This window comes from Tachysurus fulvidraco, chromosome 8, assembly GCF_022655615.1.
Source record: "Tachysurus fulvidraco isolate hzauxx_2018 chromosome 8, HZAU_PFXX_2.0, whole genome shotgun sequence".
Classification (NCBI taxonomy): domain Eukaryota; kingdom Metazoa; phylum Chordata; class Actinopteri; order Siluriformes; family Bagridae; genus Tachysurus; species Tachysurus fulvidraco.
Genome location: NC_062525.1, coordinates 8,321,065 through 8,393,153, shown reverse-complemented (window position 1 = coordinate 8,393,153; position 72,089 = coordinate 8,321,065). Strand labels below are relative to the sequence as shown.

The following is a 72,089-nucleotide window of genomic DNA, read 5'->3' as shown; positions in this document are numbered from 1 at the left end:
TTCAGTTTCACAATCTCAGGTCATGTAACGAGAGGCTGATGGCCTCCTACTGAAGTGTTGTATTGTAGCTCCAACCTTAAATACGTTCTACAAGGAGGTCTCTTGTGGAAGGATCCAGCACCCAGGAAGTGACCTCAGGAAGCCCATTTTACATGACAGACACACACCACGCAAATAAAAGAGGAACATTACTCTTGGTAATGTGTAGTTACACATTATGTTTAATCATATATTACTTGAGACATAACAACACTCCCTCATACACTTCTGTCAGGTACAATAGATCCACCTTTCATAATTCAACATCACTAGGTGCATTGTCATAGAGTTTGTAGAAGATTTATTTCCTTCCCAATGATTTAGGACAGTTATGGTATTTCATCTCAAGGAGAGGTAAAGGATGCTGACATCCTGGACTTGAGTCTCATTGATAAACTTCATTCTGCACTCTTGAGGGTGCCTTCAGCTGTTTATCATCTGCAGCACTCTCAGCTGTTCCAGTCTGGACCTCCTCCAAGTTACCTGCTTGCTAATCCCTAAAACCTAAAACATGTTTTTAGTCTCATTCTTTGAACTGCAAATATATATCTAAAACATCAAAAACATTCTTCTACAACAGGCCTTCCCAGTGCTCCATTTTGTATTAAACAGTAATATAAAGTGTGTGTGTGTGCATGTGTGTGTGTGTTACATACTGTAGGCCCCTATGGAGCATCCTGTGGTACAATGTGTGTTCTGACACCTTTCTTTTATAGACAGCATATATTTCTTTTATAGACTATTTTTTTGTCTCCATGTGCACTGATTAAGGCAATCAGTGCACATGGACAATTTTTGTTAGTTACGAAACACTGCGTACTGTGGGAACACCCCAAGTGACCTGTCATTTTAATGATACTAAAAATTGTTCAGATCTTTACATTTGCCTATTATTCCTCCTCCGAATACAGCAATGTTGACAACAGAGAACTGTTCACTTGATGCCTACTATATATATATATGTATATATATAGATATATATATATATATATATATATATATATATATATATATATATATATATAGAGAGAGAGAGAGAGAGAGAGAGAGAGAGAGAGACGTATATATTATATATATATATATATATATATATATATATATATATATATATATATATATATATATATATATATATATATATAGACCAAAAGTTTGGACACACCACCTTTTCAACAGGGCAATGACCCCAAACACACCTCCAGGCTGTGTAAGGGCTATTTGACCATGAAGGAGAGTGATGGGGTGCTGCGCCAGATGACCTGGCCTCCACAGTCACCGGACCTGAACCCAATCGAGATGGTTTGGGGTGAGCTGGACCGCAGAGTGAAGGCAAAAGGGCCAACAAGTGCTAAGCATCTCTGGGAACTCCTTCAAGACTGTTGGAAGACCATTTCAGGTGACTACCTCTTGAAGCTCATCAAGAGAATGCCACGAGTGTGCAAAGCAGTAATCAAAGCAAAAGGTGGCTACTTTGAAGAACCTAGAATATGACATAATTTCAGTTGTTTCACACTTTTTGTTATGTACGTATATAATTCCTCATGTGTTAATTCATAGTTTTGATGCATTCAGTGTGAATCTACAATTTTCATAGTCATGAAAATAAAGAAAACTCTTTGAACGAGACGGTGTGTCCAAAGTTTTGGTCTGTACTGTATACATATAAAGAGAGAGAGAGAGAGAGAGAGAGAGAGAGAGAGAGAGAGAGAGAGAGAGAGAGAGAGGTAAGAATCAACTGTGTATGACTCTTGACTCCTTATAAATCTGTTAACGTTAAATAGAGAAAGCTTAAGACACCTTAGACAATATAATTCAGGCTTTTCAACATGATTTGCAAAGTTTTGCTACAAAATAAAGTCCCATATTTCTGTTTTTGCCTCAGCTCAGTGCCTTGATGCTATCTAGTTTTCTAAACACTCATAAACACACCGCTAGCCATCAAATAGCGATAAACATTGATTATATGTCTACTTAAAATTAACTGTCAGTGCATGTCAGTGAGTTATGTGATGCTTGAGACAGCTTGGAGTTACTGCAGGTTGAAATATGTTGGGCAGTTCTGTTAAAAGTAAATAAGCAGAAATTTCAATTAGCTGTTAAGTGAAATAAATGTGCATTATGTTAAGCATTATTGATATATGTATAAATCATTCTGCACTGGTCAGAAAGGGTCTTTGGTTCTGTAACTAGTTTTAAAATGCACAGTAAAACACTGTTATAGAAATAAAACAAATATTTCTAACTAAACACATTCAACTTTAAGCGATGTGGACTATTTAAACATTTTACATAAAACATATAAGTAACATTTAAGAAGTAAAGTGGTGTTTTATCTGTTGTTTTATCATATTCATATATTATATATTCTTAATAATTGTTCTTTTTAAAAATGTGTAAGCTAATTAACAATTATGTAAAAACCCTATGCAGCAAAAATGGCAAAAACCCCTTGAGCTCTCCATCCATATGGTGTATAAACAATATATAATTAAATATAACTTAGAAATGTACTGCCGATGTTTTCATACGAGTATTTCTTTAACACCTACAATATAATATCTCTAATTAAGTATGAATCAACCTCTGATCATTGTGTATTTATTTCACACTAAGGCAACCTTTTAAAATGAACATCAAATAGGTGACATCTACTGTGAAGCGTTAAACAATTTATACAGTAGAAAAGATTTGAAATGAAGTCCTAAGACAGAACAATAAAGACAATTGAACAAAAGATAAAAATCAGCTTAAAGGCAATCCTGCAATGAAGAAAAAAGAACAAATAAAAAAAGGAAGAATATGGATACACAGATAAATAATAATGAATGAACTTAATCTTCTTTTAGTTGCTCCTTGTTCAAGGTCACCAGGTCCACATTTTTCATTTTGGCATAGGTTCTCTGGCGGTTGCCATTCCTGACTGAATCCTCCCATTTTAACCTGGCTGGGGTCTGACACTGAGTGTTAACTCTTCAGTGGCTTTGTTAGCTCCCTGCTCGCTAATCAAACCCAGTCCACGGCAACGGAAGCACGAGATCCTGCGGCTGAACCACCAGGAGGCAACGTTAGTGGTCAGAGTACATGAGTACATGGAGGGTTCACACTGTAATGAATCTTCTCCTTAGGCTCCATGTGTGTTTTGATTTGAGTCATGTTATGTCTTCACCCCATTATTGTGACTGATTGTAGGCCTAACATGTCAAGAGTAAACTCAAATCTCAGACATTTCATTTTGATTAGTCTGTTAATTAAACCCTCGAGTGTCCTGTAATCAACGTTACTGGTGTGGTATAAAAAAAAAACTGACTCCAATCACCACACTGACCTGACTAGCATGGCAAAGAAACTAAAGAAAAGACCAAATTCATCAGACTGGTTGGTGCAGAGTAAAAGCAGAGTTTGTATTTTTAAAGTAAATTCACAGGTTCACAGTTACTTACTATAACTCGTCAATGTTCAGATTTTCATTTCCTTAAAATTCTTACTTGTAGAGGTCATTACTCTATACGATTAAGGGGTATTAAATTATGGAATGATTGATTGCATTTATAATAGATGTCTAAAGAATCATAGTTTTGAAGTTTATTTATTTATTTATTTATTTATTTATTTATTTATTTTTATATTTAGTTTAGTTTTGTTGTTGTTGTTTAGGTGGAGGCTTTAAATAAGCCCTTCAGGTTTTTTGTCTCTCCCTGCACAATATATGGATTGTAATTTTGTTTTTATTGTGTATATTTTTGTATTTGTGCAAATAAAATATAAAAAAAATATATTGTTTATTGACAACCAGCAGGTCCTACACCACATTCATGCTTCCACAAGCTGAGGCTCAAAATCATGCACCTTTTATCTATTCTGCTTCTCAAGCGCTATGCCCTCTGCTGTGCTTTTGGTCTTTTCATTTTTTTCACCACATTTTTCTCCTGTTACACCATTGTCTCTCATTCTTCATCGACAATCTAATCAAAACTCCAGGACACAGAATACTAAGTGTCCTAAAAACTAAGTTTTAATTTTAGTGTTATTTATTTATTTGTTTGTTTGTTTGTTTATTATTTGAATTTTGATTACCTTTTGGTATCTGAATCCCACCAATGTTGTTTTCCCATTTGTCACACATACATAATTGCAGCCAAGGCCATACATGGGCATGGAAAAACCCCAAAAAATACACACCACTGGTTTTAATGTGTTTTTGGCCTTGTCTCTTATGATATCTTGTTGATTGCCTGACTTCTGCCTGTTCTGTGACTACAATATTCCCTGGTTCCTATAGGAGAACTAAATACCTGTGATTTCATCCATGTTTGCAGATTTTCTCAAGATGCTGACTTTATGTTCTAAAGCATGCATCTTGTAATTTGGGGTATTTATTTAGCAGGTGTCTGACAAAAAGTTATAGAAATATAGAGAGAAAAGCTGCACTTAAAAGTTTAATAGCAGTAATTAAACAGAAGAATTATATATTCACAAGAAACAGTTCATTTTCTTTTTAGAGAAAGCAAATGTTTTGTATTTGGAACGTTTGTTTATAAGTCAATTCTGCTTGTAAATCAGATGTCACAGACTATCTAAATGAATGGCACACAAAAATGGCACATTTACTTTCTTTCATTCTATTAAAATATTTGAATATCATACATATTTGTCCTCCTCTATTCCTTCTGTTCACACTTGGTTGATTTCTGCATTTATATATATATACACTGTATATACTGTTGTATACAAAAGGAAGAATTATACAAAAGGGCAATTATTAAAGCAAACATAAACGATGGGGCAGAATCCAGAATAACCAACTAAAGGCAAACAAAATAAAAATACACAAAAAAATATAGCTGAGCATTAATTGTTCAGTGAGTTTGTTTTGTTTGTAAGGCCTCAATATCCAAGTAAATGTCAACGTGACAATATCTCTGGTTGCTGGGTTTTGGCCATGTTTGTATATATATGGTGTAGTTTTGGTCATGTTTGTAGGCTGCACTGTGTTCTGCGAAACCCAGCTGGTGGTGGATGCAGAAGTTGCAGTACTGAAATTTACAATAATCATTTTCTCTATCAGAATTACAAAATAATCCCTTGCCCTTTTTACAACACATTTATCTCTTGATTGAGTGATTACAAATACACGCCACATTGTTTATTAGAGAAAACTTATAATGAATATTTACTAGTATATCACAGGAACATCAAAATCACATCTGTGCTCCACTCTACAGAGTTCGGTAGGAAATATTAGATGGGTAATTTGTTGAAAAATATGATTTGTGAGTCATTCCTGCATGCAAAATACAGTTGGTCAGCTAACATTTAAAAGGTTACACAACTGTAATGCTGTGGTGTTTATTGTGTGATTGAGGCATGAGGAATCGCTCACCTAGATAGAGAACAATTATGCCCCAGACACACTTTCTCCAAGACTGCATTACAGCTGATTAATATTTAATGCATTGAGCAGCTATTTGTGATGTATAATTTGTAATGGTGCAATCAGGATGTGATTAATGGCATACTTTAAGTAATGGGATCTATTAGACATCTGACAACTTGGAAAATTAGGCCTAACTATATTTGGCTGACCTTGATATTTGGTAATAGATAATTTAAATAGGTTAGGCAAGGTTTGTGTACTGATATGCTCTTAATGCAGTTGATTATTTCATTCTATGTAAGTAGGCTGTTGTTACTGTTGTTGTAAACTTTTTCCAGAGAAGACCAGGAGACTTGGATATCCTTGTGCAGTAGTCTTTATTGTAGATACACGATGAAACGAGTCTGCAAGTCTGAGCGTACTGGCACGGGCGCTGCAGTCATCAAGTCTGACTTACAGTTGTAATACATTGTAAATATACACATTTTAGGGGGCAGTCCAATCAGATAGCGACAAAATACTCGGGTGACCATCAAAACATGAAAGGATGTAACAGCCCCCATGCCAGATCCTGGAATTTCACCCACCCTTAATCCCACTAACATAACAATAGGACAAATGGCGCAAAGAGACAGATGATACCCTGAGTTACCTTGCCCCTTTCCTTCAATATTTATGAGATACAGATAACCACAAGTCTAATGTAAAGTTTGAATTTAACTAGCCTTGTCACTTGATTCTATATTACCCACAGAAATATGCTAGAACTAAAAGGAAATGTCTTAAAAAAAAAACAATGACTTAAAAAAAAATATTTTCCCACACTGTTTAACATAAAGTTTGTTCATGGCACAAACCTTAGTAATGATTTTTTCCCCCAAACTTTCTTATAAGTAGAAATTAACATAGAAGTTTCAAAGTGAAACTCACTGAACAGAATAATTAAACTAGAACACCAATTTGAAGGCCAACCACAATTAAATTGAAGGCATTAGCTTTACACATGTTGAGAGCTGTAATATATCTATGGAAAATTTTATGGAGCACAACTTTGCATATAAGCTGACTCTTCTAATACATCACCATAAATGTTTTGGACATTCTTAATCTTAATAGTCAAAGGAACAAATGCAAGGAACCATGTCATAAAAACTTAATTTGAATTATGATGGAATCATTTTATTAGGGCTGTGATTGCTGTTGAAGCTTAGCGAATGGTTTACAGGAGCATGAAATATGTTGGATATCAAAGAGTCATAGTTAATGATGGTCCTCAGTTTTTTATTCTCTCAGATATTGTAAGAAAACAGAAAGGTAAGCAGATCATGTCGATCCAAATCTAAATAGATGTTTGGAAATCGTTCAGTGAGTTTGTGAAATGCTCTTAATAAAAGACAATACCAAAAACATTATTAACGAAAAAAATAAATAAATACAATAGTCAATAATAGTGTTGCCTTCGTGACAATCATACGACTTTGTATTGTGTTATTTTTATCTTGTATTTTATTTAGTCAGTTGTGTATGTCAAAGCCTAATCCCTGGCTCTTTTCCAATCATCTATCATAGACTTTTTTCATCTTTTTTTAAATGTTTTTCAGCTTTTTTTTGCTGGCTGAAATTGCAATCCATCTCTAATAAATTCAAACACATTTATAGAGTTTATTTTATATGAATACACTCAAAGCATTCTCCATTTACCTTGACAGAAAGTGACGGTGCTGAGTCAAGGCATTTTTCAAGCAGGAAAATTGGATCAAGATAAGAGCAAAGGAGGAACTTCCATGGGTCAGTTAATACTGATTGGCTTGTCTGTCAAAAAAAGTTGACTGCTCTTTCAGTTTATTTTGAGTGATAATACAGATCAAAGTGTTATGATGTTAAAATGCAGAGTGGCTACACAAAATACATAAAGGCTGGCAGGTCTGTTGAAATCTCCACAAACAAAATACATGGATTACTTGAGGGGTGGTACATTGACATTCCGTGTGTGTGTGTGTGTGTTTGTGTGTTGTTTTGGGTGTTTGTCTGTATGTAGGTGGGTGGGTCGGTGGGTGGCCATGTCTGATGATGAGAATGAATATTAGGCCATGGAAGGATTGTGATTTTGCTTGGACTCAGCCATGTGTGATGCATATTGATTACACAGGCAGCTTGAGTCAATGGCCATGTGATTTTCAAGCATATCAATAACCAACACCTTATTACAGGCTCCGGCTTGCATGGCAGTCTCATCATATCGACTGATTGCACACACAGTCAACAGAATTCCTATTGCTGTGAAAAGAAAACCGAGGTGTTGGTTTCGCTGCTGTTGTTGTTTTAACTATTTTAGTTTTTGCTAAAAACGGTTCAGGGCTAATTAAAAATGCGTAAGGGATCAAAAATGCTTCACTACACAAATATTTCTATGTTCATTCCATATGTAGTAACAATTAATCCTTTTTTTTTGTTTTGGAAGGATCACATGGTAAATGTCTGGAACTTCTATCCAAGCCTATTGATTTAATGTGATTAGGAGCCTTTAGAAATCATCATGGTATAATATTTTAATTTCGAAACTTAATTGGAAAACCAACATGGTTTACAGATCCAAAACAATTCATACAATTTGTGAAATGTATTTTATGCAGATTAAGGTCAGGAACAGGGTTCTTTAGTTTTCACACCTTTGAATACAATCTCATTAGTGTAGCTGAATTGGTATGTATTATTTATGAGATCAGGTGGGTGGGTGTGTGTGGAAACAGCTGAACATTTGCACAGTTTTGCACCAAGGTTTTTCCATTCAAATATTGGCTTGCAGCTAGAACGTCGGAATGACGAAAATATCCTGCATTAACACTGCACTCTGTTTTCTCGTATTTCTCTCTCTCTTTTTTTTCTTCTTTTTCTTTTTTTGAAAAAGAACTTATTCATAACTTAACAAATAATCTGGTGGCTTTTTTGCTCCTGCCAGTTTACATTAGGTTTCAATCAGAGATCTTTATTTACAATAAAAAGTTTTCTGCTGCCTTTTTATTTGGACTATTATCCTTGGACTGGAAAAAGAAAAGTGCCTATCACTTTACAAGTAGTATATTTAGAGTTCGATGTTTTTGTTTACAGCTTTGCTGTAAACAAAAAATATATTATTATTATTAGTAGTAGTAGTAGTAGTAATAGAACTACTAGTAGTAGCAATAATAATAATAATAATAATAATAATAATAAATAATATAGCTGCAAGCAGCGATTCCAGATTCAAGCTGATCAGATGCGCTCAAAACATGTCGCTGATGAACCATACCAAGTTTCTTAGCGATATGGCATTGCATTCGTAAAATACTGGACTGAAAATCTCATGGCCATGTGAACGTGAAATGTCTGTGTGTGTGTGTGTGTGTGTGTGTGTGTGTGTGTGTGTGTGTGTGTGTGTGTGTGTGTGTGTGTGTGTGTGAGTGAGAGAGTGAGTGTGTGTGTGTGTGTTTGTGAGTGAGTGTGTGTGTGCGTGTGTCTGTGTTTCTGTGTGTGTGTGTGTGTGAGTGTGTGTGAGTGTGTGTCTGTGTGCGTCAATGCGGTGCTGATTCTGATGTGTGTGTGTGTGTGTGAGAGTGAGTGAGTGGGTGGGTGGGACAAAACGCACCCAATTTGTTTTGGACTGGTGTTTAGAGGGTTTGAGCTAGACACACCAAAGTTGCTATAATAAGACTGGCCTCTACATGTGTGCCAAACTTCATAACTTTCCTACGTACGGTTCTAAGGGCTGCCATTGACTTCAAGAGGAATAATAAGAAGAAGAAGAACACTAACGATAACAATAGGTGTCTACGCCCCTTCGGGGCACAGTCAAAGTTCACTTCACACTCTTTAATGTGTTTGCTTATACAGAACTCATAGCTGATCATCTCATACACATTAGTTAATTATTCTCTAAATTAAATTCTACAGCTTATCTACAGTTTATTTCTTATTAAATACACACACACACACACACACACACACACACACACATATATATATATATATATATATATATATATATATATATATATATATATATATATATATATATATAAGCTAATGATGGGAGCTTGAACTTCTTTCTTCTTTAAGTGTTTAAAGCAGCCATCATGGCTGACTCCTGCCTTCCCCAGTGCTGTTAAGTGGAAATGGTATTAAATGCTCTTTTTTATACTGTACATCCATCATGTTGGCAGGTAACTACTTGACTGCTGAAAATACTGTTCAGTTCATTTAGCCTGCCCAAGCTCCCGACGCCCTAATTACTCATGAACGAGTCAACAGTTTCCAATGGCTCCCTCCATTATGTTGGCGATGAAAACAGTTACTGTGTACAGTTAAACATGGTTTTTCAAAGCAAGCAATATTGTTTATGAATGATTATATTTTAACATTTTATGGGAATATATAGGATACGATCTACTGATTTTTCAAAGAAACTCTATAATAGGTAGTGGAGAGTATCCAGCATACAATATAACAGCTCTATCTGAGTGGTTTTTACATACATTTGTTTAGCTGTATTCATTAAACAGGGTTGCCAGGTTTCAGCAAAATGCAACACATCTGCACCTCAAATAAAACAAAACACAAAAGGCATGAAATAATCCCAAAAATGTGGGAACTGGAAAAGAGAGATGTGTTTCTCATCTTTTTTCCCAGCTTTTGCATGAGAAACAAGGTCACCATTGTGCTTACACAGTTATTACATAATCTATTTTAGTACAGAAATGGTGTCGCACATCATAGATACACTTTCTGTATTTACAATTAAGGTTTTGGGGAAAGCCTGCTATTTACTGTGATTTTGGTTGCTTTTACCCTTAGCATGGTGAAGCGTGATTATGGATGTCTATAAGCACTTGTTGAAAATTTTGTTAACTAGGTGTAATGAATCTAAACTAAGTTGGGCCGTAAACAGCCTGAAGCAAATGTATAAAAATATATATGGAGAACTTTGCAGTTATTCACAGACTTTAAATGATAGAATGATTTATTGTTGGTGAAACTAATATTTATTTTATCTATAACCAGGCAAAAGCCCAAGCATTGTACTGGTATCTTTCTGTGTTGCATTTGTCTATTCATCCCTGCTAACACCTACTCCATACAGATAAACCATTGTGCAAATCCTTTGCTTATTTTGCCAATCATACACCTATTGTTGCAGACCATTACAGCACCTTTCATATTTGACGATATCTTCTACAGTCCCCTCCCTAATTTAAGAGAGTCATTCTTATTTTCTGTCACAAAGGTACAGAAGAAGAGAAAAAAAAATACTAATGCTGCCTTAACTTAGAACACTAGCTACAAGGAAAGAAGTGTATTCATAGGAGAAAGAGAGATCAAAAGGGAATGGTGAGGAAATTGAACCAACCTGAGCCGACTGTGTTCTTGCTTGACTTTCTTTCTCATCTTTTTCAACACAGCATCTTGAGCATTCACCTGTGTAGGTCAGATTTCTTTCCAGCTGAAAGGGCATGAAGGGATCAAATTGGACAGGAGGTACGCACTGGGCTCTCACAGAGCCGTAAGCCACAGGCCTGAATGGCAGCTCGAGCAATCCCAAGCAGCAGCTTTTGGCTGGAAACATTGATCGTTTCTGTTGTCAGAGATCTGACTTCTTACCGCAGGATGGATTTAGATAAATAAGTGATGTTTGGTGTTTCAGAATTTTTCCATTATTAAGGGGCTTGGTGTGAATGCGTGGTTGAGTCTCAGCCATCAGAAGCTCAGAACCTGGAAACTTATCCAGATACACACCAGGAAATCATACAGAGAATGTGATCATGCTATCGAAAAAATAAAGACACAATTTCAACCAAAGTCTTACAAATAAAGGCTCCTTGGATAGACTCAGATAAAATAAATGGTGTAATTTTACCACTTTTTTATTCTATTTCTGAATACACAGTGGCTTAGTGGTTAGCACGTTCGCCTCACACCTCCAGGGTCGGGGTTCGATTCCTGCCTCCGCCTTGTGTGTGTGGAGTTTGCATGTTCTCCCCGTGCCTCGGGGGTTTCCTCCGGGTACTCCGATTTCCTCCCCCGGTCCAAAGACATGCATGGTAGGTTGATTGGCATCTCTGGAAAAATTGTCCATAGTGTGTGAGTGTGTGAGTGAATGAGAGTGTGTGTGTGCCCTGCGATGGGTTGGCACTCCGTCCAGGGTGTATCCTGCCTTGATGCCTGATGACGCCTGAGATAGGCACAGGCTCCCCGTGACCCGAGGTAGTTCGGATAAAGCGGTAGAAAATGAGTGAGTGAGTGAGTGAGTGAGAGCTTCTGTGATGACCAAATGTCCCAACAAGGATAAGAACATAGGAATATCTGAGAGTGAACAACAATTATTTATTTATTTATTTATTTTTCTTTCAAACAAAAAAAGTCCTTTTGAAAAATGTGTGTAAGCTACATTTACCTGCCATTTGTGCAGTTATCAGCCCCTTTTATTTCCAATTGAGATGCACAGTTACTTAAAATACCTAAGAAAGGGGATTGCAGGAATGTGGGCCATTTTCTCTCTCAATCTTTTTCTCTCTCATTATACCTTTTATAAGAGAAAAAACATTTCTCTAAAGCCCTGATTATCAATAGAACTTCTTGAAAAAACTTCTTGATTCAGTCTTATAATCTTATCCGACTTGACATCTTGTCAGTTCACTGATGCACACTGTTATCCACACACTTATGCACACAGGATACACTTAAATGTACTTTTTTATTAAAGATGCACAGCTACAAAAAAATTAAAAAAAATAATAATAAATAAGTACTACTGTTCTAGACTGTAATTATGACATAAACTGCACAAAAGAAGATAAAGAACAATAAATAGTGTTTTTTCTGTGATAGAGATACAGTATATGCTTTGCGATTATAAACAATGATTCTAAGAGCCAGATTTATTAAGTAAATAAATGAACAGTAGGCTTGGTTGACACAAGGACCACTTCAGCTTATTAATGTTAGAGTTTGTGTAAAAAAAATCTCTATTAATGATGACCACATCCCTAGACAGATCAAGATTAATTTCAATTGTCATTATGACTAAAAACTTTTATGAACACACACACACACACACACACACACAGTATTTCTGTGTCCCCAGACCAACAGCTGAGAGAGTCAGAGCGAACTGGATAACTTTGTTTAGAGCAGCTTCCTCCTTCAAGGTGAGGTTTAGTGTGCAGCAAACAAAAATAAATCAAAGTATCTCTCTGCTGAAAATATTATGTGCCAGTAGCCTGGTGTCTATACACCCCAGGCATTTTTAAAAAACAAAAGAAATTTGCCATTCCAGTCTCTGAGTAGTTTTGTCTGAGCACTTTACAGGCTCACAGCAGGATACTGTGTCTTTTTGTAGGATTTTCTTGATCCAGTTTTTTACAGCTCTAACTGATAATGAGACAATTTGTTTAAGCAGGACAAGAATTACGAAAGAAGATGATTACTGTCCTTTTCTCAGCATGACCAGCCAGCCACAGCTTAGTTAGAAGGTTTGCTTTTGAGCCAATTACGACAAGGATCAATAACTAATCTATATTTAACATGGATAAGCAAATCTGACTTCTTCATAGTTCCTTGTAATTAAAAAAAAAAAAAAAAAGCTTTTTATTTATTCACTCATCTTTGTGTGTTTTAATAGTTATGGTTAAATGCTTTTATCGGTCATGACAAGACCATTTGAAATTTATATGAATTTGAACAAACATGATGACAAATATGATTTGATAGCAGCTGTTTTCACATAGCTAAAAAATATGAATGTTAACCAGTTATCTCACCCTAAGTTTTATTCATTTGAGAACTTCATTATTTCAGGGCCAACGCTTTTATTTGACAATACTATATCATATTGTACAGTATTTGTCCTCCTTCCAGCTAGGGTTGTGGAGGATCTGTTTGTGGGAGTTGGAAGGAAAACACAGAAACAGGAAATTCCAAATATACAGTAAGACGAACACAAGCTTAAAGATGTATTGAATCCGCTTTAGCCTGATCAGGGTTGCATTGCATCTGGAGCCAGTCCCAAAACAATAGGCATGAGGTGAAGATACACCCTGGATTTTATTGTATTATGTAAAAGAAAATGTGATTCATCAAACCAGGCCACATTGCTTAGATTCGTATCCATTTTTCCTGTTCCAACACATCAACTTTGAGAACTGACTGTTGCCTCCCTAATGTAACCCCCCATTAACAGATGTCATTGCAATGAGATATATAGTGTTATTCACATCACCTCTCAGTTTTAGTGTTATACTTGTATACCACAGCATGTGTGAGTTGATGCACTAGTTCTTAAATGTTACTGTTTCTATAGTAACAGATCATTCACGGCAATTTGTATGGCAGATGCTCGATATATTTTAAGACTAAAAAAAAGATTCAGTTGTTTAACATGGAAAAAACCATCACTGATTTGGTGAGATTTTTGTTTATTTTGAGGACAAATGAGTTTACACTTTCATGTCTCTTCTTTTTGTACCATTTTTGTGAACCAGCTAGCGGTTAGTAATTAGCAATGACAACATTTAAAATAAAAATAGAAAATAAAATTAAAAAGCACAGGAAATACTTCTTGTTGATTTTATTTAGATAGGTCCCATTTTGGACTTATTAACAGCAACTAAAAAGAGATTATACCTAATAATTATTGATAATCCAGTTAAGCTATTTTCTTATGCACCTGTCCAGTTTTGGCTTCATCAGTGTAGCATCTGTCCATTTATTGCTGATCTAGCATCACATCCATCACAATTGAATCATTCTAATGCATGGTTATTCGCAAGTCAGAACACAAGTGGCTGCTTCCCAAAAGCTCCACAGCATGATGAGCTCCATTACTTGGCTGAGAGAGTGTTTAAAGCAATCCACCCATGTAACGATCATTCGTTGCGCTATGATAGTTTTGGGGAACTGTGCCTGGAATGATTATGGATGGTGTCCATCTATCTCTCTCGCTCTCACTCAGCCATGAAAAGCACATGGAGAAGTGAGATAAAGTAAAAGAAATATAGACTTACAGAGCAATATATTATGAACACCTGTACACCTGCTCATTCATGCAATTATTTAATCAGAAAATCATGTTGCAGCAGTGCAATGCATAAACTCCTTCACATACGGGCCAGTAGCTTTGGGTAATGTTCCTTCAACCACCAGAACGAGGAAAAAATGTGATCTTGGTTATTTTGACCGTGGTATGATTGTTGATTCCAGATGGGCTGGTTTGAGTATTTTAGAAACTGCTGATCTCCTGGGGTCACACAACAGAGTCTAAAGTTTACACAGAACAGTGTGAAAACAAAAAAAGCCAGTGAGTGAAGATATTTTTCAAACTTTAGCTGTCCAATTTCAGTCATCCTGTGCTTACTGTTGCCTTGGATTCCTGTTCTCAACCCATCGTGGTTTTCTGCTGTTGTTGCAGATGTCCTGTAAAATATGAGGTGGGACCTCTGTGACTTGGAAATGTTTGTCCAGCACATCTGGCAGATGGTAAATTGTGTTGAGATCTGGGGAATTTGGAGGCCATTTCAACACCTTAAACTCTTTGCCAGGTTCCTCAAAACATTCCTGGACAATACTTACAGTATAGCAGGGAGCATTATCCTGCTGAAAGAGGACACTGCATTTGATAATACAGTTGTCATTTAAGGGGTGTTCTGTACTTGGTCGTAGTTTGTCAAAGTATCATCCATATGAAAGCCCGGATCCAAGGTTTCCCAGCAGAACATTGCCCAGGTAAGTGACCAGATCTGCACATGATTTAAAACAAAACGTGTTTCAACAGACCAGGCCCACTACCATTGCTCCATGGTTCAGTTCTTATGATCATTTCATTTATACCCTTCTCTTAACCTATCTTTTTTTTTTTTTTTACAACTAAGCATTAGGGGCATTGTTTACAGCCCCAGCAGTGGATGCTTTATAGACCTGGGATTCAAACTCATGAACTTCTGATCAGTGGGCTAACACCTTAACCAGTAAGCTATAGCATCTCCATGTGCCTGTTGTAGGACCCTTCAGCAGTGCATTGGAGTCAGTATAGACACTCTGACTTGCCTGGAGTTACACTGCACCATACATAGCAAGCTGTGATGCTGTGAGTGTTCTGACACTTTTCTGTCATAGTCAGCATTTGCATTTTTTTTTATAAGTTGTGGTAAAGTAGCCCTTCGATGAGATCGGAACAGACAGGCTACCCATCACTCCTCATGAACACTGATGAGTCTTGGCCACCCATGACACTGTCATCAGTTCACTGGTTGTCCTTTCTGGGACCACTTTTGGTAAGTACTAACCACTGCATCAACAATGAGCACTGAATGTTCACTCACCGCCTAATATCCCATCCCTTGATAGGTCCCACTGTAACAGGATAATCATTGTTATTTTTATGTTATAACTTATTAGTGCATATGATCCCTAACCACAACCTTAACCCTGCTATTGTATAGAGGCATCTTTTTCTTCCTTATGTGCAAATTCTCACTTTCTGACTATACAGTATCTCTATTTTTAGACATTTCACCACAAGCTGAAATAATCCCACACTACTGCATGACAGTTCAGATAATGGACAATAAACACATGACAGTTTAAATAATTGTATTTCTGTCTGATGTGCATAATCATATCATTATGTTCTCTGTATTATATCTGTAATTGCCTTAAGCTAGAATGACAGTGTTTGCTATGCATGTGGCATTTTGGCTGTATGTTTATTAAATTATTATCTAGATCATATGCAAATGATACGAATGAGGGACGAAATGAAAATTAAATGAATGTATGCATAAAATCTAGAGCAAACCCATAATAGAATGAAAGGGCAAGGTTCAATGGTGTATATATTGAAAAGATGTGCCATGTAGGCAGAACGTGATGGCAGGCAGGTATTAATATGCATGAAAGTATGATGAATTTCTCACTGGATGAACTTCAAAACTTTTATTTTTTGTTTGCCTATTCCAAAGAAGACCTCAAATATCAAAAGAGCTTTCATACAATCATGCTAGGATTACGCCTGTGTCTTAGAGTTTTACATTTTATTTTGTGGTAGCGATGACATAGCTATACATACTTATTTACGAAAGAAAGAAGGAAAGAAAGAGAGAGAGAGAGAGATTTTCTAATATACAATTATTGTCCAATTATTGTACATTTTGCAAGATTTTTTTTTTCTATTTCTATAGAATCTACAGGCGTTCTGATGCTTTTCAGAAAAGAGAAAGAAAGCGACCCATCACTCGTTGTGATACCAGAGTAACCTATTGGCCAAACAGCAAACTGAATAAATATAAGATGAACAACACAAATCACCTGTTGAATAAAATGTCGGGAACATCTTGAAATATTCATACAGCATCTAATAGCTTGCAGTGTTTTATTTTACATTATTAAATTATAACAGTGCTTTAGCTGCGTATTAAAATTTAGGCAGACAATTCATTTATAAGCTGTTCGAAGAAGAAGAATCGGAGTAGTCAAGAAGCTGACCAATGGCTGCAGGAATTATAGAGAAAAACTTTTACTTAGATTATGTGGTGACTATCCTTTATTGAAAGAAAGAAAGAAAGAAAGAAAGAAAGAAAGAAAGAAAGAAAGAAAGAAAGAAAGAAAGAAAGAAAGAAAGAAAGAAAGAAAGAAAGAAAGAAAGAAAGAAAGAAAGAAAGAAAGAAAGAAAGAAAGAAAGAAAGAAAGAAAGAAAGAAAGAAAAATGTCATCTATTTACTAGAAAATTAAGTGTTTTACTGTTGCTAAAAATTTTCAATATTGTACTATTAAGAAAAATATATACAGTGTGAAGCTGCTGTTTTTACATTTCACAGTGCTGTAAAGTTAACTAGCTTATTTAAAATACACCACAAAACTGGCTTTCCAAACCTTTCCAGTTCACATAGGCTGGTTGCAGTCTCCTTGTTCCTTCTGTTGGCAGATATCTCTCTCTCTCTCTGTGGTTGGATGTGGGCTCTTTTTCTCCTAAATATGTTCGCTCCATCTTCTAGGTATCCACTGCTGGGACATATAAGGGCTTGCCAGGTCAGTGGAAGAGTGAAACCCAAGGACATACTGTTAGAATGTGAGGGCCATGAACTACAGAATGAGTGAATTCTGAGCGTATTTATTCTATAGAAAATATCAGTTCCAGTCATGTTGGTTGTTAACTGTTAAAAACTGTACATTTTCTTGATTAAGCTTCTTCATCTGCTCATTCAGATGTGTATAATAGCCCTGAAAAAACAAGAATAAATAACATGTCAGCTTCCACAAACCTGTTAATATGTTTATAATGTTAAAAGTATATAATATGTTTAACTCATATTATCCAGTAAATATGATCTGATTAACTTGTAATAAAAATAAATTCAGATAGAATCTCATGAAATAGTTAGTAATATTAAAATGAAGAAGGAAATGAGGATCACTCTTACTTATATAAATTAGGTCCAATGGCTTATTTTCCTTCTCATAAGGCATTTAGATTATAAATACTGCAAAATACTTATTTATTTTAAACATTTTTATATTGTGTATGGTTAATTAGCGACAAAGTGCTTTGTTTGGGGAAGTGCTTTGTTTGTTTTGTTTTCTGTTGAATTAACAGTAAACGTTTTTCATTTAAAAACAATTGTTTAATACTTTAAACTCTAGCCTAAATTTACAGTTTTACACACAGTGAACTAGTGAAATACAGTGTTTATAGTCAATATACGTGTATGTTGCAATATACCGAATCCTTTTACAGTAAATCTAGTTGTTTCTAATATGTAAGCTATGGTTACCTGCATATTGCAGTCTCAGTGTGGTTGTTTGCCAACTTTGTGTTTATTCTTCCTTCAACTTTGTAAGATTGCCATGTTGCTAACCATTTTGCATTCAGTTGGATGAAAATCTTTCCTTGCCCTTTGCAGTTGCTCGTGTTATTCCACAAGAGATGCTCTTTAAATACCTTTGCTTCATCCAGCTGGCTTAGCTGCTGTATACAAAATCAAAACTCAAGATCTGATACTTCCAAAGAACTAAAAGAAATGTGCAAGATTAAAAAAAACTGTTGTTGAGCACAAAAACAAATAAATACATAAATGAAAATAACTATCCAAATATATTACAGAATATCTAATGACTTTATAGAGTGATGGTATTATTTCTATTAATAATATTCGATTCTAGTAATAATTATTATTATTACATGAAATACATCAGGTCATAGTGCAGTTATAATGATGATTAATAACGTTTGATATATATTCGACATCAAACATGAAAGATAACACATAAGGTTTGTTGTTAGTTCCTTAGAGCATCTTTTATTCTTCACTATCTTTTAGTGACACTGAATGTGATAATGAGAAATTCAGTGTAGGAGGAGTGAAGACAACAAGCACCAAACTCTAATTCCCTAATGCAGTTCTTTAAGACATAGCTTGTCTAGTTAGTGGGTAGGAAGGTTTAAGATTTGGAAGCTGATATGATGAAGCAGATTGTACAGATGAGAAAGTGAGAGAGCTTTACAGATTAAAGCACTAAAGTGCAGATGCGTTGTAGGTAATGATGCGAACCTTTTACCAAAGTGAAAATAAAGCAAGGTGTATAAATCTTGAATCACTCCAAAGAGCGGGTTTTCTCAGGTGGAAAGTTTTATTTCTATTTATTTTTCTATTATACAAAATTGAAGTTAAAAAAAAAAACAGACACAACAGGCCGGTTTTTCATGTTTTCCCAAGTCTGCATGGGATTCATTCGTTCATTCATTCATTTTCTACCGCTTATCTGAACTATTCTCGGGTCACGGGGAGCCTGTGCCTCTCTCAGGCGTCATCGGGCATCAAGGCAGGATACACCCTGGACGGAGAGCCAACCCATCGCAGGGCACACACACTCTCATTCACTCACACACACTACAGACAATTTTACAGAGATGTCAATCAACCTACCATGCATGTGTTTGGACCGGGGGAGGAAACCGGAGTACCCAGAGGAAAGCCCCGAGGCACGGGGAGAACATGCGAACTCCACACACACAAGGCGGAGGCGGGAATCAAACGCCCAACCCTGGAGGTGTGAGGCAAACGTGCTAACCACTAAGCCACTGTGCCCCACTGCATGGGATTCAATTCAATTCAATTCCATTCAACCATTGCATTTTATTTTATTAACCATTGCATCATGCATAACCTTGTTATACAGTTATGTATTTGTTCAATATAATGACTGGTATCATCACTTGATTTAGTATTCATCTATTTTCTGCAGGGAACCTGAAGAATATCTTAGAGGATTCGGGGCACAAGCCGTAGCACAATCACACACAATACAGACAATTTTAAGATGCCAGTCAGCTTACAAATGCATCTATTTGACTGCAGGAGGAAACTGGAGCACCTGGAAGAAACCCCCAAAGCAGAGGGAGAACATGGAAGCTCTGCACATGGAGGGTTAACCATTAAGCCATCATTTACCTCCATCATTATTATCCAAAAAAAAAATGCAAATACATATTAAGCACATATTGTGTTTATAATCTTTTATAAACACAGTCTCACAAATGATGGGAGCAAAGCAAAAATGCAAAAACAACAAGAGTTAATCTTTTATCCAAGATTACCTTCTCACACTGAAAAATATAGAGCCAAGCCACTCAGAACTTGTTTAAAAGGATGGATCTGTAGAAGGATAAAGGAATCTTCGCATGTTTAATTTGACACTGAGCTGTCTTAGTCCCTCAAAACCTAAACACCAAAGGAGACGAGAGACCAACTCATCTGTCCAAGAAGACACCATTTATCTCATACAAGAGCAAATCATGTTATGCTCCTATTGTCCTGTATAACAATGTGCTGCAGTGGCCTATAAAACTCTGCAGTAAAAATGAAAAAATGAAAAAAAAAAAAGCTTAAAAAAAAAAAAGCAAAATAGTAAGCATGACTTGTGCCATCCTAACATCGTATTGTTTTCATGTCAGTCAACTGAAATGCAGCAGCATTAGCTGTGAAGCAGAAACCAAACTTGCTCTCAGATGTCAGCTACAGTTACACCTACACTGTAACAACATGAAACGTCAGAAAAAAAAGTGATATATCTTTACAATACATCGTCATGTGTTGATCGCATGTTTCAGAACATCAGCCTTTTAACGTGAAACGCTCTCAATACGTGTACAGCATAGAAAAGCTTGCACTTCCAAATTCCCTACACTAAAATGATGGAATTGATAACAAGGCCCACAAATTAAACAAGCGTATAAGGCGGCAGGAGTAATACCGCAGAGTCCGTCTCAAGGGACTTAACCATTTCATTCCTGCTTTCCTCTGAACAGGAATAAAGGCAATTAAATTCCATTAATCTGAAAGTTAATAAGAATGTTGGTTTTAAAAGGCCAAAAGGGAGCTAAAGAAAGAAGGAGGGAAAAATAAATAAAAATGTAATGAAAATGTTAAAAAGTAATTACAGAGGGAAGCTATATATGGAATTCTAATATGGTCGTTTTCCTGGAGCCACAATTTATTCACAGGGGCTGGTAATGCAAGAGATTTTTATTTGATTGTAGAGATGCTCCACAGTATCACATGTACTGTAACAATAAGTTAAATGGGCAACTTTATTTATTAATAACTGCCTTAGTATAAGAGGAATAACAGAGTTTGGGTTTCTATAGGAAAATACTCAACTTTTTTTTTTTGTTTTTTTATAACAGCATGCCTCTTGTATCTTGTGTTGTTACTGTAAGTGAAAACAACTCCTGATCAATTTTATGAATGTTAATATATTTATTTTTATTTTTTCCCCCATTTGTGTCAATTTGACAGTTTGTTTGATACTGGAAAATATTTCTCAGATATTAAAACGCAAAACTTCCATCAGATCCCCAGTGGCATCGATTAGCAGTTTGATAATCATGCATCATGTGTTGTCATTCCTGCTGTCATTATGTGAGATTGTACTTGTGAGTTTTTGCAGCCAAGTTTGGCCTTCAATACCCTGAAGATGGAGTACAACATGCAACATGCAAGACTGCACAAAGGCCATGAGCTAATGAGTTCCACTAATCAACACCTCCATTTCCCCAACACCCCTTAAGCACATCTGCTCAGAAATGTAATTTATTTAGCAGTGAACCTCTCTCTTACACACACACACACACACACACACACACACACACAAATACCCACAAACATACATATGCATATCTTTTTTTTTTCCCCATGGCTGTGAATACCTTGACAATTAGGCAGCAACATTCCTGACAGTTTGCAAGATCAGTAAATATAATTTCATTACAGAACGTATAGAGAACCTAAAATAAACAAAAAAAGCTTTACAGCACATGTATAAAACATTGCATATTCTAGCAATGATGTCTTAATATTTGGCACATATATCATGATGTCTTTTTAATGCCACAAATGATTTTACATTAAAATAATCCACTATAAGAAGGAGTAGACAGTAATAAATAAAAGAAAGTAAATATTTGCTAATGATATCCATTAACGTCGTATCTATAAGTCACTTGGCCGCTCAGTTTCTCTAATTATTTTTTGGTTGAAAAGTAAAGTTTGGAAATATAATGTAAAATCTAATTGAATGTTTTTTTACTGACCCAATAATGCCAGCTAGAGTAAGGCAAAATCCTCCATTGATAGCAGAAGGTTTTAATGATGGCTGAGGGAAAGATGGCTGGATTCAGTGCTGTACAAAGAGTCTTGATTTTGTTTTAATCTAATATTGATCCTGTCTTGGTCTTGCCTTTTGATCTGCAGCTATGTAATATTTAGTTATCATTATCTGACATCTCAAATTAGCATGAATTTGTACATTTTAAAAAATGTTCCCACTTTCCCACTTCACTAAATTCTACAGAAGTCTTGGCACTCTCACCTATACAGTAATATAGCTTTCATTTTGGAAATCAAAGAGGATTTCAGAGAAAACAAGAATACAATGGCTTTAAACTCTAAATGTTTAGTATGTTTGATTACAAATTACAAACTGAGTCATCCACATAATTACAGAAATGCATTTTTTCCCCCTTAGACCTAGAAGACCATATCTCATTTGAATGCCATTAGTCGTTAAAAGAGATCAACCTCCCACACATAAGTGTAATAAAAGTCAGCACACCCCAAGGCTAAAGACAGCAAAGCCTGAGGCAGACTTCTCTAGCAGCCACTAGACTCCTTGAATTTCCATCAGAATGAGCCACACGTTCACACGCTGTGGGGAATGTCATTATTGAATTTAGTACATTTTTCTGCTTGCCTCATACTTCATCCTGGTCCTTCATAATTTCATGTAACTTCAAACTAGAATTTTAAACATTTCTTAGTAGCCCTGTTTGTTACAGCATTTCCCAGTCATTTATTATATCTTAATTTTTTAATTTGATGTAACGCAGAGCATTTCCATGTCATTTCATTTTTGTACTCCAGCACAAAGCCCAGCTTTTATACACAATGAGTTCTTCGTTTAATATTTGATCTTTAAATAGTCTTTTCTTCCTTTCCTAATACACGCAATGATCTGCAATAAGTGAGAGTGCAAGCATACAGGATGATTGTATAAATTGACTTCTGATAGTTACAGTTCATCTTTTCTCCTGGGTGTCCTTGGGTAGGATAACAGCACGTTGCATCATGTGATGTCTAATGCTATGACTTACAGCCTATTTTCTGTGTGAGTTGGTGTCTTCCACCGACATGATTGACAGCGAACTGTTGCGACAGAATTGAGGAAATTTGTACTTTATGCAAATCTGGAACGACTTCCAATAGAAGTGAAGACAGTAGAGTGTATGAGACCCGTGCCAAAGAGCACACACTGTTCCTCCTTCAGCTCATATAATATGATGCGTATATACAAAAAAAAAACGATTTGTCAAGTGGAATACTACTTGCGCTACCATCTTATAAACATTATTACTATGGCAACCAGTAGTATGAAATGTACTAGTGACTTCATAGTACAGCGACTGATGATTTGCAGCAATAAAAACACCATATTTTAAAAAGGTAGAATATGATATTTACACTCACAGGCACTTTATTAGGAACACATGAACGTTTACATTTTCATGTAATTATCATGCATGCATAATATTAATATGGCTTCAGGTTCCGCTCACATAATATTATGACAGCAGCTGCCGGTAATGCTCATATTTACCATCAGAATGGTGGAATGTTTTCACATACTGTAACTACTTGTTTCAGAAGTACCTCTTTAGGACGGACAAAGTTACCACTAGGGGATGAGCCAGAAACAAGCTTCATTTCATCTTTAAAGCATCAAATCCTCTAAAAACACGAAAAACCCTATTTACCTAGTAAAGTTTATACTCTCAAGATTTTTTAAGCCCACACACAAAGCATAATATGATTCATAGCCGTCATACTATTTGAAAATATTTTTGGAGAAAACTGACCTAGGTGGCGCTAGACCAGTTTTTCCCTTACCTTTAGACGCTTCCCTTTCTTCACTGGGGTAAGATATTCCACAAAAATCCCCACAGGTCCAAGGAACTGGAATATGTAAGCCTTTTAATCCAAAACGCTTTGGTCGCGCTGCAAATATTCCGTTTGTGTTCCGAAAACTGGAAACAGTAGTGCGCCACCATCTTGTTTTGCCGCTCTAACTTCTCATTGGGGGTTTCAAAAATTCGAAATTTCAAACGTCATATTTACAGCCCAGGGCCTAACGAATCAAACAAGCCCTCACTTGAGCCAATCGGTGCTTGTATTGCAGAGATAGACGGCTGAGAAGCCAATGATGTCATGACATCATTTTTGGGAACCCGCCTTTGACTGACAATTACTCCTTCCAATAGCAATGAAACGGGCCGGGACCTCTACAGCTCTTTAGCCAATAAGCAGACGATTCCAACGGTATGCAACATGCCGCGTCTCCGCTGCCTGGATTTGCGTGAAAAAGCTGCGCACAAGAATTATTGCGCAATCCTTGACCTTTTGTCGCTCTCACAGCTCAGGGTGTCAGGTTACAGGCCTGTTTTCACACCAGACTTGTAGACAGAGAGGCTCTGTGTGTTTTAGGCCTTTTAAACTGAGCATGCAGTCTTTTAATTCAAAGTTATACAGTAAACAAGTACACAAAAACACATGACACATGAAAAATATTTTTATTGAAGCCATTTTTGGGTCTTTTGACTTGAATTTGTTTTTGGTGAAAGCCAAGACATGTGGCTATGACCCTCAGTTGTTATTTGGTCCCTAACATGTTCCAGAGAAATAAGATTAATCAGTTTATCAGGTAAACAACTCAGGCGGAAATGAAAACCTTCCATTCTAGCCTCTGTAACTTTGTGCCAGTAAGGCCTAGAATCAATCTGACACTTGTATCTGAAACTAGAGAATCTCTTCTTTCCAAGAGACCAGGCTCACCCCTGTGTGTCAAAGTATGTGGGAGCTGTACCACTTTTTGATGGGCAGGTCATGTAGGCGAAAAACCTGCAATAGGGGGCGAGATCCTTAAGAGTTTCAGTTGGTAGCTCGACAACGACAAGAATCAACTAACCTGTACAAGTTACTGAGACATTTGTCACAAGATTTGCACAACAACCCCCTGTTTTTTCTATTGTAATAAATGACAATGTAATAGTTCATGAGGATTATTTCAGAAAATTGTTTTTGCTCATTTTTATGAAGAGGATTCATGAACAAATGCAACAAGACTGGCTTTTTATTTATTTATTAATTTTTATCCAAAAGCATTGTACAAGAGCGTATGGTGTTCTCAGTGTTTCTCTTTAAGAGTTTATATAATAATCGTAGACTAGATTAGACAGATCACCACATAAGTATAGGAATAAAATAAAAATGTTCCCTGACGAGCAACCCGGAGGTTATATGAGGAAGAAACCTTGACAGGAACCAGATTCAAAAGCTAACCTCATCCTTTTTTGGGTGACACTGGACACTAAATAATGTCAATGTAAATAATGTCCTTTATTCAACAGCTTGATCTTGTATGGAATTAAGCAACCAAGAGCTCCTGTGGAACTAATAGGTCAGTGAAATTTTCAAGTTCACTACAGACTTAACACTAATTCTTTCCTGACAGTCTTCAAATGTTCACGCTGACAGATGCAACAATAACTCAGAGACATACACAGCAATCCCATGAGTTTATTTTATATATATATTCATTCATTCATTCATTCATTCATTTTCTACCGCTTATCCAAACTTCTTGGGTCACGGGGAGCCTGTGTCTATCTCAGGCATTGTCAGGCATCAAGGCAGGATACACCCTGGACGGAGTGCCAACCCATCACAGGGCACACACACACTCATTCACACACACACTCACACACTACGGACAATTTTCCAGAGATGCCAATCAACCTACCATGCATGTCTTTTGACCGGGGGAGGAAACCGGAGTACTCGGAGGAAACCCCCGAGGCACAGGGAGAACATGCAAACTCCACACACACAAGGCGGAGGCGGGAATCAAACCCCCAACCCTGGAGGTGTGCGGCGAACGTGCTAACCACTAAGCCATATATATATATATATATATATATATATATATATATATATATATATATATATATATATATATATATATATATATATATATATATATATACACAAGGTTATAATACCTAGCAGGTGTATATACAAGTTTTATCCTAAAGCAGTCCCATAATAATTTCCTATAATTAATGCATACATATGTGGAATTATGGCAGGCATGATTTAGTAGGGCACGTCACATAGGCTTATTCAGGGCAAAATTCAGAGCAAAATATCCTTGCTTGAGCTCTCAGCCACAGACTGGTATGTCCCACATTCTATTACCTTTCTGTCCATTAGAACTTCAAAGAGCAAAGTACATTGTTTTGCTTTTAGTCAAATGAGGGTGAAATGTCTGAAGTGCATGGGATTGCTGCCATGGATAAAGTCCAATGATGTGTCTGAATCAAATGCACTGAATTTGTGGTCCAGACGTTTTGTGTACTATTGTGGACACTCACTAAACAAATTAAATTTCCTGTATATTGTTATAAATCGGTGCAAACAAATGTGCATTTTATGCAAAGAAATAGAATATAGTAAAATACATAAAAATATGTCACCAAATTTCCCACTGAACCCATTATCATATTAGAAGAAAGGTAACATTTCATTAAGCAGCATTTATTTATTTATCATATTGTGATAAATCCTTTTTTTTATACTGTGTAGTAATATTGGAATTCATGGCTCTTCACCAAACATTACAGAAATAAAAGCTCCAGCACATTTGTTGATAGATTTTATTTTTTATTTTTTTGGAAAATGTCAAGCCTATTTATCTCTGTTTGCATGATTCACTGAATTTTGCAGTTGGAAACAATTTATACTAATCCACACACCAACTCCCTCTCCCTGTTTCTCTCATTCTCTCCCCGGAACTACATACAGTATATGAATGAATTATGAATTATAATAAGTATGAATCATGAAATATATATCACACATTTTGAAATCAGTCCTTAATTCATTTCAAATGTTAATTGTATTTATTTGATACAACCTTAGAAACTTTTGCAGAGCAGAATGGAACGCAAAAACTTAAATGTCAAACATTTTAAAAATTTTAAATGTCACATTTTTTGCAATGTTCAATTCATTCATTCATTCATCCATCCATTCATTCATTCATTTTCTACCGCTTATCTGACTTCTCGGGTCATGGGGAGCCTGTGCCTATCTCAGGCATCATCGGGCATCAAGGCAGATACACCCTGGACGGAGTGCCAACCCACCACAGGGCACACACACTCTCATTCACTTTAATTTAATTCAATTCAAGTTTATTTGTTTGTTAATTGACATTGTCTCAAAGCAGCTTTACAGAACATAAACATAGAACAGAAGGTTAATAAAAAAGAATAATATAAAGAATAATATAATACAAAATTCAAGATTAATATTAGATATATTTAAATGTGTATGTATTTATCCCCAATGAGCAAGTCTGAGGTGACTCAGGTGACTGTGGTGAGGAAAAACTCCCTTAGATGGTAAAGGAAGAAACCTTGAGAGGAACCAGACTCAAAGGGGAAGCTCATCCTCATATGGGTGACACTGGAGGGTGTGATTATAAATATACAGTCTGACAATATTGTATGTTGTGTGTCAGAAATAATCCTGACGTTTAGACTTTAGGATATGAGGAGTCATGGTAATAACACTCTTTCTTTTCAACTGCAATCTCAACCCAAACTTGCTGATTTCCTGGCAATGAAGGTGTGTGAATGGAAATCAGATCTATTCTAATGTTCGCCATTAACACCAGGAGTCGTGTCTCAGTTGTTAAGGTTTTGAGGGATTAGAAATATGAACTTTCTTTACTCAAGTAGTCACTTCTATACCAAGTAACTCCCATATCATGAAATATTACAAATGTATTAACAACCCCTGTGTTTGACAATCATTAATAACACAATACAACACAGTATGTGTAGATATTTGGCAAGGGGCTGACATTCTCTCTACTGTTCTCAAAGTAGACACTGAATGAATGAATGAGTGAATGAAATGAAAATGTGATCAGTTGGCAGTTTCAAAACATCCTGTTGTGTCCAGACTTTCAAATGTCCAGATGTCCAAATGTCATGCAATACTAGAAATGCAATGCCCATACAAAAGGGAAACACATATTTTAGTAAGAAAATATGAAAAAATGACCATGTTAAAGGTTTTTCAAGGTAAACTTGAAAACTGTACTTAAGAACGAATGATCAGTTATAACGTTATATCCAGACTTCACAGCAAACAAGCATTTGGCTCTTGAGCAAGACCCTTCCACTACTTAGCCATATGCTTGGATTTTATACATTCTCAAATGTGAGAATTCAACCTTGAAGGATATAATTGCCAGTCTGTCAGCAGGAAAGTAAAAATTAGGTGTCACTACCCCAATAGGATGAACGTGGTAGTACAAGCAATGATTTCTATCAGTCTCTGGTGCCACACTGTGGAGCTGAGCATCTCTTACTCAGATAAAAATGGATTACGGGCTCCAATCCCATGTAGGCTGATGGAAGAAAAGGGGAAACTGGCACGATTAGCTTTAAAGCTCTTCATTCGAACAATCTTGGTTTCATTACTCCAAAACAAGTGTTAAGAAATAGGATTCACAATCCATTTAGACCCCTATTTGCAAGGCAATTCCGACATCCTGAGAGAAGAAAGCGGGTCTAACAGAAAAGATTCAATTCAATGGTTTTAGGGGAAAACTGGAACAGCATACCAAGTATTGAGGATACATTCAGAGGCATGTGCGTTAAAGTGTGTTAAAGCTTCCCTTTCAGCCGTGGCATATCACAATGGATTAGCAAAATGTTATTTAATAGAATGTTCTGCCTCAATTACACAGAATACTTATGAGTTGCCTTTTTTTTCTTGTCTGGATTCATGTAGATCAGGCTTTTCCCTTAGGTTTTTAGAAAGGAAGTGAAAATAAATTCTAAGCTAATCTATTATGCAAGAAACACACCAGTAAGCATGTTTGTGAAGTAAATTAATAAATGTTTACAGACGTACAGTAGCTCGGTCATCCAAAATTCTGAAATGAGTCCAGGGTGATTCTGAAATAATTTAGGCTTAAAACTCTGCTTGCACAGTAACATAAAGGAATGTAGGTTGGACACACAGCCTCATTATTACTCACACACACACACACACACACACACACACACACACACACACACACACACACACACACACACACACACACACACACACACACACACACACACACACACACACCATCCACTTTGCTTTTTGCTGACAAAATTATTATTAAAAAATAAAAAGTGCTGCAGTTATTGGCCCTTTGCTCCAAAGATACATAAAAGGGCCTCTGGGACATAGGTAACATTACAAAGCAAGAAGTGCTCTGTCACACCACTTGGCCTTTCCTATATCAAAGCTACTGTTATACTGCTATACCAGCTTACTGACTTTTCATTATACGTCCTGTCACACCATCTCACAGGACAAATGCCTGATCTTTCATACTTTCCCCATCAAAGCTCAGTCAGTGCTTCATCTTTCCTTCTTCGACAGTGAAATACTCGCAGTGTGAATGATGTAATTATGATCCAGTGGGTGGAGTATAAACGAGCCCTCCTGCTATCATTAGGAAAATGAAAGGGGGGTGTAGGTAGAGCTATTCAGAAGATGAAATGCAGTACAGAGGCACTTTTATTTTCTTTGAGAAGAGGAGGAAGTATGTATTGATCTGGGCTGTCAGCCCGTCGCAGCTTATTTCGTCCTCTGTCTCTCTCCCTATTTCATATACATAAGAAAGGCTTCAACGGATCAAGGTCGAATATTCCTGAGAGGAAGGAAAAACAAGGTAGAGGAAAAGAAATATGTTCTGAAATATCGGAGTGCATGAGATCTTGCAGAAGCTCTTCATCTCTATGTTCCTATCGACTACCTGCTTATTGGATCTCTGACAGAAGAATATTAAACCACATTTCATCTCATATCCGCTTTAACGAGGCCCCACGAAGGCACTCGGATCAATGATAGAGCAAGGTTACTGCACCCTAGTCTCTCTCTTACCATCCCCATAAACAGCCCTTTCTGTCCTCTGGATCTGGCCTGAGGAGCCCCAAGACTCTCACTTCAAACATTTGTGCCGTGATCATTTGCAATGCGTCTTAGTAATCACCCTGAGTCAAGAGTGTGAGAGAAAATAAAGATATAAGGCAGAAATAAGCATACAGGAAGTTGCGGGTACTCTATGTGGAATGCAAAAAAAAAAAAAAAATGCAACAGGGGAGAGGAATAGATTGACACTCGGCTTTTTGCACTGGGGAGGTGGTGCATATCAAGCAGCAAGCGTTAGCTCTGAAAAAAATGAGGGTGAATATAAACACGGCAAAAACAAACCAGCTGAGAGGTTGCATTGGCTTCCTGGATCTCATTAGCAAAGGTCTCAAAGTGTGTTTGTGTTTCTCAAAAGTAGAAAGATAAAATAAAAATGGAAGAGTAAGAACCAGAAAAAAAGGATGTGCTGCTTCAATGTAATCTAGCATCGATGAGTGGATCAGAAGAATATATATATATATATATATATATATATATATATATATATATATATATATATATATATATATATATATATATAACGATTTGAGGCACATGGTGAAAATCTGTCAATTTATTAATGGTAAAAAATATTAAACATCTGTTTCTCTGGTCATAAAGTTTCACAATAAAAATCAATTCAGAATTTGGAAAAAAAAAAAAGAAAGAAAGAAAGAAAGGATAGCTGTCTGTGGAACTCGCTCACTTGGTCTTCATATAGATGAACAAATCCACAGTACAGACTCTCTTGCACATGTCATTTTGGAATATGGAATACAAGTCTTATTTATTTATTTATTTATTTATTTATTTATTTATTTATTTATTTATTTTTTATAAAGTGGCACAAAATTGGTGGCACAAAGTGGTTAAGGCTCTGGTTACTGATTGGAAGGTCAGGGTTCTAGCCCCAGGATCACAAAAATGCAACTGTTGTAAGACCCTTAACCCTCTCCTCTCCAGGGGCATTGTATTATGAATAATACCCTGACCCTAATGTCCTAACCTGCAATAATTAAAGAAATTAATTTCATAACTGTCTCTGGGGCATTTCAGCATAGTGGTTAGCATGTTTGCCTTGTATCCCTGGAGCTGGGGGCTCAATTCCTGCTTCCACCTTTTGTGTGGATTTTGCATGTTCTTCATGTGCCATGGGGGTTCCCCTTAATCCAAAGACAACTAAATGGGGTCACTAAATTGTCCATAGTGTATGAATAGGGGTATATAATTATGCCCCTACCTTGTGCCCCAAGTGCACGTGTATAGACTCCAGGTTCCCTACAACCTTGTGTAGGATTAAGGGGTACAGAAAATGAATGCATGGATAATAGACATTCGCTCAACTCTAGTTATATATTTTTTTTTCTTTTGCATTAATATCTAAGAAAACATGGGACCAATATTATTTCATTGCATGGAAGAATCATTACATACTAAACAATGTTATTCCTTATTTGATCATATTTGTAAATCATATATTGAAATGAATAATAACGCTGTGGGCTACTTTGAGCAGTAAGAGTGTGTATATAACATGATTTTACCTATATTTGTAACTTAGTGTGTGTGTGTGTGTATATATATATATATATATATATATATATATATATATATATATATATATATATATATATATATATATATATATATATATATATATATATATATATATATATATATATATATATATTACCATTTATACAGTAACCAGAGCTCAGGATTGAACCAGAGAGCAGTCAGCTATATATATATAATATACAGGTAATATAATTTTCTATTGGAAAATGTTCAGAGAATTAAATGTATACATACATATTCAGGCTTTTGTGCTTGATCAATAGGTCAGAAAGCATCAGGTACAGTGGCATGTGAAAGTTTGGGCACCCTTGGTTAAAGATTTCTGTTTATGTGAAAAGTTAAGCAAGTGGAATTTGAAATGATTTCCAAAAGGCATAAAGTTACAGATTACACATTCCCTTTATATTTAAAATCATTATTTATTTTCATCTTTTACATTTTCAAAATAACAGAAAACTAAAAGGCCTAAGGCAAATGTTAGGGCACCCTGCATAATTAGTACCTAGTTGTAGTTGTTAGAGATTGGGTTTGCACCAGAAACTGTTGGAATTTATTTTAATTCCTTCTTTCCTTTACCCGTGAAATGTTCTCTGTGCCAATGGCTGCAATACAACCCCAAAGCACGATCGATACACCCCTAAACCCCCCCCCCCCACCCCACCCCATGCTCAACAGTCGGACCGGTGTTCTTTTCATGATATTCTGTGCCCTTTGTTCTCCAAACATAAATTTGCTCAATGTTGTCAAGGCATCTATTTTAACCTCATCAGTCCACAGGACTTTTATCAAAAATGCAACAGGCTTGTGTAAATGTTCTTTTGCATAATTCAGATGCTGAATTTTGTGATAAGGATGCAGGACAGATTTTCTTCTGTTGTTTGTTACTGAACAGTTAAATAGTGGACCACTACTCCAGTGTCTGGCAAATCTTCCTGGAGGACTTTTGCAGTCAAACGGGGTCTCATTTGCTTATCTAGCAATCCTACAAGCAGTTCTCTCTGATATTTTGCTTAGGTCTTCCAGACCTTATCTTGACCTCTACCGTCCCTGTTAACTGCCGTTTCTTAATTACATGCCAATCTGTCAATCATTTTCACTTTCCGAGTGCTGCTTAGAGGAACCCATGGCTGCCGATTTTAGGACAATGTTAGAGAAGTCTTCGTATTTATAAAGCTTTCAAGTTTACATCACTTGGCCTTATCTAACAATGTCTGTGAACAAGTCATGACCCTAACAGGGAAATTAAGGTCTGATACCTTGGAAAAAGTTATGAGTGCTCAAGTCTCCTGGGGTTCCCCTTCTTTTGCAGGGTGCTGTTTTCCCTTTTTTCATTTTAAAATTGTAAGAAAGAAACAGTACACTAATATTGCTTAAAATAATGCAAAATTTTGTTTCATGTTTAACTTTATGCCTTTTGGAGATCATCTTCCACTTGCTTAACTGGTCACATAAACAGAAATTTTGACCAGAGGTGCCCAAACTTTTGCATGCCATCGTTAATGGAATCTTTGGGATTCTTAATGATAGATCTGAAACCATTTAAAAACAAGATAAGGTAAAGAAGCATCTGATGACCAAATTTTGCTAATCTTTGATCACCTGAATAAATAAATTCATTTTACTTATAAAATTTTGACACATAAGATTATAAGTTCATATAAATTTACCAAATTTGTACATCTGGTTTCACTCAGTGCAGGGGATCACTGTGCACAGTGCAGGGGATCACGTCTACCGTGTTCAAGTGAAAACTTGCCAGGTTGCTCCTCTAAATTGTCTCCAAATGTGAATATGTGTGTAAATGAGTGTATAAATTGTCCTGCATTGGCCCTTTGGATTCCCACCTCATGCTGGATGTTCCCAGATCCATTGTAAAATTGTACAGGAAAAAGTGATAACTGAAGATGAACAAATTCCATTCATCCATTTCCTAAACTGGACTCTATATCACAGGGGAATTGTCCCCTGCTAGCACAAGCAGTGGATACCCTGGACAGGGGGCTAATCCATTGCAAGGCACAATCACAAATACAACTCATGTCTTTGTCCTCAAGATGAACAAATGAATGAATATAATAACTATATGTATTTATCCACCCATTTTTATAAGTCAGGCACATTGAAATGTACAGATTAACCTGCAAATCTGCATAGCAGAGCTTCCTTACCATTACGACAAGGCTCTTAAATTAATAAACAATTCTAAGTGCTTCTCAGCATTCAAGACTATAATGGAGTGTGTGCTGCATGTCGTACTACAACGTTCAGTTTCCACTTCAGCCCAACTGGGGCATCAGCATGAGTGAAGTAATTACTAATGGTGCCACAGGTGCGAGTGTGTGTGTAAGAGCAAGAGGATAACGACTGCTCTGTGCTCATGGCTCACAGCCACACGAGGTGGGAGTCAGCCTCCCACTTGCCTGCTAATAAATATTTATGATTTGTTTATTCATAATAGGAGCTGAAGCTGACTGCAATCTTAACAGGTGTGAAAGGTGCATTCGTGTTTCATTAGACTAGCTTGCTGTGTTCGCTGCATGAATACTGAGGGACATATGAAGGTTTTGTTATTCCAAACACACCCACAGACCCTTTTTTTTTATAAAGCAGTAAACACATATTCCGGGATAAAAAGACACCTCAAGCCTCATTTCAGAAAAAAATAAATAAATAAATGAATAAAAAAATGGAGATTTATGATTCAAATGAAGACATTAAAACCTGCATTTAATTTAGATGACAACTTTACTGGAATTTGTGAGACATTTTGCCAACAGGCTTTGGACATTAATATAGCCATGGTGGATCAATGATCTCCTAAAAAGACATAATTTGGTTGGAATATTGCTGTTCTGCCTCCTGTGACCTTTAGAACAGTCTCTATAGACAGTAGAGAAGACTTCAGTGTAACTTGCTCCCATCTTCATCTAATTCTCCCCTCGCAGCACCGACTCCAGCTCACCGTTCTCTTTCAGCTCCTGGTGAAACACATTACGGATCAGATTAAATAAAACGTTTTCCAGTCCCCGTTCATGTAGATGGAACTAAAACCGGTTCACTTAGAAGGTCGGCTTTATGGTTGTTTTGACTACAATTTATTTTTTCGTCATGGCTGTGTTTACAATGTGTGAATTAAATTTACAACTATAAATAGCAACAAAAACCCGCCGTATGATTTTACAAATGTACGTCTTTAGTGAAAACTCACACGATGTCTGAGTCAGTGCTTATGTACTGCAAATCTTGAAAAATTGTACTTGAAAAATAAAATATGAACACAAAAACATGTAATATATAAATATTTAAAATATGAAAATTTGTATAATAATAATAATAATAATGGAGAGAAAACAGCATGTAGCTTATGGTAACTTTGGCCACGCTGTGCATCAATCAACCAATTAAAAAAATAAAAAAAAACATCGTGGGAAGGCGTGGACCCAATATATCTTGTCTGTCATGAAAGAAATTGGAAGTAAGCTATACATAGACTGCTCTGTGTTTGTCTGTAGGAAATCAGTTAATAAGACAAAACTCAAATGGTCAAACTTTCTTCAGATGGCTCAGTGCTAGAACATTAATCAGGCACCACTACAGGCTCACACTAATTTGGCCAATCTTTATCGCTATATATGCTCGAATCCTACACTACATCCTACACTGTCTGCTTTAAAACTTTAATATATTTTTATGTGTTTTATGCCCTCTAGTGGACAAACAGTTACAGTGCAAGCAGATTTGCTACCAGAGGAACAAGCAGTAGTACGTTACAGCAAAGTGACACTGTTTGTGCGAGAGAGGGTTAAATGCCTTGTTTGAGGGCTGAGTAGTGTCAACATGTCAGTGCCTGAACCCCTGACCTTTTGAGCAGAAAAAAGTGCTTTACTTGTGTTATGCACTGCTGATCAAACAGGATTTTAAATGAATTATACATTCTATATAAATAAAGCTAATGGTCACAATCGCTATTAATTACTACTATATAATTATAACATCTAATTTAACTGTACATTTTTTGTTATCGTTTTAAATGCTGCTTTGTGCGGCTGCTTAATCTGCTATTTAAACTATTTGTGTGTCTATAGAAGACTGCTCAGACACTTCACATAGCTACTATTTATTAGTAGTATTATTCTGCATTCGTGCTCACATACTGTGACATTACATAGGTTTGGTGTGTTTCAAGAGACAGGCTGTTACAGGAGCAGAGCTGGACAGGGCAGTAGAAGGGCAACAACCCAACAGCAGGACCTACATCTGCTCCAGAGGACCAGAAGTAGCAGTGCCAGAGCCCTACAAAATGACCTCCAGTAGGTGACTGTTGTGCATATTTCTGACGAAACTGTCAGAAACAGACCCGGCCTCAATTGGCCAGTGTGTGTTGGTGATTTCTGGTTGATGAAGACACTGATGCCACTGACTGGCCCTCACATTTCCCAGAATCCAACTGTGAACATCTGGGATTTTATGTATGAATCTGCCAAGTGGCATCACACACTGTCCAGGAACTTACTAACGCCCTGGATCCAGGTCTGGGAAAAGATCCCCCAGGACACCACCATCCATCATCTCATCAGGAGCATGTCCAGACCTTGTCATGAGTGCGTACAGACATATGGAGGACGTATGATATGAGTTGCTGTGATGAAATTCATGCAAGTCAGAACAGCCTGTAATTGAATTGTTTTGATTTTCAGTGTAATTTTGAGTTCAGTCCTGTTGATGATTAAATTTGAATAATTTTGCTCTCAAACAATTACACAAAGTATACAAGAAAAGACTAATTACATTTTACTCAATGTTTTTTAAGAGAGAGAGAGAGAGAGAGAGAGAGAGAGAGAGAGAGAGAGAGAGAGAGAGAGAGAGAGAGAGCGAGAGAGAGTAAATGAGCCTCACTGCAGCATTTTAAATACATCTGTCATGTAGTTAGTCACCTTGATGATATCCAGGCCTCCAATGAGTTCTCCTTTTACGTAGAGCTGTGGGTACGTCGGCCAGTTAGAATACGTCTTTAGACCCTGTCTGACCTGCAGGGACACAACAACAACAAAAAAATTATAGTTCAATAATATATATTGTGCCAATCCTTGACTGCCTGAATTTAAATACCATCTTCAAACTGATAGCTTTCTCATTCTCAGTCCAGTTGTGATGCAGCATTCACAAAAAAAATAAATAAATAAATAAAAAAATATGGCTGAACCCTGTCAACTTGGACTTCCATGTCAACAGTAAACAAAGCACCACTTGGCTATAGATGCTTTGGGATTTTGACATAACACTGACTATGTAGCAGTTGTATACATAACTCCTATCAGTTCACTGGCTAGCTTGTTGCTAACACAAGATGAACATTAAGGCATACATATGAATGTTTTCCACCACTCTTTGTAGCCCAAAAAGCATTATAGCAATTCCAATATCTGCAAGTCAAAAGCAGCAGGATGCATGTAAAGTAACCAAGAAACATTACAGCTAGAGGACAAAACTATTTTGCTCTACCTCTTCATCTTGGAGTATATCGAAGGTGTCATATTCAACCCTGTAAACAGATGAAGAAACAAACAACAATAAATTCTCACGCATGATGATGGCATTTTTGGTACACAGCAAACTCAATGACATACATTGAGCATCTATTAACACGTCTATACATAAAAGCTGTAAAAGCTCTTACCCGACACTGGTCATTAATTCAAGTATCTGACGGCTGAATCCACATTTGGCTCCCTGAATGTTCATGAACACACATTAGGAAAAGAACACAAACACGTGTAAAAATGTCAGAGAAAGCCGACCGCAGAGAGAAGAGCAATTTTCGGAAATAGTTACATTTAGGAACATAGGAACATTTTAATCTGCAGGTTCTCCCTGAAGAGCAACTGCATTGCACAATCTATGGTTAAAAAACATTCTCTATAATATGGAATTTTTCAACTCTTCAGATTTCAGGCTCCACACAGGCTTTCATTTAGCAACTTTTGAAATGCACAGCCTGTAAAATATAGTTTTAGGATTTCACAGAACACACACCACTAGAGAAGGCTGCTACTCAACAAGAAGAAAAAAGGAGGAAGGTGTGAGACGATGTGGAGAGACGGAACAGTCCGAGAGAGAAAGCCAGGGTCTTAGTAGGGCCAGTTTAAAACTCCTAGAAAGAACGGCTTTCATGTGGGAGCAGCAGAAATCAATAATGATATGAAGTGGGAGGTGAGTGGTCTTGGAGATTTTTTTTCCCTCCCCTATTAGAGATGGAGAATTCCAGAGCTCAGACATCGATTTCTTGAACTGCGCGGTTTTTACACAACCTCCATAAATGTATGTTAATGTCTTCTTTACTGTTAAGCCATATTCAGGAGTAAGTGATACATACTTAGAAAGAGAAAGGAGCATCTAAGGCCATTTTTTGGGGGGATGACATGGTGCCAAAGGTGGTTTCAGAGCTGGTATGGTACCAGAACAGTACTGTCCGTTTCAGATCTCGAGCCTGAGGCCATCACACACTGATTTTATGTTGTTGTTTTTTGTGTGTGTGTTGATTTGGGAATCTGTTTGGCTTATTGTTTTGTTGAAAGCTTTCTAGCCAAACCTGTACCTCCTGGCACAGGCAACCAGATCTGGGGCTGAAATATCGTGCTACTTTGCAGAATTCACAATGTCATCAATCTTCACAAAAGCCCCTGATCCACCTGCCACAAAACAGCCCCAAAGCATTACTGATCCACCACCAGATTTTTTACAGTGGGTGCTTCTGCTTGTTTGCAGTCTGAGAACATGAAATATAACGACAATTTATTTTCACTCATTTCAAATATCCCTTAGGGGTGCCAATAATTCTTCCAAGCCTGTCAAGTGTCAGAAATACAGTGCATAACTGATTAGCATAATTCCTTCTTTATTTGCTAGCTATTGTTCTGATGAATTGTGTTTCAGCATTACTAAAATTCTATCAAATGTACAGTACAATACCTGGACATACGACAAACACGCGTTCCATCTGATTATATTTTTTGAGTCCTTCTTATGGTTCCTCCATCATATCGTCTTAGGGAGATTTTCCTTTGGCTTGTCGATTTATCATAAAATCGTAAATTTAAAAATTCTATATTTCGGCTTTCTGACAATAACCACAGTTAAAAGAGCTACACAAATAAAACCGAGCTGAACTGAGTTGACTCTTCTCATAGATGGACTAATGCATTACGTGACTGGACATAAGCAGGTTTCATGTTCCTCACCTCTTTGCTTCCTTTCATAAAGAGCATGATGGGACTTTTGTTGATGAGAGACTTCAACCTGTAAAAAAATGAAAATCTTTCAATATGCAGTCACACATGAGTCGTGTGTGTATACATACATACATACATACATACATACATACATACAGTATCTCATACAAGTGAGTACACGCCTCACATTTTTGTAAATATTTTATTATATCTTTTCACGTGACACTGAAGACATGTCACTTTGCTACAATAGTAAAGTAAATTAGTGAGTGTTCAGCTTGTATAACAGTGTACATTTGCTGTTCTCTCAAAATAACTCAACACACAGCCATTAAGGTCTAAACCGCTGGCCACAAACGTGAGTACACCCCTAAATGATGTCCAAATTGGGCCCAATGTGTCAATACTCTGTGTGGCCACCATTGTTTTCCAGCACTGCCTTAACCCTCTTGGACATGGAGCTAACCAGAGTGTCAAAGGTTGCCACTGGAGTCCTCTTCCACTCCTCCATGTCGACATCACGGAGCTGGTGGATGTTCGAGACCTTGCGTTCCACCACCTTCTGTTTGAGGATGCCCCACAGATGTTCAATAGGGATTAGGTCTGGAGACATGCTTGGCCAGTCCATCACCTTTACCCTCAGCTTCTTTAGTAAGGCAGTGGTGATCTTGGAGGTGTGTTTGGGGTCGTTATCATGTTAGAATACTGCCCTGCGGCCTAGTCTCCAAAGGTAGGGGATGTGGTAGCTCAATGTTTAAGGTGTTGGGCTACTGATCGGAAGGTCATGGGTTCGATCCCCCAGGTCCACCAAGCTGCCACTGCTGAGCCTACACCTTAGTTGCTCAGTTGTAAGTCACTCTGGATAAGGGTGTCTGCTAAATGCCGTAAATTTAAATGTATCGTGCTCTGCTTCAGTATGTCACAGTACATGTTGGCATTCATGGTTCCCTCAATGAACTGTAGCTCCCCAGTGCTGGCAGCACTCATGCAGCCCCAGAGCATGACACTCCCACCACAATGCTCGACTGTAGAAACGACACACTTTGTACTCCACATGCTTGAAACCATCTGAACCAAATAAGTTTTACTTGGTCTCATCAGACCACAGCACATGGTTCAGCATGTCCTTGGTCTGCTTGTCTTCAGTAAACTGTTCGCGGGCTTTCTTCTGCATCATCTGGGACGACAGCCATGTAGACCAATTGGATGCAGTGTGCGGCGTATGGTCTGAGCACTGACAGGCTGAGCCCACACCCCTTCAACCTCTGCAGCAATGCTGGCAGCAATCATACGTCTATTGCCCAAACACAACCTCTGCATATGACGCCGACCATGTGCACTCAACTTCTTTGGTGGACCATGGCGAGGCCTGCACTGAGTGGAACCTGACCTTTTAAACCGCCAATGTGCTGCAGTTCAGTTTCAGGTTCTTCTTATATGTAGAGCAACAATTCGTTTTTCAGATGCTCAGAGTTTTCTTTGCCATGAGGTGCCATGTTGAAATTCCAGTGACCAGTATGAGAGAGTGAGAGAGAGCAATAACACCAAATTTAACACCCCTGCTCCCCATTCACACCTAAGACCTTGTAACACTAACGAGTCACATGACACCGGGGAGAGAAAATGGCTCATTGGGCCCAATTTGGACATCACTTAGGGGTGTACTCACTTTTGTGGCCAGCGGTTTAGACTTTAATGGCTGTGTGTTGAGTTATTTTGAGAGGACAGCAAATGTACACTGTTATACAAGCTGAACACTCACTACTTTATATTGTAGCACAGTGTCATGTCTTCAGTGTCACGTGAAAAGATATAAGAAATATTTGAGGAATATATGAGGGGTGTTCTCACTTCTGTCAGATACTATATGTATATACACATATATACGTATACGTGTGTGTGTGTGTGTGTGTGTGTGTGTGTGTGTGTGTCTTACCTCTGTTCCAGTGAGACAGTTTTAGGAAAGGTATTTTCAAGCTCGCCTGATTCAGCAAGTTCCTACATTAGACACATAATTAAATTTTAAACTGGGACACACACACCCACACACACACACACACACCCACTCACTCTCATGCACACACACATTCTTTCACACACACACACACACACACACACACACACACACACACACACACACACACACACACACACACACACACACACACACACACACACACACACACACACACACACACACACACACACACTCACACTCACACTCACACACACGAAAACGCACACACGCACACGCACACACACACAGCTTAGTGGCACCCTACAGAGTTAAGTGACTTAAAAAGAAAGAGTTATAGAAAGGTTTTGAGAAAATGAATCTGGACTGGAAGTAAATATCAGAGAAAAACTGAGTAAAACAGCCTCGTAGCTATTCCACTGTTCCCTTTTAAACAGGGTCATTACAACAGAAGAAGCCTGAAGCGAGGTGAACAAACTGAGGGCTGCTGAAATCAGTCAAAAGTAAAAACTTATTTCTTGTCTGTTGTCTACGGTCTATTGTCTTCTCGTTAATCATTTATCAAATGAAAGTTTTAAATGTAAATACCGGCCAGTTTTTGTATTTGTAGAAATCTGTTATATACCTAGTTACACTGTAAATATAGACTTATTTAATGTGGATCTATTTTCAAGGTGCACTATCTTTCAACTGTATACAGTAGCAGCTCTGTCACTGCTGACATCTTATTGTAATGATGGTGATGCTTCTTTGTTCTTAAATGTTGTCTTTTGACATGCAATGAAACAGCAACAGATTACTGACATATCATCGAGTTCAGGTGCAGTCTGGGATCATCCAGGAATTACAACACAGAGAGTTTGCTGTCCATTACTCTTAAGCATGTTCTTGGAAAAACGCAGTTTGAATTCTCACTAGCCAGCCGATCTCACCTTGATGATGTCGAGCCCTCCGATCAGCTCTCCGCTGACATACACCTGAGGATAAGTGGGCCAGTTGGAGTACGTCTTCAGCCCCTGCCGGACTTCATCATCAGACAAGATATCAAAGCTGCTGTACTGGATGCTGTGGTCCTTTAATATCTGCACAATCTGTCTGCTGAAGCCTGCAACAAATATTGCAAAAAATACAACAACAACAAAAAAAATTTAACACCTAATACAATTTAAGACATTAACGCATTTGCTTGTTAAACTAAAAGTTTCCTTAAGTTACAACATAGGATGTATGAACATACTGGCAGATGACACATCTGAATAAATATCACAAAATCTGCAATGATGCCTGGGTTTAATACATTATACCGGGTACATGTTATGTTTTCAGCCAGCATGTTGAACTAGAACCGGTGTGACGGTGAATTCTTGATCAAAGTAGTGAATTAAAATAAAAGCATTGATCTAGAACATGGACTCTTGATATTCTCTGTAAGTTACTCCTCAGTTTAGGTAGCTGTATTACTGCAAAGCATGCATGTTTTTCATCAGTTGTCAGAGAATCTATATATATATAATCTAAACTGTGGACAAACCCATGCAGAGTTTGTGCTTTTTTCCAAATGTAGTTAAACTAAAAAAAAAAAAAATAATAAAAAAAATTGCTGGCTTAATTGCTGCAGTGACAGTTAAACAGAGCTCAAATCACCAAGCCCCAATGAGCTAGATGATTTTAAAAGGAAGACACACACAGCGTGACGATCCTGTCCTTGGTTACTTTGACGAGTCTGACACAGCTTTATGCTTATTGTGATCTGCTCCGGGATGAATCTGACAAGCGCTCAGAGCAGCGACGAGACACTGGCTGGCATCCTGGCAAGCTCAGGAGTGCGACGAGGCAGTGTGATGAGACGAGCAATAAAAGAAATTGTGCCGTTTCAAAGACGGAGCCGATGTCAAAGGAAACGAACACGGCTACGTTATTAACGTCTCGAGATCAAAAAACGGAACGCGTTCTGAATGAAGAGAAATTATTACTGGTTTAAAAATTATAAGCAAAAGTGAAAAAAAAACGACTATGGCACGGAGATGAAGGGGATAAACAAAAAGCTAAGAATGAAAGAAGCGTTCGGAATGGAGATGGAAAAAAATGCAGAAAAAAGGCAGAAAGAATAAAAGGAAGGAAAACATGAGAGAGTCGTGTATGTAAGGTGATGTGCGAGGTCCATGTAAAGCCCTGCAGTGAAATACCTATTCGGTTTTCTCCGCGCTCACGTGGGAATTCATTATAAACCAGCTGCAGGCGGCTCACTAACGCTCATGCAGTTGGCACTATATTAATTGTTTCTATTAGAGCAGGCAAACACGCGGTCCAGCTGCCTTCTGTGGCTCTAGGCTAGCTCGAGCAGACACGCTGGATTGATTGCCCAGGTCCTTTCCCCACTCTCGTTCATCCCTGTAGGGAAAGAGAAACGCTCGCTAGGCCCGACTCAGCTCGGGGAACACAGCAACAATAAAGTCTCTCTTCTGCCTACAAGCGCAGCCATGTTAGTATGCAAACACAAGGAGGGAGTATTTATAAAGACGAGTCCAACACAGAAGCAGGTAACCTTATAATTCAAAGTGGGAAGCCATTTTTCAAGTGCGTTTGCTTAGCTCTTTGTCGGTTATCTCTCTCTGTGTATACGATAAACAAGCTCGCAAAGCATACTTGAGTTTAAAACACTACAGCACGGTCTCAAAAGGCGTCACACTCCGCTATAAAACCTTCAAGCTTTTGGATGACGGCCAAACGAGAGAGAACTTCAATCACGTACAGCATTATAAATTCCTCTGACTCTGACCCACCTACTGACACCTGGAACGGCTTTAAATAACACGGCCGTGCTGAGCAACAGGTTCCGCTTTGGATGTCACACACAAATAAATGCAGCAGATGCTTTTCATATAAAGCGGAGCTGGAGGAACTGGCAGCAGATGAAAGGGTGAGGCTGCTGAATAAAACCACTGCTTCGGTGCCAACGAGCTAAATGGTTCTCAGATTGTCTCCGAAAGACAACGAGTAAAGCGGACCTGTACTTTCTGCGCCCGAGTGTTTCCGTGTCTCACATGATAATTCTTCAAAAGTGCCTCAGTCCATTATGAAATATGTATTTTTGAATTTTATTTGATATGAGAGAGAGATTTATATATATATAAAAAAAAACACACACAACTAACTAGACTTATGTTAAAACTTTGAACCTTGTATATAACCATACACACACTCATACATGTACGTTATACTGTATCACGAGGATAAAATCTCTTCTGCAATCCTTTGCAGGGATGAACTAAATAATGTTTTATATTTTATGAATAATGATTTATATTTTATAAATTAATCATGTTTATTTCGTTCATTCTATTAGATTAATGTATTTCTGAATAACTGGATTATTATTTGGAAAAATATAACAAATACCAAAATTATTATGTTTTTATTTCCAAAATAAATTCTTCTCCAAATATCCAAAATATTTCCAAAACTCTCTCATTAAAAACTAACACAGAAGAGTTAACGAGGCTTCTTTAAACTACGACACTACCCGATTTGATTTCACATGACACTAACTCGATGTATTTTTTGTAAAACCATTGCTCTTAATCGCCGAGAGCGAGTCTTACACATATCCAGGTCTGATTTACAAACAGACAAAATGTGTGGAAAGATCTGTCTAGTTGTCCACAGAAAGAATAAATTAATATTCATGAAAAATAGCAAAAAACAAACAAACAAACAAACAAACGAAAAAACATTGGACATTACCAAGGAATTCAGGAAATGTTGTGCTAATCAAATCTACTGAGTTTAGGGATTAACTGTACTTGTTACTGTATTGTACACCAGCGTGGGCTTACTAACATGCAAACTTACCAGCACAAGGAAATGTATTATATATCAATTTTTCCCCCCTCTATCTTATGCTCCCTGTTCAGGGATCATCTGGTCCGCATATTAGATTTGGCCCAGGTTTTTACGCCGGATGCCCTTCCTGACGTGACCCTTGCATTATATCCAGGCTCAGGACTGGTACTGAGAGATAAACTCCACAGTGGCTGGGTTAGCTCTCTGCCCGAGAAACGAACCCGCGCAGGATCCTGCTGCTGGACCACCAGGAGGCCAATGAAATGTATTATACTACATACTAATATTGTATATCATCAATATCATATGATGATGAAATAAAAAAATAAATAAAAAAAACATATGTTGTTGCAGCCCTAACATACAAAGTAGCAGAGATATTCTCTGTTGTTAGTGTGTTCAGATCTCAGACTCATCCTTCACACACTACTTACAAAACGCTTACAGTAAGATCTTTCTCATAACATAAAAGAAAAAAAAAAAAGCAAGTAGGCAATTTTAAGCTTGGAAGCATGTTAACCATCGGGGACGTTTTCATCAAAAGTAGTCATCAAAAAGATCAAGTCAATGACAAAACTGCTTACGAGCGTTAAACCCTCCCTGAGAACTCAAATCCCTAAACATTATCCAGAAACTCATAACCAGTAATGACACTGTGAGAAGTCATCATATAATGCTAGTTTGCTTTCTACAGTAAATACTCCTCCTATAGTATTCAGATACCTTATTGATGAATGTCTGAGATTAACATAGAATTAACCGACTTTATATGGCTATTGACACAAGATCTAACCCTTGACCCTTGTCATGCCCATTTGATCGCTCTGATTATCTAGCACTGTAGCACCATAAGGAAGTATTTTCTTTGTGTAAATTGTGCATATATTTAATGGTGTTAATGGTATTATCTTTATAATTGTCTTTGACCACATAAGAGAAGACGGCTGGGCTACAACAGCTAGACCTACAAAAGGATGTTGGTAAAGATCATGTGTCTTTAAAATATCTCATTTTTATATTATTATTACATATATTTTAAATATATATTTATTAACTAGAAATAGTTATTTGATAACAGTCAACAACATAATTATTACATCTGACAAGAACGTATAGATTTAATTTTTTTTATTAATTATTATTATTATTATTATTATTTTTTCTTCTTCTTCTTAATCTTAAAAGTGTATTTGTTTGGCCCTGATTTAAGCAGACAAAACTGAAGGCTCTCTGTTATACACACACAAACTTTTTTTAACCGGTCATTTTCCTTTACACTCTGTACACAAGTGTGTGTGTGTGTGTGTGTGTGTGTGTGTGTGTCTTTACCACAGCGAGGTTCCTGGGGAGTTCCCTTCATGAAGAGCATACAGGGTGCAGCGTTGATTAGTTTCTTGAGTCTCTCGTTAAGCTCCTCCTTAGGGGCTTCCCCTGGCCCTGCAGGCCCGCCCCCACTGGACGCCAGCCGCAGCACCTTATTGGTCAGCTCAGGGGCATGTGCACCGTCCAGCCTGTCAATCTTCTCGCCACCCTGAGGCCCACCCAAAATGAATAAATAAACAAACGGTAACACACCACACATGGGGGTGAACACATCATTAATTTTTCACAGTGCTAGCCTGTTAGTTTGGAGAAAAAAATAAAGAAAAAGAAAAATGGGTAAAACAGATAGAGAAAGATGGAGAGAAGGAAAGAGAGAAGGAAAGAGAGAGAAAGACAGAGAGAGAGAGAGACAAAGACAGAGAGAGAGAGAAAGACAGAGAGAGAGAGAGAAAGAGAGAGAGCTCATTCTCCTTGTGCCGGCGATAAACTGGGCAGTGAGAGGTTTTAGACTGAAACTCTGATTATTTCCAGTTGATTTGTTCCATCACTGTGAAGCTCTTTAGATCTTTGAGCACGATTTTTACATTGACTTTCCTGATGGCATCAGTCTCACACAAGGGGTGAAGAAAAGTAAAAAGGGAAAGAATCTATGTATTTAACACAAATACATCAACACTTCACTGACCTAAACAATATTTTGAACCAAATAGTAAGTAAGTAATGAGAATATCCCACATCACATCTGGACAGATAAGCAACCACTGTTCCTCCAGAAGCACGTGAGGTATGGAGAGCAGATAAAGGCTGAATACAGACGAACTAGCATGTACATTCGTGCACTTTGCTAGAACTCTGAATGCTTAAATCCTGAATATAGAGCTTTAGATGAATAAAGTAAAGCTTGCATCAGACCATAAATATAAGAGCTAAACAAACTAAAGATTTTATATCCATTTCTTTTTTTTTTTTTGGAAACACAAACCTCGAATGAAAAGAAACTCACTAAGAATTTCCTCTATTATTGTATTCATTTATTTTACAAATAGCTATTAGATAATTAGATAGCAGATACAATTAGAAATACATTTTTGTAACATTACAGAGAGACAACAATCAGAAAAGTTTCTTAACCCTCAGCTCTGACCCCAACTTCCAAAGTTGGGATACACGAAGAAATATTTTCACCATGCTGTAATGTATATGTGAAAATATAAAGTTTAAAATATAAATTAAAATAAAAATTTAAATTTGAAAAACTCTAGCTTTTAAACCTTCCCAAATGTCTGTTCCAGTCTTATACCAGTCTTGTGGATTTTCTAGATTGATAGAATAAAATCCTTTTAAATGTAAGATGAGAGTTTTCGATTTGAGATGCAGCCCATGACGGCAATCATGACGACAGTGGAAACTTTTCAGAGAGACAGACTGTTAGTATACTGAATGGCAGTGTGAAGAAAATCACTAAAGAATTTACGCTGAAGTGAATCTGACTAAAAAGGATGTCGTACTCAATCCTCTTCCTGAGCACAATATATAAATAAGATGATAATAATGTTCAGATGTTACAGCGGTGCAAAGTTATGATCGAGGCTTCTGAGAAGGTTCGTCTTCGTTTGTCATCCTAACGGTGAGGATTTGTGATTACCTATAGTTCAGGTACACTATAAAACTTAAGAGTATTCGGTTCTTCTATAAAAATCAAATCATACCTTGAAAAAGAGGAAAGTAGGGACTGAGGTGATCTCGTACTTCTCGGACACGTCGGGCACTGCTTCAGCCTCCAGCTGGGAGGAAATAAGTGAAAAGAATGTTACATTTCTCATTTTACTTCCACACCACTGCACTTTTTACACATTCTCCTCAGACATTTCCTGTTACATGCTTCCAGAAAGGAAAAGAAGATTGGGAGATGAAGACAATAAGTGTATGAGAAGGAAATATAACTCACTAATAACCTACTAAATCAGTGATATTTAGCTACCGCCTACTGAAATCCATAAATCTCTGACCCACGTTATGTCATGACATGGTGGGTTGGTGGTGCTGGGATTTGAACTCCTTCTTAATCAAAAGTCCAAAGCCTTAACCACAGAGGATACATATTGTTTATTCAGAAAACATCCTCAAGCATTGTGATATGTTACGTTTGCCAGCTAACAGCCTGTACTTACTAAGATAAAACGCATTGAAGAACTCGATAACGAACAAAGCTAGACTATGTGGCCTACCCTTGCGTACTCAGAAAGGTGACAGGAGACACTCGGTCTCAGGCGGATAAAAAGTTCGCCCTCTGGTGGTCACATAGCAGGCGAGCTTATACACGACATCCTGTAAAATCCAAAACAGGAAGACGGCACGTTTCTCTATGTGGCCAACTACTGCACACACATACAAGTAAGAAGAGACTATTCGATTTCATTGACAGACTTTAGAATCAAATTCGGTCCATTTCAGCTGGACACTGCAGACTTTCACAGATGGGACAGAATAGATGTGATGTCCAGTGATGTGACAAAACTGACAGAAGTTTCACTTTATGCAAATATGAAGCGACCTGTTCCAGGACCTTCCAGAGGCAGTGAAGACAGTAAGGAGCACATTTTCTACACATGGTTTATACATATACACATTTTAGCAGCAAGAAAAGTGATTTGGTGAGAAGTTACATGCTGGATTAATAGCTCAAAAGGCGAATGTAACGGAAACATAAAAGGTCCCTTTATTTTTATACCATCTGGCTTACTGCACATTAGTGAATATTCAGTCCTGACATGATTTTGTCATTTTGCAATCACGGAAATGAACGTATATTGTACCAGCTCCCAACGTCCTCTGTGGGACGAAGCCTTTGGACGTCCACTGAGCCGAGGCCAACTCTAACAATCCTGAGACATCTCCAGTTAGACTCTGTGATACTAAGGAGATCCGAAGTCCATGATTCTTACACCAATACAACATTTAAATGACTATATTACAATCACACCCCCAGTGTCACCCATATGAGGATGGGTTCCCCCTTGAGTCCGGTTCCTCTCAAGGTTTCTTCCTTTACCAATTTAAGGGAGTTTTTCCGTGCCACTGCTGCCTGAGTCATCTCAGACTTGCTCATAGGGGAATAAATACATACAGATTGTGAACTATATACATCTAATAATAACCTAGAATTTTGATTCTGTTAATTCTTATTTCTTTTATTATTCGTTATTTCCTTTATCATTAATTATGTTTACCTTCTGCTCTATGTTTATGTTCTGTAAAGCTGCTTTGAGACAATGTCTATTGTAAAAAGCGCTATACAAATAAACTTGAATTGAAACTTGAAAGTATAATCAAGCAAATGTCACGATATTCAGAGGAGCTTGAAATTTTTCAGAATGATCACAAACTTTCTGAGGATTTGAGCAGCCACACCCATTAGCCAAAGACCTTATCAGTTCATGTGTCACACATAAGTACAGCGAGCAGAGAAAATAATTAAATGTGTGTCTTCATTGGGAGGAGAGAAAGAAGAGAGATCCTGTGCTTGCAATTTCACAAATTCAAGCAGATTCAAAAAGAAAACAAAAGTGTACACTGCAAGTTGTATTACAAATGTTGGAAAACGCTGCAGCATAATCAAGCATTTTTTAGACGGACTGAATAAAGGCTAAAGTTTTTTTTTAATCATTTTTCATGCGCTTTGTATGTAGTTCAAAAATTGCTTAAATAACGCTTTAAAGATTCAAACATTTCCCCTAAAACGTCTATCCCTTGTGTGAAGTGTCACTAATCATATATCAACTTAGACTACAATTTTCATCACGTCTTAAGACACATTTGATCATAGGGCTGCATCAACCAGTGCAAACTGCATGTATGCTAATATGACTAACGACCACACAGTACAGAATAATCATCAATTAATCATTAATATATGTAACGTTGTTAAGGCTGTCCTTGTGTCCGTGTGTCTGCTTGAGATTCTCATTTGTCCAATATCGCAAGAACGAGTAGCTTCACGTTTGGAGATTATTTATATATATTTATATATTTATATATATTATATATATATATATATATATATATATATATATATATATATATAATTATATATATATTTATATATATAATTATATATATATATATATATATATATATATATATATATATATATATATATATATATATATATAATTCTAAGTAGTCGGTCGTTTGTGAGATTTGTATGAAAGATTTGCTGCAATCAAGTTGGTAGTTGGAATTGTTTAATTTTTAAAATTTAATTATTGAGAAGCATGTGGTGCAAATTTGTGTGTGTGCATGTGGTGAGCAGGCATGTTGATCTGATGTTGATCTCATGTTGTCACACCCTGAGCCAAGAGGAAATTGTACATGAGAAGAGAAATCTTAGATGCCAAGTTCACAAGCAGAGATTTCAAGTCCAACAACGTGGTTAGTTTTCCCTGAATGGAGGTTAAGAATTATAAGAAGTTACACCCTTTCTTCAGATCACAAGTAGCACGTCACGGTATTTTTATTCCGGGGTCAAAGTAAATGCAGAAACGATCAGCTGCAGCAAAAACCATCAGAATGTCTGAGACACTCTGAGCTTTGAAAAGCAAATCTTCAAATTGTTTTAAAGAAGATTTGGAGCTCAGTAAGTGCTGGACACAATGGTCATTAGTGTAAATCTGCTTTTAAAAAAAGTGATTTAAAGCCTTTAACACTGACAAACATTTCAGTTCGACTCTGCTCTTCACTAAAATTTTAACAACACAATTAAAAGTCATGTGAAGCCAATAAACTTGCCTTGATGAACATGGTCTGTTTGTGCTCCTTGGCTAACTCCTCCATCACATCGTTCATCTGAGAGCACTGGGGAGCCCATGGTGCATAGAAATGAACAACTGTGAGAGACCTGGCAATGACAGAGAGACCGACAATGAGGCAATAATGAAGGAAGTTAATGTAATATTTAGAGAAAATGAGTGAAAATGATCTCGCATGCATTTAGCTTGTTTCTTTTCATTGTTGTTTTATTGATTCATCCCTACGTGCATTTATCTGATCAGTGTGGAAATTATTTCGAACCTGGGTCTGCAGCATGTCATATTAATCGCCAACAAGTCCTTCTAAAACACTTTTAATGTGCCATAATGCATTGGCTCTCAACTTGGGGTTTGGGGACATGAATCAGTGCCAATTACTTTTTTCAGGGTTGAAAAAAAGAAATCGTATTATTATATTTATGGGTCCAAGCACCAAGTGAACTCAGACCTAATGTGTTCAGCAATGGGAAGCACAGAACATTTTAAGGTTTCAGGAATATGGAAATGACTACATGTTGTTATATTGATGGAGTTCGTGTGGTTTATGTTACACTTAAATTAAATGAATGATCTACCAGTGTGAGCAGCTCCACCTGCATTGTGGCAGCATTAAATTCAAGTTTATTTGTATAGCGCTTTTTACAATAGACATTGCCTCAAAGCAGCTTTACAGAACATAACAGAACATCATGATGGATCTTGTAATCAGACCTACAATATCTAAACACCTAACAGTTTCATAATATTAAAACCCTTCTTCAGCTTGTAGCTAACTATTTACGGACTGTATATTTTATATAAATAAACACTTAATGAGATACTAAACCATCAGCTGTGTCATTGGATCGTTTAGTAAGAAAACGAAAGCTAATTTAGGCTCGATTTCAAATCCATCCATATAAAAAACATTGTGCCCTACGGTAAATATAAGACTCAGGGAGTTGTGCCCTATCTAGTGCACTTATCTAGTGCACTTCACCTAACGCATTTGGGACAGAACCACAGTTAGCATGTTAGCACGGCTTTAGCATGTTAGCTATCTAAATAATCCTGTCTTAAGGTCATTAAGAACTGACAAAGCTATACAAAAATATATCATTTTGATGAGAAATATTTAACTCAACACGTGAGAGACATTTAACCGACCTGCCAGCCTTTTTTAAGACATCATTAAACTGCTGCGGCGTTTTCGCCTCCGTGAAGTTCGCCATGTTTCCAAGCCAATGTAGATGATTATCGAGTCACTCGTGAACTCGCGTCCTAGGCATCACTAATCGATTTACTCAAATCCCTTTACCAAAACAAAACGCTTAAATATTTCACGACTGCAAACAAAGTAAATAATTGAGTTGTGTGCTGTTAATCTCATTAAATTCACGATATTCTGAATATTATAACAGAATATTAACACGTGGACATTAATGTAACCCTGTCACATTTACAGTCTATATATTTTTTTACTTTTACAGCATTTTTTTTGTTTTGAATGGTTTGTATTTATTAATATGTTTTGACTAATATGTCTCAACCACAACACCCATATCTGCTCGCTGAACATCCTTTAATAAGCTTTAATAATAATAATAATAAGAAGAAGAAGAACAACAACAACAATAATAATAATAATAATAATAATAATAATAATAATAATAATAATAATAATAATAATAATAATGTATTTTTCACTTCAATAGTACCTGTATAATATAATACTTATTTATAACCTTTATTTCTGGTGCACTTTCATCCATTGCTTGCACCAATAAAATGACAGCGTTTGAATTTAGTCCCGCCTTTTATTTCACAAGCTCTTACCTGATTGGTTGGAGTTGTGCGCGTCATGAAACGTGGGAACAGCAGGAAAAAATTGAACACAAGGAAGGAAGAAGTTCACAGGGTTTCACCACCTTTGTTGCTTCGTACTAATTGCTTACTGTGTGTCGGATCTACAGCAACTGTTCATTTTCGGTTGTTTTGAGGGATCCAGGGTGCTTATTTGTAAAGAAAAGTTATGATGTTATTCTAGTATGTGGGACACAGCGCAGGCTTTAAATGTGTAAATGCATGGACTGTGATTCTTGTTGTTGTTAAAGAGAGAAAGTGGGTTCATCATCATCATCATCGTCTCCATGGATTATATAAATCCCCTAGAGCAGAATAAGAGGCAGCGGGAGGAAGAACACAGCCAATGGGAAAGCCAGGCGGTAAATATGTCCTGTTTTATAGAGATACCAGTTGTTCAGCTTATAACTAATTATCTGTATCTGTATCTAGTTAACTAAAATATATATTAAAAAAATAAATAAATTGTATTCTAGTGGTTAAGGTGTTGGATTACTGATCGGAAGGTCATGGGTTTGAATCCCAGGTCCACCAAGCTGCCACTGCTTGTGCCCCTGATCAAGTTTGACTATTCTGGTTTCCTTTGACATCCAACAACATACCTACAAAAGTAGCTCGATGATACACTTATTTATACTATAATTACAAAAATAAATGAACATTGAAAAGCAGAAGGAAAATCGTTTTGTGACATCAGTTATCACAACACCAGTATGAAAGATATCATCATATTATCCAGACAACTGCTATTGATAATTATTATAGTAATCTTGGCTTATACAGGACTTACGGCTCCGTCAGTTTTGTATAATGAATATGAGCACCCACAACTATCAAAAACTACCCGAAAACTTGTATTTGCAAAAATATATAAGGAAACTTGTTGTGCTTATGAAACTTTGATCCATGTGGAGACAGAGCTCATGTCAGGGGCAGAAAATAATTAAATGGCAAAACTAGCTAGGCTGAGCCTGTCATGGAAACATTGTGCTTATCAGATTGTCAGGGGTTGTGGTTAAGGTGTTGGACTACTGATTGGAAGGTCATGAGTTTGAATCCCAGGTCCAATCTGTCAATCTGACACTGCTGGGCTCCTGAGCAAGGCTTTTAACCCTCAATTGCTCAGTTGTATGAATTGAAATAAAAAGATAAGTCACTCTGGATAAGGGTGCTAAATGCTGTAAATGTAATTGTAGTAAATATGAAGCCAAACTGTCTCCTAACTCCTTATTATTATTATTATTATTATTATTATTATTATTATTATTAAACGCAGGGACACCTTGCCTTTAAACTGTTTCTATTGCTTTAGTGCTACTTATTACTTTCGAATTACTACTTCCAGCTATAACTTTTGCATTTCTGAATTTTTTGTTTGTTTGTTTATTGAAATTTCGAAGAAAACCCATGCAATTGAAATGACTTCAAAAACATTTCAATATTCTTAAGATTCCCACAACAGGTTTTTCTTTTGATTAGATAAAAAACAACTTGCAGAGACATTGTAACTAACAGGTCATTTATTTCGGACTCCCCTTCTCTGCCCTTGTTAGAATGACTCTCAACTAATGTGGAGTACTATTATTAGCAGATATAAATTATAACTCAGAGAGTGGTATGCTGCTGTAGGCCTACAGAAGGCCTGTGACTTGTTGATGTTGCTTTGATTTGGTGTCTCATTGTCTGCCTTCGCTTAATTACATGTAAGAAAAGAACATGCACCGAAATGGTAAGCTGCATCGAGGTCAAATGTGATGTTATGATGGACAGTCAAATGGACCCATGGGACACTCAACAAGTTGGCCATCAAAACGGCGCCAGTCCAAATCACCGCATCGCCGCTATGGTAAGAATGTCGACCTCAGCTGCTTGCTGTTGTACAGTGTTTAGAAAGCCCTTGGGAAACTCTGAGTCACTATTACAAAGTACTAAGGGGAAAGCCATAAAAATGGCTTACAACAGAGATATGCACTGTCTCAACAGTAAAGGGGATTGGTCATAATATTTAATCTTTGTTCTTATTTGACTGATGTTTTAATGGTAAGTAAGAGAAGAAAGCCATAAAAAAAAACAATTATACACCCAAAATATAATATATTCAATTTTTTATATAATTTATAAGATTACCATAACACAATATTTGAAAACATTTCTATGACATGTTTGCTAACAAATACAGAAAAAGAGACTTTAAGAAAGTGGCTCGATAATACATTTATAGTATGCTTACATAAATAAATGAACATTGAAAAGCAGAAGGAAAATTGTTATCACAACAGCAGTATGATTATATATCATCATATTATCCAGCCAACTGCTATTGGTAATTATTATAGTAATCTTGGCTTATATGGGAATTTGTCAATTTTGTATTATGAATATGAATTCAATTTATTATGAAATATATTATATAGTTATCTGGTTTCCTTTGGCATCCAACAACATGCCAACACAACATACCCTCCAACTGACTAGAAAACTTGCATTTGCAAAAATGAGGCAGAGCTCATGTCCGGGCTGGAAAATAATTAAATGGCAAAACTAGCGTGGCTGAGCCTTTGTGATTATCAGATTGTCAGGGGTTGTGGTGGCTTAGTGGTTAAGGTGTTAGACTACCGATTGAAAGGTTGCAAGTTTGACTCCCAGGTACAACAAGCTGCCAATGCTGGGCCCCTGGGAAAGGCCCTTAACCCTCGATTGCTCAGTTGTATAAAATGTAAGTCTTTCTGGATATGGGTGTCTATCAAATGGTGTAAACTTACAAGCTTGTCATCAGGCAGGAAATCGCTAAATGTCAGTTTTTCTGAGGTATAATAATATGGTTGGTATAGATCTTGTAACACACTTAAACCTTACAAATGCCAAACACCACTGTTTCTGCTCCCAGTCCTGGATGATAAAGAAGGAGGGTTGGTCGTCTGCCGAGGGGCTGTATTTTCCCAAACTCTAGCAGCATCCATAACAACGTGCTGGCTCCGAGGTCACCCGGAACTAGTGAACAAAACAAGAGGCAAACTGCCCCTTCACCCAAAAAATAAACATAGAAGAAATCTGGGTTAGGATTTTATATCTAAGATCGGTGTTCATTAGTGTATTTACTAGTGTTGTAATATGGTCACAGTGAAACTAACTTTCAACTGTGTATATGTGAACTTTTCTGTAGGTTCTTGGCACAACTCAGCAACCATGTCCCAGGTGCATGGCTGGAGAACCGGTAAGCTTTACAACTTTTTGTTTTTCATTTGTCAAGAAAAAGTAAGGTAATGCTTATGTAATATGCTTGTGTAATTGTTAGGCTGCGGGTTCCGGGATAAGTGATTAGTTTGCACGCGATTCACTTCACAAGCCGTCTTCACTTTTAAAAATTATTTTACTTATTAAAAAGGACAAATCTAAAAAAAGCATTTTTTAATTAAAATCATGTATCAAGCAAAACAAAAATCCAGACAAAAGTTTATAAATACAAATAAAAATATGAAAAAAAAAAAGTAAACGAGTAAAAACGTATAATAACAACAACGTATTAAAAAAAACGCATAATTTATTATTTCAAATAAATAGCACAACATAGAGTCTGCTGGAAATTCGCCTGTAAATGATGTCCCTGTATATGTTATGTCATGTAGCCATATTAAAATTATGCCAATGTACAGGCTTTAATTTCACTGTTATGTGTAGGTCCAGTGTGCTGTTTTTAATCACAGTTAAAATGATTTTCGTCACAGGAATAACCATTTCCAGGTCTGAATACTGCAATGAAGTATTGCCCAGAGATGCATATTTGCTTATTTAAGAATGGGAAGGCTTTGCTAGAACAATTTACATATCTTGTATCTAATGTTACCAGTATTGAAAGATACCATATGAGCCATATGCACAAGAAATATACATACTATATTATAATATAGACCATCACTGTCTGGACTTTTGAGAGTCGCAAACAACTGGAACCAAATCCTAGTGTATGTCAGCGGCGGCGTTTCTGGAGGTCTTGGAAAAATGCCCTCTTTAAAAAAAAGAGAGAGCATACTTACGATGGATAATGAATTTATTATATTTATATCTATTATGCTTTATTATCTTACAGTTAAGCTATTTTCAAAAACAAATAAACAACCAAAAACTACGGTTAGGGTTGGGGTTAGATTATCAAATAGGCCACGCCTGCACGATTACGCAATATCTGTTACGCTGTTCTGAAATCCCTGGAAATAAGTGCATCCCGTGTGTCAACACACTTGGCCAATAAACCTGATTCTGATTCTGATCACACCCATATGTGTTTCTACCCCAAACTGTAGCCGCACACAACTGTACAGAATGTCTTTTTATGTTATAGCATTACATTTTTACATTACATCGAGCCCCATGAATATATATTGTGTAGGCTTGAGTGGAAGAACTCGAGTGTTCTGATGGAAGCCCTGACATTTTTCCCACTGAACACCTTTTGAATGATCTGAAACACTGACTGCGCACTAGGCCTTCTCATCTAACATCAGTACCTGCCCTCACTAATGCTCATGTCGCTGAATTTGCTTGACATATCTTTTAAGTTTTCTTTCTACCAAAGTTCTCCCACACCACCTCATTCCTACACTCCCTCGACTAGCTTCTGGTAGCTGCCTGCATCAGGTTTAAACCAGGCTTGTCTGGTCCAAGCATCTCTCAGGTTAAAGGAAGGCATGCATAAAGACGCCTCTGTGTTCTGGTTCTTTGGTGATGGAATACACTACCCTAGATGCCAAGTGGATGATGGCGTCTGATGAAAATGTAAACGTATGTTCAGCAAGCTCATATGAATGCAATGGTCATGTTCACACATACTTTTGGCCATGTAGTGTATTTTATCATTTAAGTTTTCCCACTATTTATTTACTGTATAGATTTTCCGCATCCTTGCGGAATCTTGAATGGCAAGTTAACTTCATTTAGGTCAATGAATGGTGATTTCCTGCATCTGCATTTTAAAAGAGCGCATCATGACCGAAACACACACACACACCACACACACACACCCATTCTGATATTAAAAGTCAGGCATAACCATTTACACAAATACTATTTAATGAAATATTAAAAGAATTTTTTACCACATTTCCTCAGATAGATTTGATCAGATGTATACTCGTTGGATTATTAGCGGATTATTCGTCAAAGTGGAACTATCACAAACTTTGTTTCGACATCGCTTTATTTTGAGATTATGTTGAATTTGCCGGCAGCGTAAATGCCAGGAATCCGATGACTTTGGGAATTTCTTACTTTTGGAAAATCAATGCAAGTTCACGACAATAAAGAAATGCACATCTGAAACGCTTTACCTGCAGGCCGTAGCGCCTAGCGTCTGATCTCGCCGCCGTGCTCTTTTGATCCGTCTTAGCCGAAGTCAGCATATATGAATATCAATCGCAAAGGGTTAATGAACATAACATGCACAAAGGTGACCTGTGTCACATCAATGTTTGCTCTGTGTCTCTCTCCCAGGGCCATATAAATCATATCATGCAGAGGTATTGATCATGAGGTCAGACAGGTCCTGGAGAAGATGAATAAGGAAGCAGACTGCACAGATCTCTGGGAGTCAAGGAGCAGCCTGCACTTTGGCCAGTTCATATCACAACACGTTTTGTGCCTTATTTATCATCACAAGTACTCGACTTCTCCGTTCTAATGTAGCCTGTGTGTGTTTTTATTTCTATTTAATAGACCAGCACAGATTTAATGGAAGGGCTTGCCACAGGTAATTACTAGTCATTTCAGGTTATCACATTCAGTACGAGTGCTAATTTAGATACTACAGTGTAGTATGCAGGGCATTTAATGATGATTTATAGCTGCATTTCATTTCGTTTGTGTATTTAGTGTAGACCAAATGAGTTTCACGTTATTACTATGTCTAAGGGATTATGTAGAATCAAAGGTTTAGAAGGGAATGTTTTATTCAAAACAGTAATAGTCTTCTTGTTTTTTATTAACTGCATTAGGTTAGATATAATGCATAAAATCATACCTTTTTTTTCTATTCTAGAAATTGTCAAATCTGGCCAGTTGTTAAAAATTGCACTGAAATATTTTCTGTTATAAAGGCTTTGGTTCTTTGTAACATTTAATAACAAAATGTATAGTGTTGTTTATTTTTTCTGTTCCATGCTGTTGTCTGAATAACTAATTGTGAACATAAAGGGGGGGGGAAACAACAGATTTTTATTTTTGTTTGTTTCATTATTTTTCTTTTTTTTTCTTTTCTTTTTTTTCCGTTAGCAACAATTTCAAACACTGTAGTTATGTAACGCTTGACATAAATGCTGATTTGGTGAACATTCAGTTTGCTGTTTATAGTTTTGGTGTTAGATTTCCATCGACGTTATCAGTTCGATTCTCCAAAAGGTTCCTAGAGGATAACATGCAAGGTTTTATATTAAGCTATTAAGGACAGCTTTTTTTTTCTTTTAAATTCTAAAAATGTACTTTCCCCAACAAACACCAGGTGGTGCCACAACCCTCAGAACTGCCACCTACCCACACATGACGATCCACGTTTAATTAATCACCACATTGCTCAGGTCTTATAGCAAGCTGAACCCATAATCAAAACGATTGCTGGCATGTTCAACTGAATCCATCACAAAGCAACCTTTCTACAGTTTGGTTGCTGTATGATTTCTTCTGATAAACTGAATTTACATCTCATCAGCTATAATTTAGTCTTCAAAAAGGAAACAGAAAATTTACATTTGACTTTATTGTGGCTTGATGAAAGGAAAAGCTTTTTATCCGTATTCTCGGAGGAGATGTGCTTCTCAATTTGACATAAGCGTCTTTCATCCAATTTAGCCAGCTCGGTCTAGCGCTGCTCTACGTTTTATGAGTCGCTCATAAAATAGCCCTCCCGTTCCACAGACTTATAATGCTGCCTGTGTTGCAATGAATTCATAAGTCATAGTTTCTGCACTTGTAAGTTATAAAGGAATTATTTCGGCTCACGAGAAGCCGCGGGGATAGCTGGAAGTTTGTGGTAAGTCAACCAAGATGGATTTAAGTGTATTACCAGCTCAATCTTGTCCGTCCTCCCCCAGTGTTGCCTCTTGTTGCCTGAGAAATGAGAGAGCGAGCGCACTCAGACAAAGCTTGACCTCCAGGGACTGGCTCTCACAGCCTAGATTTTCAATAATGTGGGACAATAAGGCTTAGGCCCCTAACCTGCTGCAATATGCTACAAGTGTAAAGAGCTTAGCCACTAATAAAGTAGCCGGTGAGTGTGTGTGTGTGTGGGGGGAGCTCATCTTTGGAAAACTCATATTTGGAGATCAAGTGTGATGAGATGTTGTGCAGGGGTTGGAGGCAGAGCTGGAACTGGAGCTGGTCAACCTCAGCAATTGCCATTTGACATGTTGGATATGAATGAGGGGCTCTATGTCAATCCCCTCTGAGGCTTTATGACAGGTGTACATCTGTTTACTTTGATGTCAGCTTTTTGGCTTCATAAAGACATTTTTCTTCTCTCCGTCGCTTGCTTGCCGTGACCTGTTTCTGCAGCTTCTATAAGAGAGCCAGGCTGCTGGTCTGTTCCTCGGGGAGGTGAACGGCTATTATGGCTTTATTGTGGAGATCAGCAGGTCATGCAGCATGCCGTACATGCACAAAGGGAACATTTCCGCTTATATTTTCCCCAGTCATCAACATGGAGATGAAGACGATCATAAAGGGCATTGTCCTCGAACATGCAAACAAGCAACAAACCTAAATATATGTTACAGGATTACTTCACAGTATGGGTTTTAGCATGTTGCGTAATTTACAGTAAACAAACGAATTATGAGGGTCTCACTTTTAAAAAAAGAGAGCGAAGGCAACATGACGGAGTGACATTAAAAAATCAGTTTGTCTTAATGCTTTCGTTCTCCTAACATCAGCCTGCTCTTTTCATGTCTGTATCCTTTGCCAGATCACATATACTCTTACTCACTTTGTTTATTAGTCTTTGATCCACAATATTCCAGGCTAAGTTACACCCATGCACTGCAAGGTGAACCTATCGTCATTGTTCCCTATAGGAACCCAATACCCGTGGAGCCTTCCCTCTCGGTGCACAAAAAAAACTCACCTCTTTTAGTAACAGAATTCTCCAAAGATGCTGAACAAAAGGTCACACACAAAGACACAATTTTATGCTCCTTTAATGAGTCAAATTTGCTCTTCTTTTCAGACACCGCCTCAGTGTTCACTTTAAGATACACAGCAGATAACCAAGCCAGGAGCTTGTGCAATCCATACAAAAGTGTGTAATTGATGGAATTCAGATAAAACTGTTGATTGTCATTTCTAACACTGAAGGAAGAAAGTAGCTGGAGAGATGTAATTGAACTCTTTACAGTTCTTCTTTAATTCTCTGTATAATAAAAATAGGTGGATCTTGGAAGAGACTAACTTCCTGCAGGATGAAGGATTATGTACAGTATAGACCTCTGCACACTGTGTCGAATGATCACATATTGACAAGGAACCTTCAGAAACCTATGACCTCATGTTAACAATCAGATTTTTTTTTTTAATGTAGTGTGAAAATGGATGTAAATGGAGGTCCATAGATCATACTTTTATCCATTTATTTATTTATCTATCTATTTGTTTGTTTGTTTGTTTAATAGGAAATACCTTATTATTCATTTTGTACACCAAGAATCCTTTTTTTTTTTTATTATTATTATTTTTTTTTAAGTTAGAGCTATATAGGTGTTATAGGAATTGCATGAACGACTCAAGCGTGATGGAAGAAAAATTAAGACAATTTACAAATCTTTAAAAAAAGGGGGGGGGGTAGATTTATGCTCTGCATGTTTCATCTCTAATAGCAATGTGCATCATGAACAGGATTTAGAAAAGAAAAATAAACCTGAAATGTATCATTATACTGACTGATGGCTTTACAAATAATTAGTATTTCCATTCCAGGCATATGTATCATATATTCATCATAGGCATTATATCTATTGTGATGCAGTTACCCCTAAGTACTGAAATCCACTGTAAAGTATAAACTCTTCCAGCTGTTATTTATGCCAGATTTGACTTCCTAGGTGTTTCTTTAGTATTTTGATTTCTGCTCTCCTTACTGCAAACATGTCGTCCTGCTGTAGCCTATAGATCTATTTAGAACTTATTCGTTTAAAATGAAACAAACACCAAATCATGGAACAAAAAAGCAATTTATTTTGTAACAGCTTATATTTTAGTACAACTCTTTCTCTTGGGATTTTTTTTTTCTTGCTGGAAAACAATGACAGGACTGATGCTCGTGTGTTTTTAGGTTATTTACTTAGCTGGATCACCTCTGTGGCTCTCAGTGAGCCTTGACAGTGCTCAGAGCTCTCTCGGCGCTCAAAGCAATCCCCCACAGACTTATGCAATGTACACGGAGCCATGAAAGGGTGCAGAACGCTGCTGTCAGTCAGCAGTGGGCCTGATCTAATGGATGAGCTGTTGAAAGTGTTAAAGCACACACACACACATGCATACACATACAAAGGCCCATCCTGAGCTGTCGAACACCAGGTTGTGTCAGAAGGTTTGAAAAGAGCCAACGCAGGAGGACGGCCGTCGCCGAACGAGGTCTTTCATCTTCCCTCACACTCCTGATAAAGAGCTGTAAGCATATTATGAATTAATAATGCTGGTGGCGTTCTCAAAGCCTCACGTCGTGTTTGTATCTGACGATCATTCCAGTGCAAATGTGTTTGGAGGTGTTTACCAAGGAGGAGGCGCACACCTTTGCTTTAAAGGTTAAATCAAATCCGAGTTAACAGGGGTGAAGCCACAGCGACTCCACTGGGAGAAAGAAAGAGCAAAGAGAATAAACACAGGCTCTTCTGATGCACAGAAAACTTCACAGATCAGACCTGCCAATTCATTTCCTCACATTTTCATCTTCATTCAGCTCAGAAATACGTAGGAACCAAGTAGCTGCCTTCACAGCTTATAAGCATCAACATGGAGCTTTTACAGTAATGTAAAAATGTATCTAATAAAAATAAACATTTCATCAGTCAGTTCATGTCGTCTTTTAATACACAATGCATTTTTTCTTCAAGGTCATATTACATACATATTATGCACAGCAATGCTGATTTTTATTACATAACAATACATTATTTCAGTAACCACAATACTGACCAATATTCAGAACAGTATAAAAAAACTAGCACAGATTCAGACATCAGAATATTCATAAGATTAAATAATATATATGCAGCCTGGATTGATATTTCAGTAAATCATAGTAGATGTTGTTTATATCTTTCTAAAGAGCAAAAGATCACAAACCACTTCGAAGAGATGTGCTGAGGAGATTGATGAGACTTAAGGAAACAGTAACATGCCGATTTTCGGTTGTCATTGAGAAGTCTCCGTGTGATGTACCTACTCTAAATGAATTTGAATCAGTAAATCAATGAGTCTGGATTGGAAATTGTTTTTAATAATTTACTAATTCTACTAGATTTTTAATTGACATTCCCAGTCCCAGTTTAACAGAAGAGTTAATTCGGTAAATCTGTAGGTTCCGACTTGTGTTTTTCCACCAGTCTGACATGATAATTTACAGTAAAGCTACAACAATATATGATTGAATTGATTTAGCGCACTAATTAGCCTTCTTGTGTTTCTTTTACTTTTACATGTGTACCCACCCACACGCTCATTAGATTTCTTTGCTGTTCTGTTGTTTACATGTTTGCGGTCTCCTCTTAACACTAACTGGAAAATAAATCCCATAAATGCCTGTGCAGCAAGGTTTACAGCACCGCATTCGCTCTCAATGAACAAAATTACACTAAACAACAAACAAACACACTCTTGGCTCGGTCCCTGTGATCAAAGCTTTGGCTGCCTAATCTAGCCAATTAATCTATTTATCAGCAGTGCACTAATGAATATGCAGTCCATATGCTTTTTTTCCAACACACTGCCTCCCTCCAAGTCTGAAAGTGGGACACAGCTCCATGCGGGTGATGTGTTCGGCGGCGCGGTAATGCCATAGTTCATCACTGAGCTGGTGAAATCAGAGTAAATGGAGATTAGTGCGAATGAGTGCCTAAAATCTCTCAATCACATGCGCTCACAAGCCGGAGTGCACTCACACAAACACGCGAACGCACACATTCACACACGCCTGAGATGCGAAATTGAGGGTAAAGGCTTTGGAACGCAGATGTTGAATTTCACTGTTTAATTTAAACATTCTGCCAGGTTTTTTATGCTCCTTCTACACTGTTTTGCCACCTTGGAGGTCCCTAGCCACTCGCTGCACCGCTGTGCAAAGCTGCCAGTGATTATTTTTAGCTTTTGCTTGGCTTTTTTTTTTTCACAGCAAACTCTCATCCTTTTTCCTCTGTGTTAATAATGTAGGATTCGCACATCAGAATTAGTTTTATATTGTTCAAATACTCAAGTGGAGGATGAGCTGCCTCAGACTGCTAGTGTCTTAGCATGCAGAACACTGCTTGTGGAGTGTTCAAGGAATGAATCACACAAGCATATCAGATGCGTTCTGTAAGATAAATACCACACAGTACATTCAGATACACAGTGTGAGTGTAGAATAAAAACAATATAAAAGTAATGTTTCAAAATACATTCACTCATCCATATAATCACTATAGTTTGTTAAGTATCCATGACTGATATTATATGATAAAGGAAATCCAAATGTAAAATAGATTCATTTGTAGATTAATCCATAAAATAAAATAAAAAAATCACTGGCTCAAAAATGCATGCGCGTGGCACGTTATCGAATGCGTCATTGCTGTTGTCCTGCTGAAGTCTTTATTGGGGAGAAGGCAGCTCTTTCCTCTTGGTGTAAGAGGAACTCTCACCTTTATGAGGCTACCTACACTTTACTACCGCTAAGGGACTTGGCAATCGAGCAGGCACTTTCCAGCCTGTTTCCACACAAAACCATTTCAGCTTCCCATACACTTCTGAAAAACCCTGCTGTCAAATTCATTTCTGGAATCGACCAAAGAAAACTAAACAAACACATAATCCTTTCAACTGGGTATGGGTGTAAATTAAAACAGCGGTGCAGAAGCGAACAAGGCGTGATAAGCAATCAACCTGTTAAATAATATCTAGAAATAATTGCTGTGCAAGGTTTATATATATATCACAAGGTTTTGTTTTTAATGATAATGCAGTGACCAACAGTACACATGGTTACATGCTGACCTGACATAATGGTCATGTAATATCTCAGGCCTCTAAGTGAGTTCACCGGCTCGCCCTCATGTCATAACCAGTGGGTTATGAAGTACAGCGTGTTATTGCAGTAGGGGAATGAGTGAACCTTCACCCCAACACACCCACACACACACACACACACACACACACACACACACACACACACACACACACACACACATTCTACAGAAGCAGATGGAGAATTACATTTAGATGCAGAAGAACAGTCACAATTAATCCCACTACACACATTTAAAATTCTTTATATTTCCTGTAACTCTATAGAGTTTTTGACCAATTTTCTATACAAAAAAGTCACATAATGATATTATATAGCACATTTGCCAGACTGAAACTTACATTACTTAATATTATAATAAATTTTACTTTTACTTTTTTTTTTACTTTTACTACTACTGTACTACTACCACCACCACTTCTACTACTACTACTACTACTACTACTACTACTACTACTACTACTACTACCACTAATAATAATCATCATCATCATCATCATCATCATCATCATAATAATAATAATAATAATAGTAATAATAATAACGTGTTTTAAATTCACTTTTCAAAATGAAAACAATGAGAATTGAAAATAACAATCAGATCGTCTCATATAATAAATAAATAAATAAATAAATAAATAAATAAATAAATAAATATCAATAATAATAACAATCCATGAATTGCTACTAACATTTTCTGTAAAAAAAAATTATTCAGCTATTATAGAATAATTAATCCTGATATTTGAATCAAATCAATTAACTAAAAAAAATTATAGAATATATCTAAAAATTAAACAATTCCATTCACAGGGACTGAATAAAGACATTTGTGGTTGTGTATACCACACCATGCCACGTAAAATAAAGTGGAAAGATGTAGTATATTGGCTTTAAATAAATCAGTATGACAAGTGAGTGTTACTTGTATTTGCTAATGTGAGCTAGAATGCTTTATTGGATCTTACGTCTTAGGCAGATATATTATTATTGACATAAATTGTTTGGCTTCACTTGCCAAGTTAGATAAAGAACATTAGGTAACACATGTCTTTGGTTATCATCTGTGTTGGCTGAGCTTCAACGCATCTATCTATAGCCAAATATCAGCAAGCTATGAGTGTGATAAACTCTACATAATCCACCGACCCTCACACATGACTGAAAGCAGCTGCTCTGGGTCCGGTGGGGAGGAAAAAAATACACTCGTAGGGAAAAATGTGCACTAAACTGTACCTTACACACCTTTAGTGTGTCTCTTTTACATGGGAAAATGTGTGTATTATAATATTACCTTTAAAAGCTTTGCTGTAATTAAATAAGAAGCACCTTAAATCATTTAAAATGCACATTATTTGAAATGGTGCATAACAGGAGTTATTTTTAAATGAAACTACATTTTTGCAATAGTTTTAGGTAAGTGAAAAGAATCTGAATTCCAAGTTAAATCTGAATTGCTTTAACGATCCCAAATTTCTTATTTCACTCTAATCATTACTGATAATAAGGATCACAGTTTTACATTTTGTCACATTAATAGATCTTGCTGTCCTAATTCTGTGAAACACATGTGATTAAGGAAAAGTTTTTTTGCTCCTCTCAAAGAGTTGTAACCGATTAAGAAAATTCGATTGATTTATTTTGGCTATTTAAAAAAATATTATGAAACAATATATGCACTTTCATAATTCTGATAAAAAATTGTTAATAAATAGATTTTTGAATATTGCTAAATATTGCAGAATCTGAATGTTAACATTATGTTTTACTTCCAGTGCTTTCCAACTTGTGTGCATTTCTATGAGTGTGTGAGAAATACTGAATATTCAAACCTATTTTAAACATTTTTTTTTCATTGCACATCCTCCTTTTTCGGGTACTCGTGTTTTATGATGCAACACATTTATTGATTCAATTGAGTTTTAATTGTATATTTTTATCCTCTACATTAGGATGTTGTCACAAAGCAGTTCCTCATATAACTTCACATAAACTCTCTAGAAAATAAAGACTAATAACATTTATTTTTTTCATCTCCACCATCATCACCACCATCACCACCACCACCACCACCACCATCATCATCATCATCATCATCATCAATATTTGACCCTCGTATTCCAATCCCTTGAAACTTTAGAGCATATAAATCTTTTTTCATCATTTTCCTATATCTATTATTATTAATCTCTTATTAAAACTATAACATTTGATCAATGAATAACTGTTACGAGTATTAATGATTAGTCGCTGTGTTATTTCTGCTGTAAAGGTGTCTGATATAACGATGCTTTAGTTCCTCCATCCTATCAGCAGGGGGCGCTCTGTCACCACACAAAAAACCCTTTTTTCACTTCAACATTCACCGAGTGAACCTGCACAAAGTGGCTTAGATCATTCGTGTTCAATTGTTTCCTTTTCAATCCATTCGGAGATTTTGTACAATTTTAAAAGTAGGTCAAATGCGACTCATCAAGGACATGGAGTTATTTGGATTTGGAGCTTTTAAACTGTGTTTTAAATCTCCCTTACACACACACACAGACAGACACACACCCGCACACGTACGCGTGCAGGTGCAGTGTGCGCCCTCGTTCCTTTAATTACTGCAGTAAACTTTTTCTAATCACGGAGTTTACGCACAAGGATTTGGAAAGTCGGAGTGAGGTGGGGCTCTCTTTTCCGTCCCCATTTCCACTGGATATTTTACATGTTAATTATCTCGAATGGTTTTTGCTTTCTTTATTCATATTTTCTCCGCTTGGCCCTTTCTCTCCTCTCCTCTTTCCTCTCTTCATGTGGGTGTAGCCCGAGGCCGCGCCGCAGGCTCCCCTCTTCATTTCAACTGCAGAATGGAAATGCTAATTACACGGCGGCCGAGTCCGACACACACACACACACACACACACACACACACACACACACACACACACACACACACACACACACACACACACACACACAACATTTTCATTTAAACGCATTTCAAATCAGGAAGTGTTCTTCACACAGCATATTCGTTACAATTAAAACGAAAGAAATAACAGTTTAACATACTACTACCACCACCACCACTACTACTACTACTACTACTACTACTACTACTACTACTACTACTACTAATAATAATAATAATAATAATAATAATAATAATGCAAGTAATTTCGTTTCTGATTTTGAAACAGCTGTTTGCAGGTGTGTGTGTGTGAGTGTCATGCGCATACAGATGTTGCGTATACATATTTTCTGTTATCATTACAACAGCCTGTAGGTTTTACGCACCCCCTTTGACAGTATATGATTTCATATTAAATGCAGCATCTGTTCGAGCATGTTATGCCTTATCAAAGGTTCTAACTTCATTTCCAGTGAGTGTGCAGCCGAACTTCTAATTGCCGCCTGCATTGTACTGGGACATCTGGACTGAGTGTATCAAAGCCGGCAAAGCGCGTCCCAGTGGCTGCCGAAAAAAAATCATCTGAGTTAATTAGCGCGATGCATGTTTAATTAAAGCCAATTACAATATCTAAAATTACCTAATCGAAACCTGTTTTTTTCTCCCTTTTTTTCTTTTAATACAGTGAAGGTGCCCTCAATCCCTGATGTTCATCTCACAATAACAGCTTCTTTCTGTAAATAAAATCAAGCAACGATGATTAAATAGACGCTATATCCAAGCATTATTATTATTATTATTATTATTATTATTATTATTATTATTATTATTATTATTATTATTAGGCATTCAATGTAGTTGTCTGTATATAACGGAATAAATTAACCGTGGAATTTTGACCGCATCTGATTTTCCCGGATTCTCTACTCACTTCATTCCTCGCGCGAGATCTACATCTTTTTAATAAATAACTTACTCTTATGCAGGCTATTATTAGGGTGATTTAAATATACGCCATGTAAATTATCCTAATAAAAGCCGAATCATGTAAATTCATGCATTGTATATTTATTTATTGAATAATTTTGCAAAGTGTTATGGGTTACTGATCTCAGGTTTGAAAATGCATTACACAATCTGAGCAAAAGGAGGCGCTCTTTATCAAATTTCAAGTAAATGTCTGCTTGTACAAAAAAAAAGTCATGCAAATCTTCTCCTTGGAAAAATAATCTTCACTTGCCACCTCTTTCCTCTCACAGTTCCTTTCCACATATCTCAGAGATCATTAACACTTCTGTTATAACGCCTGATTTCACCGGGCTGAATAAAACTGTTCTTTCTTTCTTTCATTTTTTCTTTCTTTCTTTCTTTCTTTCTTTCTTTCTTTCTTTCTTTCTTTCTTTCTTTCTTTCTTTCTTTCTTTCTTTCGAATATGCGAAAATAAGTATTTGTCTCTTTATTTTAAGCATAGCTTCTTTCATGAAATTCTCTGTCCGCTTAATAAAAAAATTTCAGTATGCAATTTTGATTTTATATATATAAAGAAAAAAGTACAGAAACATCTGATTTTGATACAACTTATATACAACTTATATATATATATATTATATACAGAAACATCTGATTTTTGTATAACTATTATATATATATATATATATATATATATATATATATATATATATATATATATATATATATATATATACTTGCATAAATATATTTCATTTAGTCATTAATAGTCATTTATTTAATCTCAACAACTATAATTAGTATTAAAGGGAACTAGATCTTTTTTCACTCCACTTTATCCATTGGAGAAGCCATTAGTGTGATGATCAGATCTGTGACGAGCGCGCAACAGTTTCAGCGTCACAGTCCTGAATGATTGATTCACTTTTTGCTTACACACAAACACACACACACACACACACACACACACACACACACACACACACACACACACACACACACGAACAAACAAAAAACGGTCTACAAAATGTCTTCTGGTTTTCAACATTTGATTATCTTATTTACATGCAGCGCAAATTCCAGCTCTTTCTCACATGCCCACTGCATGTAATTGAAACGAAGAAATAATGTTAAGGTATTTTAATCAGTCGTGTGGTGATCAGTTAATGACCAGCATTCTTACTACATTACACTACATTTCACTACATTAGCTCTGTCATGGTGGCTGATAGGTGGGCCCCAGATCACATCACACTGGGTTCATACTGAGACTTTTACGCTAGATCATTGTGAGCACGCATGAGGTCAGCAAGTATCTGTGGTCTGTCTGCTATCATCCAAATGTTGTCTATATCTAAATGTAAGTATTTAAAGTGCATCTAGGCATAAATACCAATAGTTATCGATGAAATTTCACTCACAGAAAAGGAAACAATTTAGGAAGATTTCTAGTAATCCTAGAAGAAAGCATAACTTCTTTTTGTGGCCCCAAAGGCCCCATTTAAATTACGTTTAAACTACTCACTTAACAACCGTCTAGGACATCAGGATAGCGTACTATTATATGAAATCTCTTATAGTTAGCTTAATAGTTACCCGTTTCCTGCATGCATTTGACGTATGCGTGTCACCACAGGTTACAGTATGCTAGTGTACTATTTTGACATTTGTTTAGTACAAAGGTATGCGGTTTTGGGTGCACTGACTGTGTAATTTGCGTACTCTTTAATATGGTAGTAGCCTATGCAAATTTGGAAACCAAGCCATTTTATGAACGTGGAGTACTGTTTAGTACGGTAGTTTGAGGGTGGTTTGGGACGTGGCCGAGACTTTGAGGAGATTTGGTGGCTCGGGCACGCGCGGAGGTGGTGGGGGCGCCGGTATGACGAGCAGAGAGGACAGCTGGGCAAGCGGCCATGTGAGCGACCACTCCGCGACATCTGGGAAACCTACTGGCGCGCGGCACGCGCGAATCGGTTGATGTCGCTATTTAAATGCTAATTTTTTTTTTTGGAGGTCGGGGATCGTCGAAGCCTCCGGCCCGTAAATGCGCACAAAAGGAGCATTTCGTGTGCACAATAAAGGAGGGAGGAGGGCTCGTCTCTTTTCCTTACGAGAGGCGAACATACCGAGGAAAATCTTATTCAGAGCTGCATGACCAACTTTCTCTTTGTCGGCTGTTAGCACACTTTCCGCAAAAGATCTAACATAGGCGACACAAGACAACTAAATCCACCCACCCACCCACCCACACACCCACACACACACACACACACACACACACACACACACACACACACGCATTATTATTATTATTATTATTATTATTATTATTATTATTATTATTATTATTATTATTATTATTATTATTTGTCATTGTTGTTGTTCTTGTTCTTGTTCTTGTTGATGATGATGATGATGATGATGATGATGATCTTCGTTGTCAACAATTTTATACAAATTAGCACAAATTCCATGAATGAAAGATCTATAACAATAAACTAAAGATCAATTAAAAAATGTACTGTATTTTAACCAGTGTATATTGTAAACAGTGTTATATATATTAGCAGGTGTCTCCTGAGTAATATTTAATAAGTAAATGCCACAATTTTTTACACATTAATACAAGGCCTAGTTTTTCTTTATTAGAAATTTGACTTCTTTTAATCTAGCAAAAGCAATTAAATGGTTACAAAAAAAGGTATTTAAGCTAAAGCCATAAAACTCCAGCGTGTGCTCACAGCATGTCGGAGTGCAGGCGAAACTTGGCGGATTATTGTATTTGGTGCGCACGCTTTCGGCTCCAGATGAGGCTGGAAAATGAGCTGAGATAGATGCAGGCGGAGCAGCTGATTCTCTATGGCCAGATGGCTCCTGAACACAGATTTGCATTCATTTTCGCCTTAATATCTTCCAAAATAGAGGGGCAGCTGCATTTGTTGTCAAATAAGGTTTAAAACTCCCTTTTTTCAGGAGGGGATCGTTACCTTCGCGATGGGATTGTTGAACTTTTCTCCCCCTCCCCCTCCCCCTCTCTAGTCAACAGTATCAGCTTTAAAAGGATTTAGGCTAAAACCCTAATTTGATAATCAGATTGAAATCGCTTTGGTGTGTAATCTGTATTAAAGATACTGTAGATTGCGGTTAGCCAAGCAGAGAGTAACTGTGGGGGAAATTTACGCACATTTAATATGAAGAAAAAAACATGGGATGTAAAAAGTGGTTTGCATTTCCTAGTAAATCTTTATCACTAATTAGGTTACATGTCTTATTATTTAATTATGACAGCATAATTTCAATAATAATAATAATAATAATAATAATAATAATA

At 36.9% G+C, this 72,089-nt stretch overlaps 2 protein-coding genes across 2 annotated transcripts; one reads left to right on the top strand and one right to left on the bottom strand.

Annotated features, from left to right (window-relative positions):
* Nucleotides 1–34,337: 34,337 nt before the first annotated feature.
* On the bottom strand, nucleotides 34,338–52,085 carry glrx3 (glutaredoxin 3). The gene is made up of 11 exons (XM_027163146.2): nucleotides 51,936–52,085; nucleotides 50,770–50,878; nucleotides 47,691–47,765; nucleotides 45,988–46,189; nucleotides 41,748–41,920; nucleotides 40,777–40,838; nucleotides 38,850–38,907; nucleotides 37,289–37,341; nucleotides 37,114–37,153; nucleotides 36,546–36,638; nucleotides 34,338–34,589 (listed from the first exon to the last, which is right to left on the bottom strand). The coding sequence occupies exons 1-11, from the start codon at nucleotides 51,998–52,000 to the stop codon at nucleotides 34,539–34,541; spliced, it is 981 nt and encodes a 326-aa protein (XP_027018947.1). The 5' UTR covers nucleotides 52,001–52,085; the 3' UTR covers nucleotides 34,338–34,538.
* Nucleotides 52,086–52,635: 550 nt separating this feature from the next.
* On the top strand, nucleotides 52,636–58,958 carry si:ch211-221j21.3. Its single transcript, XM_047817749.1, has 4 exons — nucleotides 52,636–52,993; nucleotides 54,340–54,477; nucleotides 55,795–55,845; nucleotides 58,119–58,958. Exons 1-4 carry the CDS (start codon nucleotides 52,919–52,921, stop codon nucleotides 58,149–58,151), a joined length of 297 nt encoding a protein of 98 aa, XP_047673705.1. The 5' UTR covers nucleotides 52,636–52,918; the 3' UTR covers nucleotides 58,152–58,958.
* The last annotated feature ends 13,131 nt before the right edge of the window (nucleotides 58,959–72,089 follow it).

Excerpts from the sequence above, each read along its gene's own strand:
- si:ch211-221j21.3 (XM_047817749.1), top strand. The coding sequence starts at position 52,919 with ATGGATTATATAAATCCCCTAGAGCAGAATAAGAGGCAGCGGGAGGAA. Across the intron at positions 52,994-54,339 it reads GCCAATGGGAAAGCCAGGCG|AAAAGAACATGCACCGAAAT; the intron begins GTAAATATGTCC and ends ATTACATGTAAG. Across the intron at positions 55,846-58,118 it reads GGTGCATGGCTGGAGAACCG|GGCCATATAAATCATATCAT; the intron begins GTAAGCTTTACA and ends TCTCTCTCCCAG.
- glrx3 (XM_027163146.2), bottom strand. The coding sequence starts at position 52,000 with ATGGCGAACTTCACGGAGGCGAAAACGCCGCAGCAGTTTAATGATGTC. Across the intron at positions 46,190-47,690 it reads CTACTTTCCTCTTTTTCAAG|GGTGGCGAGAAGATTGACAG; the intron begins GTATGATTTGAT and ends GGTGGGCCTCAG. Across the intron at positions 40,839-41,747 it reads GAGGGCTCGACATCATCAAG|GAACTTGCTGAATCAGGCGA; the intron begins GTGAGATCGGCT and ends TGTCTAATGTAG.